The following is a 72,089-nucleotide window of genomic DNA, read 5'->3' on the forward strand; positions in this document are numbered from 1 at the left end:
AAGTAACACCAACAGTAAACGATGCAACATATACAAACATTGAACGCTGTCAACAAATGGCAATCTCTGGGAGCCAAAACAATAGCCTGGTCCAATCAAAATCCAGTTGGATGTACTTTTATAAAGCAAGACACTAAATAATTTTACCCATTCACCACAATGGCCTTTGAATGCAATGCTTGTGCCTCTAGTGATCAATTGCCTGTCCATCATAAATCAGTCAAGCTTAAAACAGATGGGTGTAGGGAAATTCATTGCTAAATTTTTAACTAAAGTCATCCTAAAACTGCTCTTGATACACTCTGAGCCAGATACTAAAGCCATGTCCCTATACATATGGGAGAACCTTGAAAAAAGCGTCCTTACAGAATCCAGGTGCTTCGTCAAAAATAATAGTTGACCATTTTTGTACTGTTTGTTAGCAATTCTGTAGGAGTGTTAAGAATTATGCTCTCTCCTGTTTGAGCTGTCAGCTCTGCATTACTGCTGCAACTATGTGTGTAGGATCAATCCTGCAGTTCAGCTGCTTGTTAGGTAAATAGCAAGCTTCTCTTCAGCTCCCAGTCTAGCAGGGGGAGTTGGTGGGGAGGATACAGTAGAGCAGTGCTCCGCAACCGGTGTACAGCAAGATCTTGGTAAGTGTGCTGTGCCGCCATCCTCCGCTTCTGAGGTGAGGGTATAGCAAAGGAGATTGTGGTCAGAGAGGGGGAAGACAGATTTAGAGAAGTTGGAGTTGTCACAGAGATGGGAGAACACTAGGTCCAGGGAATGACCATCACGTTGGGTGGCGGAAATTGTCCTTTGGGAGAGGCCATAGGAGGAAATGAGAGTTAAGAGTTTAGGGGCATCAGTAGTAATAGAAGTCAGTAGGGATTTTAAAATCTCCGCTAATACTAGTAGGAAGATCAGAAGAGAGGAAATGGAAAAGCCAGTCGGCAAAGTTGTCAAGAAATTGGCAAGAAGGGCTGGGGGGCGATAGATAAAAACAACACGAAGGTGAGGAAATGAGAAGAGGCGGATGGAGTGAATTTGAAAGGAGGAGAAGGAGAGGGAGGGTTCAGGGGATTCTCTACGCCTGAGATTGTGTATAGTGACAAAGTGAGTCTGAGTTTATATGTGGAGCATTTTGATCCCTTTATATGTGTTGCCCCAAGGCTACTGTCCAAATCACAGTAGTAAGCAGAGAGTTCAGCACACTAGGTCACCAGCACAGATGGTAGGGTTTACTAAAGGCTGAGGGAACATTTAAGATGTAGGCATTGCTATCACACTAAATTAGCTCACACCTTTGTGCTAATTACATAAAGTTAGGCTATTGTAGCTGTATGGAAGCAACTAGACGCTGGAAAACTTAGTAAAATACAGTAGAAACGCCGGTTGCCGTTGCTAGGCAAACAAGGTAGCTATTGTGGATTGTTGATTGGTTGCAGGACATCAGTTGCTATTACTAGGCAACCAGCTGAGCATGCAGCTACTTCTTCAGCCAAATATAACAGTTACTATATTATAACATTGACAAAATAGCATGTTTTATTTTTTAAAATCTGGGAGAAGTTGATTTGTGGCACAAATTAAATTTGTAGGGCAGTAGTTCTTAAACTGTTGAGGCTTGCCTTCATTTTAGAAAAAAATCAACTTGCCTCAATTTCATAGACATACACAGGCTAAAGGGGTAAGAAAAAGTGTTAGGTAAGATATAAATGGGGAAAGATCGAAGTTAAGGGAAGATTTTTACAACACACTTTGGAGCACATTCAAGCTCGACAGATCCTAGGTTCTCATATTAATATACAAAATTACACAGAAACAGCATAGGGCTCCCTGATGTGCAGTTATGAGAATACCCCAAAATATACCAATATCAGACAGTCACACAGGTAAGTGAGCTTTCAGGAACACTTTCCTTCATCGGGCTTACGAAAGTCGTAAAAGCATTTCTTTATAGATAGATAAATAAAAATGTGCCAAAAATGGAAAGAACTGCGGTTGTTTGGCAGTCATGTCAACTGAATTGTAGAGAGATCCAGGGTAATTTTTGTCTATTATTAGCTATGTAGCTCCACAAATGATTCACTGTAATTAGTCATATTGTAGTTTAGAAGGCATTTCAATATATACTGTATATTCTACTTACCTTTTTCAAGTAGATCTGAGACAAATTTTGTAGATCTGAGAGAAAGCTTTGCTACATATAGTCTCTGCAGTAGTTTGAACAGTTAGTGATGCAGCAGCTACATATAGACTGAACAGATCCTTGTGAAGTAAGCAGTGGCATTGTGACATAGTAGCTCATATGACATCACCAGTAGTCAGTTAGCTACTTTGACAGTAATCAAATTTCAACCTAAAATTAATTAAAGTTACATTAGTTTGAAGAAAAAAAAAATCTGCATTATATTACACTATCACCAAATTGAGGTGAACCTGTTTTTCTATGGCCATTACATTGATTTGTTTTTCTTATTTATTATAGTTTATTTAAATAGCAACATTATATTATGCAACATTGTACAGAGAACATTTATCATTCATATCAGTGTCAGCCCCATTGGAGCTTACAATAAAAATTCACAAATACACACTAGGGCAGGGGTGGATAACCAGCCAGAGACTAAGAGCCAATAGATTCCGCAAAGTGCCAACTTTACCTTTTACATGTGTGTGCATATAGATATACACATATAAATACATACATACCGTACACACATACACTGAAAATATAACATAATTTTCAATGTCTTGCTTAAACCAAAAAATCTAAATGTTGTTTTCAACAATGTTTTTTATATTTGGCTTGTATTCGGTTGAAACCACCCAAAGCGGTTCTCTCAAGTGTGTCATTCAGAACAAATCGATGAATTGATTTCACATGTTTCAGTGTTGAAAAATGACTGACAAAGATAAGTTGACCCAAACATTGATAGTAATCTGAGCGCAGCACTTTTGACATTGGGGTATTTCTGCAGTGGTACAGATCTCCAGAACTCAATGGTTTATTCTTTGAGTAAAGACTTAAGTCTGTCGTCCTCGGAAAGGTCAATCATCTCAATCTGAGAAATTTCTTCATCTGTGACTAAAGGGGCTTTCAAACAGTCCGCATCAGCACTGAAAGAGTCGACCAGGAATGTAATCTGAGGTCTTTTTTCATTTGAGGATCATGGAATCTTTCCAGGAAATCATCTTGAAGCAATTTAATTAGTGTTGAATAACATGTTCTACTACTTTTCAAGGCTTTGGCTGCTTGTTCACTTGCATTTAACATTGGGGGAAAATGTGTTGGTTCCCCCTTTTGAAGTTGTGTCTTGAACAGCTTGAGTTTGCTAACAAATGGAAATACACTTTGTACCAGGACAGATAGCATCTTTAACTACCCTTGGAGATCCAGGTTGAGTCTGTCCAGGTGCCGCATGTCCACCATAAATACCAGATCTAAAACCCAATGTGGGTCTGAGAGCTCGGGGGATTCCTTTTGCATTGCTTCCATGAAAAGCTTCACCATTCCAAAAAAAGAAATAGCACTTTACCTTTTGAAAGCCATCTTATAGTACAGTGAAGTGACAGGTCAACAGGAAGACCTTGGTCAAGTTCAGCAATGAGATTCTTGAATTGTCTGTGGTTGAGAGTGTGTGTGCGAATTTAATTTACTATTTCCAGGACGGGTTTCATTACGTGATCCAAATGCAGCTTTTTAGACACCAGTTGCTCTTAATGGATAATGCAGTGAAATGTCCAGAAGTCCGGGAACCTTTTATCAGCTCTGCATAGCCCCACAAGTCTATTCACAGTACCGACCATAGATGTCTCCCCGTCTGTTGCTGTCGCTGAAAGCTTCAGTAAAGGCAGATATGTTTTTGTAAAAATCTCCATCAGTGTTTCTTTTACATAGATGCCCCAGGTTCTGTCTTTCAGTATCTAGGAGTTCTTCGTTAATTACACAATCAATTGACACAGTCCTTACAAATATTGATAACTGAGGTTTGTCCTGTACATCACAAGATTCGTCCAGTGCAATACGGAGGTACTCACATTTCTATAGATCACAATATAACTGTGATTCAATTGAATTATTAATTTCAGATATTCTGTGCTCAAATGTGTGGCGTGATAGTTGAAAATCTGAAACCATATATTTTCAGAGTATCATTTTCTGGACACAAGATGGAAGCTACACCTGTGAGACACATTTGAATAAACTTGCCTTCATTGTAAGGTTTTTTTAGCGTGGGCAATGTTCTAAGCGACTTGATACGAGGCATATGTGACTGTCTGGAAGTGCTTGGCGTATTTACAGAACACTTGATTTGACTTTTCAAAGTTTATAGTTAAGAAAAAAGTCATAAATGGCCCACATGAACCTCAGACCTCCCCACATGTCCTTTATATGTCATCAAACCTTGCCTGATGCCCCTTAGATACCACAAGATTACCACACATGCCCCTTATGTACCATCAGACCTCACCAGATGGCCATCAGATCCCCCATATACCCATCAGCCTTCCACAAATTTTATTAAATCTAATTCTCGTTCTCAACCTCCCCTATTTTTAGGTCCACATCTCATAGCTAGCACACTATCCTCCTATGTTTTTACACCTCTACCACATTATATTGCATCTTAGGATATATATTTTTTAATAGCAATATGCCCCTTGGAGCTTGTGCAAAAAGGAAGGAGGGAAAGCAGGCTCCACTGTCTCCTCCTCTTTCCCTGATTGGAGTGCTTACACACTGTGACCTCCCTGCGTTGTGCAGAGAAGGTCACATGACCGGGGAGTTGATCTGGCTGGGGACCAAACTGCCCCTACGGATGCCTGAAGCATCGGAGTATGGCTGGGCACTGATCTGCCCCTGCCAGCATTGGAGCCGCATATGTAATGTAAAAAAAGCCACGGGTTGGCTACCCCTGCACTAGGGGTTACAAGTATTTTTTTTATTAAATCAAGCAACCTTAAATTCTTTAGCTCTGATGGTTTTTTTTTTAGCAAAATAAAAATAACCTTTTCACAAACAATGTCATGCCTGGGCCTGGGTAATTAGTACCTGCCCCCTCTTGGCAGCCCTGTCTAGATCTGCCAACCAAACATTTGGCTATATATTTTGTTCAGACCCTCTGATTTTCCTCCGTTATGAGTGGGTATGAAATCAAGAAAATATCTAGTGTATCTCCGTTTATTATAAAATCACTTCCAAACACAGTAAAAAATGCAACCAGACAAGGTAAATATTTTCACATAATATTGTATCAAATAGTATAAATGAAAAATTCTTAAGCAGGACCTGTACCAGACAGGGATTGGCAAGCAGACACAAAACAGATGGACCACCCGGGTAAGTCACTCACGCTTCAGATGTAAAAGCAGCAGTCTGTCAGATTGTGGGTTAGTTAGCAGATAAAGATAGTGGTCCCCCTTCCTTTCAATTGTATGATCTTTTTCAAGATGATGAAGGAGCATTGTACACCTTCCGGTATTTAAGATGGGTGGTGGTAATTATAAACTAAAAACCAGTAGCATGCATTGTATTGTATGTATTACATAAAGAACCCTCAAGCTAAAATAAATGTATCTAATCTAATGAAAAATAATATATATAGGTGTATATTTGGAACTAATAAAAATTAGCATGACCGAATCATGTATATTTGTATCATGTATATATATATATCATGTATATAATCATGTCTATTTGAGACTTTAAAGAGCTGATTAATGGGCAATAGATTAAAATAGTTTGTTGAGAAAATCTGATGGAAACCTCATTGTTAGCTAACATGTAAGTACCTTATCTAACAAAAGATTGTACATATAAGTATATATTTAAGAATTGCATAAATGAACATAAACAACCCATATGTTGATAAATCTAAATATAGGTTTATAAAAGGTTAAACAGTGGGCGCCAAATAATTAAAGTCTCTTGAGAATGACGGATTCAAATATAAAAACTGTATATAATAGTCCCACATAAATTGACCCCTCTAAATAACAGGGACATTTGCAAACATGATATATTTAACAACTCATTAACATATCTTTAAAATGCTTAATGTAAAATGACAATATAAATAATTATAAATAAACAATTAAAGGTCAAAAAAATGGAAGTGAACCGATTACACAATATAACCTCACTCACCAGACCTAATAAAAATAATATTAATATTCACTTAGGGACCACTTAAGTTCAAAATCTTGATTAAGACCTGCAGGGGACAATATGTTTAAACAATGAATCCACTTCATTTTACACTTTGCCAGAACTACTGGCCCGTCTCTTCTCCAGTTAATAACTACTCATTCTATTGTTTAAACATCTTTTATCCCTTTAACAGAACAACTCAGTGGCCTAGTGGTTAGCACGTCTGCCTCACAGCACTGGGGTCATGAGTTCAATTCCCAACCATGGCCTTATCTGTGTGGAGTTTGTATGTTCTCCCTGTGTTTGCGTGGGTTTCCTCCGGGTACTCCGGTTTCCTCCCACACTCCAAAAACATACTGGTAGGTTAATTGGCTGCAATCAAAAATTGACCCTAGTCTCTCCCTCTCTGTCTGTCTTTCTGTCTGTCTGTGTGTGAGTGTGTGTCTATAGTAGGGAATTTAGACTGTAAGCTCCAATGGGGCAGGGACTGATGTGAATGAGTTCTCTGTACAGCGCTGCGGAATTAGTGGCGCTATATAAATAAATGATGATGATGATGATGATGATGAACTATGGCATGATTTATAGTGGACAGATATTGAATGATAAATATAACCTCTCTTAATATTATGAATATGAAAGTGTTCCACTAATCGAGACTTTAATGGACAAGATGTTTGCGCAACATAATAAAGACCGCAGGTACACTAACAGATTTTCCACATTAGTGTGGTTACAACAAGTGGAACCTTTGATTTCAAGTATTTGATTCTTTATGACAAATTGAGTTTGTTCATTACTCTGGTCTGTAAAATTTGTTATGCAGGCGGCACATATACCACATTTATAGGATTCCTTTGAAGTGGTATCTTTCATCTCATGGGAGTATATTCACTAAACTGCGAGTTTGAAAAAGTGGAGATGTTGCCTATAGCAACCAATCAGATTCTAGCTGTCATTTTGTAGAATGTACTAATTACATAATAACTAGAATCTGATTGGTTGCTATAGGCAACATCTCGACTTTTTCAAAACCGTAGTTTAATAAATATACCTCATTGTCTCTTAGGGTACTCTTGTCTCTAAGATTGGGAGCACGTTTATAAATAAATTGTGGTCTCTCTGGTAAAACATCGGATAATATTGGGTCTCTCTTAAGTAGACCCCAATGTTTGAAAAAGATGTTCTTCACTTTTTTGTACTTGGATTGGTATTCAGTTAGAAAAGTATATTCCACCTTATTGGTCTTTTTCGGTTCTATGTGGAAATCCAATAAGAATTTTGTACTTATTTTGGACACCTTATCCATTGCCTTTTCTACAGTGGAATACTTGTAACCTTTATTTAAAAATAGGTTCCTCATGTTATAGGTTTGTTTTTTTTTTATTTTATCTTCTGTACAGTTACTTGTCAATCATGTAAACTGACCCATTGTAAAATTTTCCACCCACCTATGATGATGGTTGCCTTATGTCATTATATACAAATTAGGTCTATAGGCTTCTTAAAAGTTTAGTGCATAAAGAATCATTTAATACATGCAAAGTTAGATCTAGGAAATTCACAGAACTTAACAGTATTTTGGTTCAACGAATTGCAGAAAAGATCTAAACTTGTTCTATCTCCACTCCACATAATCAGCACACCATATATGTAACTGGTGCAGGACAATAGGATTGCCACACAGTCATGTCCACTCCACACATACTTATGTTCCCAGTGGGCCAAAAATAAATTGATGCAACTTGGGGCAAACCTAGTGCCCATTGGCATTCCAATGCACTATAGAAAATATTGACCATTAAAATAGAAGTTGTTAGTCACAGGTCTATCTCTTTCAAAATAAAGTCTTTTACATCTTGCATCATTTGGCTCCTATATAAAAAATATTGAGTGGCCTTACTGCCATCTTCATGATTTATACACATATACAGGGATTTTACTGCCTGCTGCCATTCCTGAGTAAGCTCTGCACTGGTGTTGCCTAAATCCCACAGCTGAATCAACTTTAGAAGATGGTCCTGACACTTGCTGGATGTTCTTGGGTGCACAGAAGACATATTCATAACCATTGAACCTCTCTCCTTGAAGTTCTTGATGATCCGATAAATGGTTGATTTAGGTGCAATATCCTTGCCTGTGAAGCCCTTTTTGTGCAAAGCAATGCTGACTGCATGTTTCGTTGCAGGTAACCATGGTTAACAGACGAAGAACAATGATTTCAAGCACCACCCTTCTTTTAAAGCATCCATTTTGTTATTCTAACTCAATTAGCATGACATCGTGATCTCCAGCCTTGTCCTCGTTGACACTTTCACCTGTGTTAATGATAGAATCACTGACCTGATGTTAGTTGGTCCTTTTGTGACAGGACTAAAATGCAGTGGAAATGTTTTTTTGGGATAAAGTTCATTGTCATGGCAAAGACGGACTTATGTGCAATTCTTCTGATCTCTCTTCATGACATTCTGGAGTATATGCAAATAGCCATCATAAAAACTGAGACAGCAGACTTTGTGAAAAATAATATTTGTGTAATTCTCAAAACTTTTGGCCATGACTGTATAACTTCCAAATATACACACACACACACATAGATTATATTAAATTTTATATATGTATATATATATATTTTTTTTTTTATTATTTTTTTTCATCAGATTAGATACATTTATGTTTAGTAACAATGAGGCTTCTTTATGTAATTAATTCATCGCACACTAGTGGTTTTTAACTTGTAATTAACACTGTCCTGTTTAAATACCGGATGGTGTACAATGCTTCCCAATCACCTTGAAAAAGATCATACGATTGAAATGCATTGGTGTAAGGAAGGGGAACACTATCTTTACCTGTTACCGAACTGCGATCTGACAAACTGCTGCTTTTACATTTTACATCACAGCATGTGTGACTTATCTGGGTGTCCATCTGCTTTGAGCCCGTTTGCCGATCCCTGTCTGGTACAGGTCCTGCTTAACAAATTTTCATGCATGCTATTTGATACAATGTTATGTGAAAACATAAACTTGTCTGGATGTATTTTTTACTGTGTTTGGAGGTGATTTTATATTTAACGGAGTTACACTAGATATTTTCTCTTATTTTCATGATTTCATACCCACTCAGGGGCGCACGGAGGATTTTTAAGGGGGGGTTTCCCCTCCACCGAAAAAAAAATAAGTGAGAGAGCAGCCGCCCATGCGCCGCAGCTCCGTTTAGGCAGCACTCTACTATACAGCAGCCGCGGCGCTGTCAAAGACGCTTCTCTGACAGCGCCGCGGCTGCTATATAGTACAGTGCCAATATGTAGGGCACTTCTTTAACGGAAGGGAGGGATTTCTGGAGAACCAGAAATCCCCCCTGCATGCGCCCCTGCCACTCATAATGGAGGAAAATCAGAGAGTCTCTACAAAAGAAAATAGTCAAGTGTTTGGCAGATCTAGACACACTTCATCCTGTACTATCAGGGATCTTGTATGAGGAATTTCTTTTAAAATTATCCCCTGTAAGTATTCCCACAACAGGGGGAGGGGTGCACACAGGATTTTTAAGGGGGGGTTGCCCCCCCAAAAAAACATATAGAGGGAGTTGTGCATGTGCAGCAGCTCAGTTTCGGCGACACTGCACTGAACAGCAGCCGCGGCGCTGTCAATTGTACTCCTATACAGCCCCACCGCAGACGCTTCTTTGACAGCCGCGGCTGCCCGCTATGTAGGGACACTGTTCTTCGCGGAGGGGAGGGGTTTCTGGAGAACCAGAAGACCCCCCTGCGTGCTCCCCTGAGGGGATGTCTGCAAGGTGGTTTTTTGCTATTCTTATACTACAAGAATATTGTACATTGGTTATATCTATATGAGTAGTTGCTAAAAGGTTTAAATTCATTGTACTTGTGAATTTGAATTTGAAAATGAATTTACATTATCTCCCTCAATTTTTTCCTGTGTAAAATACTGGTGGGATTAAACAAGCTATTTCACCGTAAAGAATTCTTGGAACAAAGTGCATGAAGAAAATACACAATGTACTAATTCTATGGAATTTGTTTTTGTTGATTATTTTTGTAATCCAAATGTTTCTGGCTTACACAATTATCAGATAATATAATGTAATCATAGAAGGGAACCCAAGCTTGCATTCCGTTTCAATGGGTTTTGAAGTTTAGGTGGGCTGACAGAGGTACGAGATAAAATATCCACTAGTATGTGCACGTTTAGGTTAAGGTAAGTGTCTGTGTTTTTATTAGGGATGTGCACCGGCGACTTTTGAGGTCTCGTGTTTTGTGTTTTGGATCCAGATTTTCGTTATTTTTGAGGTTCGGATTTGTCTCGCAAAACACTTGACGAAAGGTCTCGGTTCGGATTTAAGGTATTGGATTCGGATTTTTTTTGAAAAAAACATAAAAAGTTTAAAAATCAAGTTTTTGGGCTTATTTTCACTCCTAGGCTATTATTAACCTCAATAACATTCAATAACAAGCATTTCCACTAATTTACAGTGTATTCTGAACACCTCACAATATAGTTATTAGTCCAAAACGTTGCAACAAGGTATCTTTCTGGACTGCGTAGAGGAGTGGGTCACCACAATATATATTAAAAACCCTGAACTTTTATGATTCGCACCAATAAATGTACCTGGACTGCGTAGAGGAGTGGGTCACCACAATATATATTAAAAACCCTGAACTTTTATGATTCGCACCAATAAATGTACCTGGACTGCGTAGAGGAGTGGGTCACCACAATATATATTAAAAACCCTGAACTTTTATGATTCGCACCAATAAATGTACCTGGACTGCGTAGAGGAGTGGGTCACCACAATATATATTAAAAACCCTGAACTTTTATGATTCGCACCAATAAATGTACCTGGACTGCGTAGAGGAGTGGGTCACCACAATATCTTAAAAACCTCGAACTTTTATGAATCGCACCAATAAATGTACCTGGACTGCGTAGAGGAGTGGGTCACCACAATATATTAAAAACCCTGAACTTTTATGATTCGCACCAATAATTGTACCTGGACTGCGTAGAGGAGTGGGTCACCACAATATAAATTAAAAACCCTGAACTTTTATGAATCGCACCAATAATTGTACCTGGACTGCGTAGAGGAGTGGGTCACCACAATATATTAAAAACCCTGAACTTTTATGATTCGCACCAATAATTGTACCTGGACTGCGTAGAGGAGTGGGTCACCACAATATCTTAAAATCCCTGAACTTTTATGATTCGCACCAATAATTGTACCTGGACTGCGTAGAGGAGTGGGTCACCACAATATCTTAAAATCCCTGAACTTTTATGATTCGCACCAATAATTGTACCTGGACTGCGTAGAGGAGTGGGTCACCACAATATCTTAAAAACCCTGAACTTTTATGATTCGCACCAATAATTGTACCTGGACTGCGTAGAGGAGTGGGTCACCACAATATCTTAAAAACCCTGAACTTTTATGATTCGCACCAATAATTGTACCTGGACTGCGTAGAGGAGTGGGTCACCACAATATAAATTAAAAACCCTGAACTTTTATGAATCGCACCAATAATTGTACCTGGACTGCGTAGAGGAGTGGGTCACCACAATATATTAAAAACCCTGAACTTTTATGATTCGCACCAATAATTGTACCTGGACTGCGTAGAGGAGTGGGTCACCACAATATCTTAAAATCCCTGAACTTTTATGATTCGCACCAATAATTGTACCTGGACTGCGTAGAGGAGTGGGTCACCACAATATCTTAAAAACCCTGAACTTTTATGATTCGCACCAATAATTGTACCTGGACTGCGTAGAGGAGTGGGTCACCACAATATCTTAAAAACCCTGAACTTTTATGATTCGCACCAATAATTGTACCTGGACTGCGTAGAGGAGTGGGTCACCACAATATAAATTAAAAACCCTGAACTTTTATGATTCGCACCAATAATTGTACCTGGACTGCGTAGAGGAGTGGGTCACCACAATATAAATTAAAAACCCTGAACTTTTATGATTCGCACCAATAATTGTACCTGGACTGCGTAGAGGAGTGGGCACTGGGCACCACAATAAAATATATAAAAAACCTTCAACAGATCTGCATTACACTACACATACGGCTGCTCCTCCATCCTCTCCATCATATACATGTTGGAGTTTTAGCGTGTGACAACCTCTTGTTTTTGATAATGTCAGTGCATTTTGAATATTTTTCAATTTGCCCCACACCACTGAATGTACTTTATCTATGATACGCAATACGCATCTATCTATCTTGACTGCGTAGTGTGGTGGCCCCGGTACACAATTTGGTACCGAGGCCACAATATAATTAAAAAACCCTCCACGTGTCTGAATTCCACCAAACAAGTATCTGGACTGCATAGTGGGGTGGCCCCGGTACCCAATTTGATACCGGGGCCACAATACCTCCTCCAAACATGGTACAGACAATTCGTCATTGAGATCCCAGACAGACAGGGTCAAAGTGTTATTGTTTGACTTTGTAAACCCAAAAAACTGTCCCTGTTGCACATAGTCGTGCAATGAAGACTGACTTTTTCATTTAAAGGCACGATCTTTCAAGTGTAGTGTTTGTAAGTCTAAGTCATATTATACTTTTGGTAAAATTGGTTTATTTTGTTCCTCTTTATGGTAATTAATTAGTAATAGAATTAAAGTATGAAATAGAATTAAAGTATGAAATAGAATTAAAGTATGAAATAGAATTAAAGTATGAAATCGAATTAAAGTATGAAATAGAGTGGTATAGAGTTGTAGTGTGGTATAGATAGAGTGGTCCACACAATATAATAATAATAAAACCCTCCACGTGTCTGAATTCCACCAAACAAGTATCTGGACTGCATAGTGGGGTGGCCCCGGTACCCAATTTGATACCGGGGCCACAATACCTCCTCCAAACATGGTACAGACAATTCGTCATTGAGATCCCAGACAGACAGGGTCAAAGTGTTATTGTTTGACTTTGTAAACCCAAAAAACTGTCCCTGTTGCACATAGTCGTGCAATGAAGACTGACTTTTTCATTTAAAGGCACGATCTTTCAAGTGTAGTGTTTGTAAGTCTAAGTCATATTATACTTTTGGTAAAATTGGTTTATTTTGTTCCTCTTTATGGTAATTAGTAATAGAATTAAAGTATGAAATAGAATTAAAGTATGAAATAGAATTAAAGTATGAAATAGAATTAAAGTATGAAATAGAGTGGTATAGAGTTGTAGTGTGGTATAGATAGAGTGGTCCACACAATATAATAATAAAACCCTCAACTGGTCTGAATTCCACCAAACAAGTATCTGGACTGCGTAGTGTGGTGGCCCCGGTACACAATTTGGTACCGAGGCCACAATGTAATTAAAAAATTGGGCATCAACTGTCACCGTTGTTTAATATCTGATACACCTAAATATGGACTGCACAGTGGAGTGGCCCCGGTAGTAAATTTGGTGCCGGGGCCACAATACCTCCTCCAACTTCCAAGTGTAGTGTTTATAAAGACAGACAGCGTCGAAGTGTTATTAGTTGACTTTCTTAACCCTAAAATTGTCCCTGTTGCAAATATTCGTGCAATGGACAGTTACTTTTTTATTGAAAGACTCAAGCTTTCAAGTGTAGTGTTTATAAAATATAAACAACAATACAGTAGTTTTAGAGCACGTCACTACCTCTTGTTTTAAATTATGACACGGCATTTTACTTTTGGTTTAATTTCTTGTATTTTTTTAAATTTGGTTTTACTTTTTGAACATGGCAAACGACTGTTGATTGGTCATATAATGCCAAAAAAAAAGGTCCAAGATGGAATTGTCCTTGGGCCCTCACACCCACCCTTATGTTGTTGAAATAGGACATGCACACTTTAACAAACCAATCATTTCAGCGACAGGGCCTACCAAACAACTTTGGCTGAAATGATTGGTTTGTTTGGGCCCCCACACCAAAAAAGCTATTCATCTCTCCCTGTACAGACTAAACAGGCTCTACTGAGGCAAGATGTCGTCCTCATCCTCAACCTCTGATTCCTCTCCCCCTACAGTGTGTACTTCCTCCTCATCACACATTATCAATTCGTCCCCGCTGGACTCCACAACCACAGGTCCCTCTGTAGTATCTGGAGGGCAGTGCTGTACTTCATTGAGGAATTGATTATTCATTTTTATAAACATCATTTTTTCAACGTTGTGAGGAAGCAACCTCCTTCGCCGCTCACTGACCAGGTTCCCCGCTGCACTAAAAACTCTTTCCGAGTACACACTGGAGGGGGGACAACTCAGGTAAAATAGAGCCAGTTTGTACAGGGGCTTCCAAACTGCTTTTTTTTCCTGCCAGTAACAATATGGACTGTCTGACATGTCTACTTGGATGGTGTCAGCAAAGTAATCATCCACAATTTTTTCTATTGTGACAGCATCCAATGCAGCGAGAGTAGACATGTCTGCAATGGTTGGCAGGTCCTTCAGTCCGGACCAGATGTTATCAGCATCCCCGCCAGTGCCTCTTTTGGGAAAACTGAGCTTTTTCCTCGCAGCCATAGATGTGGAAGAAAATGAGGGTGGAGCTGTTGGCATGTCACGGTCCTCTTCAGAGGACAATCTCCTGACCAGCAGGTCTTTGCACCGCTGTAGACTTGTGTCCGCCGGAAACAGAGACACAACATACGCTTTAAACCGAGGATCGAGCACGGTGGCCAGAATGTATTCCTCTGACTTTAAAAGAGTGACCACCATCTGATCCTGGCAAAGCGTACGAAGGGCTACATCCACAAGAGCTACATGCTTGGTGTAATCGTAATGGCTTACCAGCTCCTCCCTCACTTTCTCCAGCTGCTTCTGCAACAGCCTGATCAGGGGAATGACCTGACTCAAGCTGGCAGTGTCGGAACTGACTTCTCGTGTGGCAAGTTCAAATGGCTGCAGAACCTTGCACAACACGGAAATCAGTCTCCACTGCGCTTGACTGAGGCGCATCCCCACTCCTTTGCCTATGTCGTAGGTGGCTGTGTAGGCCTGAATGGCCTTTTGCTGCTCCTCCATCCTCTGCAGCATATAGAGGGTGGAGTTCCAGCGCGTCACAACCTCTTGTTTGAGGTGATGGCAGGGCAGGTTCATGCTTTTTTGATGTGCCTCTAGTCTGCGGTAGGCACTGGCTGAATGCCGAAAGTGTCCAGCAATTTTGCGCGCCACCGCAAGCATCTCCTGCACACCCCTGTCACTCTTGAGGTAATGCTGCACCACCAAATTAATGGTGTGGGCAAAACATGGGACGTGCTGGAAATTGCCCATATTTAATGCCCGCACAATGTTACTTGCATTGTCTGACACCACAAATCCCCATGAGAGTCTAAGTGGGGTAAGCCACTGGGAGATAATTTCCCTCATTTTCTCTAATATGTTGTCAGCGTTGTGCCTCTTATTAAAGCCTGTAATGCACAATGTTGCCTGCCTTTGCATGAGCAGCCATTTTGTAGATGCTGCTACTGATGCAGCTGTTGCTGTTGCTGCGGAAGGGGATGCATCTACCCAGTGGGCTGTCACAGTCATATAGTCCTTCGTTTGCCCAGAACCACTTGTCCACATGTCCGTGGTTAAGTGGACAGTGGGTACAACCGCATTTTTAAGAGCACTGAGGACACTTGATCGTACTTCTCTGTACATTTTTGGTATCGCCTGCCTAGTGAAGTGGAATCTCGAGGGGATTTGGTACCGGGGACACAATACCTCCATCAACCCTCTAAATCCCACTCCACTGATGGCGGACACCGGGCGCACGTCTAACACCAACATTGCAGTTACAGCCGCAGTTATACGCTTTGCAATAGGGTGACTACTATCGTATTTTGTGGTCATGGCAAACGACTGTTGGACGGTCAATTGTTTTGTGAAAGACTTAGCGGTCTTACGACTTCCCCTCTGGGAAGATGACCGACTAACAGCAGCAACAGCAGCAGTGGCAGTAGTAGGCGTACCGCTGCAGGATTCCTCGGATGAATCCCGTATTGAGGAGGACTCAGTCTGGCTGCTGACTTGGGCTGCAGGACTGAATCTGATGGAGATTGTGGAGGAAGTTGACGAGGAGGGTGTTGCTGGTGTGTATCCAACTGGACCACGGGATTTAGGTGTCCCTGTACCGATGAGGGTCCTAGCCCCAGTTCCTGAACTAACCACTGAACTATGAAGGTTATTCAGGTGACGTATAAGGGAGGATGTTCCTAGGTGGGCAAGATCCTTACCCCTGCTTATTTGAGCTTTACATAAGCTACATATGGCCATACATTGGTTGTCTGGATTTGGATAAAAATAACTCCAGACCGAAGAGGTGCATTTTTTGGTCTTCTGACCAGGCATGACGATGGGCTTTTTCATCCCATGGACATCAGCTGTTTCCCCCCCTGGTGCCTCATTTACAATAACCACATCACCATCCTCATCATCAAGTTCCTCCACAGCGCCAGCTACATCATCAATAGCCTCCTCCCGAGCCACCTCTTCCCGTACAGTGATGGGAAGGTCAGGCTTGACAACCACCAACACCCTTGGACTCGCCTTGGGGATTTGTGATAATTTCTCTTTAGAAGGCAGAGTTGTTTGCTGTTTTGTTGCTGACAGCATAACTCTCTTCAATTTTTTGTAGGGGGGGGAGGAGGAGGAGGGCTAAGATCCGTGGGTGAAGCTGAACCACTAGTCATGAACACGGGCCAGGGCCTAAGCCGTTCCTTGCCACTCCGTGTCGTAAATGGCATATTGGCAACTTTACGTTTCTCCTCAGATGATTTAAAGTTTCTCTTTTTGCTACATTTTCTTAACTTGGGCTTTTTGGATTTTACATGCCCGGTACTACGAGATTGGGCATCGGGCTTGGAAGACGACGTTGATGGCATTTCATCGTCTATGTCATGACTAGTGGCAGCAGCTTCAGCATTAGGAGGAAGTGGGTCTTGATCTTTCCCTACTTTATCCTCCAAATTTTTGGTCTCCATTATATGTAGCACAAGATACTGCAGAATGTGTGAACTTGGTAATTTTGCAGTACCAATGGACTTATACTGCTGTATTGTTTTTGCAAATTTGGTTATAATTATTATATATATATTTTTTTTTTTAAATTTTTTATTTTTTTTTACTTTTTTTTAATTTTTAAAAAACTTGGGAATAGTGGGGAAAAAACTATGCCCTTAGAAGCACAGAGCACAGGACACAGCACCACTGGACTGAACAGGACACGGCACAGGACCCAGCAGCACTACGGAACTCAGCAGGACAGAGCACAGGACACAGCACCACTGGACTGATACTGCAGAATGTGTGAACTTGGTAATATTGCAGTACCAATGGACTTATACTGCTGGATTGGTTTTGCAAATTTGGTTATAATTATTATATTTTTTATTTTTTTTTAAATTTTTTATTTTTTTTTACTTTTTTTTTATTTTTTAAAAACTTGGGAATAATGGGGAAATAACTATGCCCTTAGAAGCACAGAGCACAGGACACAGCACCACTGGACTGAACAGGACACGGCACAGGACCCAGCAGCACTACGGAACTCAGCAGGACAGAGCACAGGACACAGCACCACTGGACTGATACTGCAGAATGTGTGAACTTGGTAATATTGCAGTACCAATGGACTTATACTGCTGGATTGGTTTTGCACATTTGGTTATAATTATATATTTTTTTTTTAATTTCTAATTTTTTATTTTTTTTTACTTTTTTTTTATTTTTTAAAAACTTGGGAATAATGGGGAAATAACTATGCCCTTAGAAGCACAGAGCACAGGACACAGCACCACTGGACTGAACAGGACACAGCACAGGACCCAGCAGCACCACTGACCTCAGAAGGACAGAGCACAGCACACAGCACCACTGGACTGATACTGCAGAACACAGCACAGCACAGCACAGCACAGCACAGCACAGCACAGCACAGCACAGAACTAAACAGCACAGAACTAAACAGCACAGAACTAAACAGCACAGAACTAAACAGCACAGAACTAAACAGCACAGAGGACCACCTAACACACCCTCCCTCTACCCTGATCAATGCCCGAGTGAAGATGGCGGCGACTAGCGGGGAATTTATAGGATCCGAGTATCGCGAGATCCGACAACGGGATTATGAGTCAGAGCCTCAGTTTCACTTTTGAATTTGGCGCCAATACCCGGATCTGTCTCGGATCCGACTCGGATCCGCAACGTTCGGGTGGGCTCGGATTTCATAAATCCGAGTGCGCTCATCCCTAGTTTTTATATTAAAAAAAAATAATGTTTATTAAGTTTTTTTCTACATATAGTATGTACAATGCTAAACATATGTAAGTAAAATAATGCTGTCTGATTTTCAGTGAATACTGCAAAGGAAGAAGGTAGCCTGGTCTGATAACTCACGCTTTCTTATACTTCATGGGGAGAATGCATGCGTGAGCGTTGTTTATCTGAAGAAAAGATACACTATGGGAAGAAGGAAACCGGCAGAGGCAGTGTGATGCTCTGGGCAATGTTATGCTGAGAAACCTTGGGTTCTGACATGTGGATATTACTTTGACACATACCAGCTACCTAAACATTGTTGCAGACCAAGTGCACCCCTTCGTGGCAACGGTTTTTTCCTGATCGCAGTGCCCTCTTTCAGCAGGATAAAATTGTTCAGGAATGGTTTGAGGAACATAACAAAGAGTTCAAGGTGTTTACTTTGCCTCCAAATTCCCGAGATATCAATCTGAGAGCATCTGTGGGATGTGCTGGAAAAACAAGTCTGAGCCATGAAGGCCCCACCTCACAACTTACAGGACTTAAAGGATCTGCTGCTAATGTTTTGTCTACCTTCAGAGACCTTGTGGAGTCCATGCATTGATGTGTCAGAGCTGTTTTGGCAGCACAAGGAGGACCTACACAATATTAGGCAGGTGGCTATAATGTTGTGACTGGGCATTGTATATATTTGTCATGAAAATATTATTTCCTCTCTATGATGTAATAAAACAATAACTATGTGTTTGCTGATATAAGTAAACGAGTAGTATGCTTTTTGTTGCTTAAATTTTTAACACTATGGAATAGTTCCAATTGCAAAGCACTACAAAGTATGTTGATGCTATATAAATAAATGTTAGTAAATAAGTAATAATAACAGTCCTCTAGTACAGGACATATTTTGTTGCTATTTAGACTTTGGTTCTATTCAACTATCTGCCCCAGCAAACTGGTAAGGAGCCCAATCTCAAAGATCATAAGAGGGAAAAGCTGTCTATTAAAAATTCAGCAATTTTTCCTGATGGGGATCATGTAGAAGTGGACGTATGTCTGGTTCTTGTTTTTGTTTGCATAAGATACACATTTCCGTACTCCGCATGTATGAGATAATACACAATGATGATGACTATCTGCAGCTCTATGTAGCTGTTTCTGATTGGCTTATTGTGTACTGACCCATCCAGCCAATAGTCACTAATTCATAACTGTGGCAACTATGAAGTCTTGCCCATCTATTCACATTGTTTATTTGACTACTCCAGGAAAGGAGATTCCCATTTAAATTCTAAAGAGGAAAACACATTTTTGTATTTCATTTAATTTGTGTTATGTGTTCGTGATTGTATGTAAATAATTTTAATGGACTTTAGCATTTATTAACAACACTGTGAATACATTATTAACTCTTGTGTATATCACACTTCATTATATTATATTCTTTTAGGTACACTTGCACACAGTTTTTGAAGGAACTCGGCAGGGAAGTTATTCCAAACATCTTGGAGAACTAACCACAGATCATCTTTGGATATAAGCCTTTTGTCTCTTCATGTAATCCAGGCAGACTCAATGCTGTTGAGATCAGGGCTCTTGGGTGCTATATCATCACTTCCAGGACTTCCTTGTTCTTCCTTTAGTTCTTAATGACATTGGCTGTATGTTTGGAGCCACTGTCCTGCTGCAGAATAAACTTTTAGCCAGACACCTCCCTGATTGTATTGCATGATGGATAAGTACCTGCCTGTATTTCTCGGCATTGAGGACAGCATTAATCCTGACCAAATCTCCAATTCCATTTTCTGAAATGCAAACTTCTCCAAACAGTAGATGAGTCTACCTGGGTCTCACTGTTTTTCTCCACTTCTAAGCTGATGGCACTGCTGGACATCTTCTGATTTTGAAGGGAAGTAAACATGATGTGCCTTTCATCAGATGCACTAAGTTTCCTTGGCCGACCACTGCGTCTACGGTCCAAAACATTGCCTGTTTCTTTGTGCTTCTTCAAAAGAGCGTGAACAGCACAACTTTAATCCCCAGTCTGCTTTGAAATCTTTGCTAGTGAGAGATCTTGCTGATGCAATATAACTACTGTCTTGCTGTTGTGTTCAGTCTAGAGATGCTCACTGACCCCCGTGAAGTGGTTTTGGTTTTGGTTTTGGATCTGGGTTAGCTTTGTGTTTTGGTTTTGGTTTTGTATCTTTTTAGAAAAAATGCTAAAATATGCTAAAATCACATAATTTTGCTCTTTTTTTGATCCTACATTATTATTAACCTCAATAACACTAATTTCAAGTCATTTGCAGTCAATTTTGACCACCTCACAGGTCACAATATTATTTTCATACACTTTGGGACAAATACTGCAGCGACCTGGCTGGATGCTAAGCGACAGAGTAATGACTAAAACACATGACAGTTCCTAGCACATCTAGGACACATTGGCACACAGCAGTGGCAGAAAAGAAAAGTTGTGCAAGATGGAATTGTCCCTGGGCCCTCCCACCCACCCTTATGTTGGATCTTAAAAAGGGCATGCACACTTTAACAAACCAAGCACTTCAGCCACAAAAGTGCCACTCCTTGTGGCTGAAGTGCTTGGTTTGTGTGGGCCCCCGACAAAACACGGTAACATGGCCTTAAGGCATCTAAGGTAACAGTGCTCTTAATGAACTCTACTGTGGCAAGATGTTGTTGTCATCATCCTCAGCCTCATCCTCACCCTCATCAATGTGTACATCACCCTCACACATTATTAATTGATCACCGCTGGAATCCACCATTACAGAAGTCCAATTCCAAAGTGGCATCCTCAATTGGTGTATCACCGGCTACACTTGGGCTGTTCAGGCACACATCTGCAGAAAGGCTGAAAAGGGCCTTCTTTATGGGTACACTATCAGAATGGTCACGATTACACATAGCACTCGTGGATAGACTCTCCTCAGGGATTTGTGTCATTTCTGAATCTGAACATACATTTTCCTCTAATACCTTACTGTTTTCTTCCAGCTTGGCTTATACACGTAAAAGTATTTGGGCACCACTTTTGGAGTCCGAATGACAAGGTCTTGCTTGGTCACGACTGATCTTACAAGAAGATGCCTCAGTGACAGTTGCAGAACTCGCACTCATAGAGAAAGGCGAATGCCTCATTCTTTGCCTTGTCACTGGGTGTGTAGAATGATATGTTGACAATTTGATTTTTTTCTGTAGATAACTTTACCTGGATTACAGGTCTTTTTTTCTTGACCAAGGTAAAAGGTGTTTTTTTATATTTTTGCTTCCCTGACTTAAAAACACTATGCACTTTTATATAGGCTTTACCAGATGACGTACAGGGATTACTATCATCATGACTGGTGGAAGCAGCTGTTTGGTGCTCCTGCTCTTCTGTGTACTGCAGTGAATCCATTTTGATAAAACCGTACACTTTGACTGCAAAGTCAGAAGACAAGCCTGCCAGGCCTAGTATTTGTATTTATCAGCAATGAGAATTAGCAATTGAGCAATGGAGCTCTCCTCTTTGTGTGTTACCTATATAACACAGTAGAATGTGACTGCAGAATTATACCAAGCCTGCCAGCACTAGTATTTGTATTTTTCAGCAATGAGAATTAGCAATGGAGATCTCCTGAATATCACTGTAGACTTTGTTGAACAGAGCTACCCCCTCCACTTTCAATTCTATCTATGTTGCTGCCCAACTGTTCTACAGACTGTGCTACCCCTTCTGTGTCCCTCTTTCAAATGGCGCTGGATCGCCGTGGAGGGCAGTATTTATAGATTTCAAAACTCCCGAGATCCGACAACGTAACAATGACGTTTTGCCTCGTTTTCGATTCCGAAAAAGCGCGAAACTGAGCCTGAGCATCTCTAGTTCAGTCTTGTCATTGTGTATGACCTGTGGCATGAAACTGTCTTCCACAACTTCACCTTTGTAGCAGAGTTTTGCCTAAGAACACAGGCATTAATAAAGAATGGTAGCAATACACCCTCCAAGAGTAACTTTTCCCTACCATCCAAGAACAGTTTGAGGATGAACAGTGCCTTTTCCAGCATAATGGAGCACTTTACCATAAGGCAAAAGTGATAACCAAGTGGCTCGGGGGTCAAAACATCAAAATTTTGGGTCCATGGCCAAGAAACTCCCCAGACCTTAATCCCATTGAGAACATGGGGTCAATCCTTAAGAGGCGGGTGCACAAACAAAAACCCACAAATTCTGAAAAACTCCAAGCATTGATTAGGCAAGAATGGGCGGCCATCAGTCAGTATGTGGCCCAGAAGTTGATTGACAGCATACCAGGGCGAATTGCAGTGGTCTTCAAAAAGAAGGGTCAACACTGCAACTACTGACTCTGCATAAACCTTATGTAATTGTCAATAAAAGCCTTTGACACTTAAGAAATGCTTGTAATTGTACTTCAGTATACCATAACAACATCTGACAAAAAGCTCTAAAAACACTGAAGGAGCAAACTTTGTGAAAACCAATACTTGTGTCATTCTCAAAATATTTGGCCATGACTGTATATCCATTAAAAGTGTCCAAAGTGGAGCTGGCATGTGGTACACTCGGTAATCCTTCAGGTTAGCTGTTCTTTTTTAAAAAATTCTAACAAGTAAGAAAATGTCTATTTAAACAAGCTTGTTAAATCTAGTTACTACACCATGACCGCTCTCTTTTGTTTATAAACAATATACACTATATGGACAAAAGTATTTGGATGCTTGACCATTACACCAACAGGGACTGTAATGACATTGTAATCAATACATATACTTTAATATGGAGTTGTTCCCCCTTTTACAGCGATAACAGCTTCCACTCTTCTTGGAAGGCTTTCCACAAGATGTTGGAGGGCTTCTTTGGGAATTTGTGACCATTCTTTCTGTAGAGCATTTATGAAGTCTGTTGCTACAAAGTTGAAAGCAAAACGTTGTCCAAAATTACTTTATATGCTGAAATATTAAGATTGCCCTTCACTGGAGATAAGGGGCCTCACTCAAACCTTGAAAAACAGGCCCATACCATTATCCCTCCTCCACCAAACTTCACAGTTGGCATAATGCAGTGTGACAGGTAACGTTCTCCCGTCATCCGCCAAACCCAGACTTGCCCATCTGACTGCCAGAGAAACTTGATTTGTCACTCCACAGAACATGTTTCCACTGCTCCACAGTCCAGTATTAGTGTGCTTTACACCACCCCATCTGATGCTTGGCATTGGTCTCAGTGACGTGAGGGTTGCATGCAGCTGCTCGGCCATGGAAACCCATCCCATTAAGCGCCACCGCACAGTTTTTTGTGCTCACATTAAGTGTAAGTTAGACTTTTACATACCATGTGCCTTTGCAGTTGTTGACTCCACTCTGTGATTTTACACGGTCTTCCACTTTGTGCCCGAGTTGCTGTTGTTCCTAAAGACTTCCACTTTCTATTAATATCACTTACAGTTAACTGTGGGATATCCAGCAGGGAACAGTCTTATTGCAAAGGTGGCATCCTATCACGGTACCACGCTTGCAGTCACTGAGCTCTTCAGAACGACCCATTTTCTATCACAAATGTTTGCAAGTGGAGACTGCATGGCTGGGTGCTTGATTTTATAAACCTCTGGCAATAGGTCTGATTGAAACATCTCAACTCAATTAAGATGTGTGGTCAAATACTTTTGTCCATGTAGTGTATGTAGGTTTCTTTAGGAGTCATAATTTGTGTGTCATCCAGGCTGCTGGTTGAGAGCCCCTATAGTTCATGCATGTGTACATATAGTAAGGAGTTGAGAAGCATTTACATGTTAACATTTTCGACTTTATATTGTATTGCAAATTTAAGACAATGGTTGCAATCAAAAGTTTTATTTGTACAATTTTACAGCTGTCTCTATGTTTTGCCTGACTGGTATAGAATCTTCTGGAAAACTGCAACCAGGGTCCACAATGTGAGTCTGAAAACTTATGAAATTGTTGAAATTATTAAAAAGATATAATATTCTGACCCCCAAACATGTTACGCTAAAGCAAACCTGTACATCAGAAAGGACAAGGAGTGGGGTAGTGGTGTATAACATAATCCACTCAAGCTTGCAAACAGTCATAGAAATGCATGGAGGCAGTTAGAAGGCAGGTTAACACCTAGCCAGATAGACAAGGAATAGTATTACGGCGCTCCCCAGGAACAGCATACAAGAGACTAAGGGCTAGATTTACTAAGCTGCGTGTTTGAAAAAGTGGGGATGTTGCCTATAGCAACCAATCAGATTCTAGATGTCATTTTGTAGAATGTACTAAATAAATGACGTGAGTCTGTCATTGAACGATACTAACTAGAGCCTTTCATCAATGAGGGTAATCTCAACCGCATGTCTACACACAGCTGAGGTTATTGTGCACAGATAGCCATTTCTGTAGGCCCAAGGTGAGACTAGAAGGCCGGTTTATGTTCATTGGACAAGTGCCTTCAACTCAGCAAAGCTTTCCCCAACAATTCATATGTAACAGTCCCAGCTGGAGAGATGGCAAAAAGGCAGATTCATGGACCACTAGATTACATCACTACCTTCAATACTGAAACTGTTGGCTTGTGGTTTGTACAGCCTGCAGTCCCAGCACACCAGAATGATACTGATCCATTGGTGATAATAACAAAATGCAGGCAGGTCAGATACCAAAGTTGGCTGCAGTATCTGCTCGTGATGCTAATAAGTTTACCTTAATATGAAGTGTGAATACACAATAATGACATTAAAAATGTTCCAGTGTTTTGTTTTTTAATTTTTAACAGAGGAACAGGTAAACTATCACCTCCCCAGATTATCCTTGGGCTGCTGGGGAAAACTTTGTTACTAGAAGAACAACTCTATATGGAGAAAATAGTTTGCGCCCCACACATTGTTTACAGGTGTATGATATCAAGCATATAGCTATGCAATCTCCATAGTCAAACAGTGACAGTAGAATGGGTTGTAGGGAGAAGATCAGTGACTTCCACTGTGACACAGTCATAGGATGGAACCTTTCCAACAAGTCTGCTCATCACGTTTCTGCCCAGCCAGAGCCAGTTAACTAAGTGCTGTCATTGTGAAATTGAAAAATTTAGGACCCACCACAGTTCAACCATGAAGAGGTAGACCACAAAAACTCACAGGACAGCCAAGTGCTGAAGAGCTTAGCACGTAAACATGTAGAACAGAATCACAAACTGCCTCTGAAAGCAATGTCGGCCCAACTGTTCATCAGGAGCTTCATGCACAACGCCATCTGACTCCGAAGCAGTGACGAATCATGCTTCACTGTCTGACACATTAACCTGGATTTGACAGATGCCGGTAGGAGGAGTAATAACGGCCTCGGCCCCTTAGTACTATTGTAGGGAACTGTTTATGCTACAAACATTGACATTCTATTGAATTGTTTGCTTCCAACTTTGTGGAAACAGGCTGGAGAAAGGCTAACTCCTGAGGTCCATCAATGATGGTCCCATTTTTTGCCATGTATCATACGTCATAGGACCATTACGAACAGGCAGCTGTGAACATGTTATTAAAGTGGGTATAATCTATGCCAATGGTGAATGACTCAGCTGCCAGTGTAAGACATGCTGGGGAATTCCCAGGATCACTGAATCAGGGGACCCATTTCACTGGCAAGATCAAGAGACACTTTTTAAATTACTGGACATAAAGCAGCAATTCTTTATTGTTAACAGTATTGGACACAAACTAGACAACCAAGACCCAGTCTGGGCAACAATGTTAAATGCTCAACAGTCTGCCTACAAAGATTTGAGTGAAAGCATAAGGTGATCTGGGTCCACATACAGTAGATGACGCAAAACCCTCCCAAGTCTCCTGAACCCAATAGAGGAAAACTGCTTCTTTGAGATAGGGTAACACTATAGATGAGAAGTAACACCAGTAACTCAGGAAGGGCCAATGGGTATGTATTGTTCCTGTACACTCATCTACCAACTGATAAACACGCCATATTCCTATACCAATTTGAAAACTGGATTCCCCCTAGGGAGTCTTAGTGAGTGTCGCTGTAAGAAACTGCTTCACATCCTATCGCCAAATTGATGATTTTCAGTCATTGGGTAGTCCGATCACTGCCATCTCTGGCGGAGGTGAAGCAGGAATTGCTTACTACATTGTTCTTTGATGTTAAAAAGGGAATTCGATTTTATAGGAAATGGAGATTTTTTTTTTTTTTTTCTTAAATCTCTCCACTCAGATGCAAAATTAAATTTTAAAAAGGTTTGCGAATACAACTTTGTTGCAACAGCGCTCATTGGAATAATTGGAAGGGATATTTGCCTCTACATTTGGCGACATGAGCTGGGATTTAGGGTAGAGTAAATATATGTAATATGATCTCCCACAGGAGCCCCTCCGCCGTATTGGCCCTCTGCCACCCCCTTCCTTCCCGCCACCCCCTTCCTTCCCCCCACCCCCTTCCTTCCCCCCCCCCCCCACCACCACCACCACACACATACTTGGATAGAGGAAACCTCTGGGCTATATGTAATTAGGACTTATTTATGCAACTTCTCTCAGGGGGTCTCAAAAATACTCAATGTCTGTTTGTTTATTCTATCTATCTGCTTACTTGTCCGTTAATTAACATTGTACATTAACTCATATGTATCCACAGACATATCCATACATATCTCTTCCGCATTGCCTACCAGCCTTCCACCTAACCCTCTCTCCATGCTCACTCCTCACTTCACTCCTCCTCCTCCTCAGTAGAGGGGAGCGCTTGCTCCCCTCCTCCGACATCCTCTGTGCCTGCCGTCTGTCTACCCTCCCTATAGGATGCAAGCTCGTATGAGCAGGGACCTCCTCCCTCCTGTCTCCCTCCCTTCTCTTCTGCTCCAACCTCCATACATTTGCCTTGCCTGGAGCCTTTGAAGTCTTGGTACTACTCGTTTATTGTATTGTACTGTTATTCCCTGTACTGTTCATTGTTTGTATTGTGTACGGCGCTGCGGAAACCTTGTGGCGCCTTATAAATAAACAATAAAACAAATAAAAAAAGATTTCATAAAAAAAAAAAAAAAATTGCCATCAGATATAAAGTTTAAACAAAGTGTACTTTGAAATAAAGACCATAAAATTATTTATTTTATTCACCAATCACCATTTACTTGATTAAAATAAAAAATTCCATCTCTGGTGATAAGAAAATCCATTCATATACCACAACCTACAATTTATAAATCCCACAAGTTTATTACAGTCAGAAGTTTAGTTTAGTCAGATGTGAACAAATTGTTAAATGCTTTCATGATCAGAATACATCCCTACAAGATGAGCGTAAAGGATAGACACAAGCCATGTACATCTACAAAAATGTACTGCCACTCATCTCCTGGGCAGCAGCTCATTATTATGTCATACGCAGCGTGGCAGTGTAAAACAAGTCATAGATTGCTCAGCCTATACATTTGTTTTATTTTATTAAACTCCTACTTAAAACTTTTCGGCATGAGACAGTGGACAAACTCTCTGTAAAAATAACATTCCTTCTGTTCAGAACCAGTTACTGGACAGCTTAAAATGTAAAGTTGTCAAGGATGTAGTGTGAAGAAAACCTATAATACAGTGAAGAATCTTCTCCAGTACATTGCGAGTAATTATAACATCCTCAGCACTGAAATAGCAAAAGCTAGGATTTCAAGCAATCTGTGGGAGCTGTGTCATGTGGAAGCAGCATCAGAACATTTCTTCCCAGGCCTGCTGCCATCACAAGAGAAAGCCCATATAGAAGGAAACGCGCTTAAAATATGTGAGTCGCCATCCATAAACCACATTCACCACATGTACAGCAAGTACAGAGCCAGCCGAGTCTGCCTGGTAAGAGTACCACCACTCCAAATCACTGTTCGCTCCAGCAAGTTTCACAGCTGCTTTATCGCCATCTGTGCTCCAGTAAAAATCCATTTCACCAGAAGTCAACATTATGGCTGTTGGAGAATGGGGAAAAAAAAAATTCACCACACTTGTTAGAACAAATGTCCAATGCAGCAAGTGCCTTAAGTATCTGGTTTCATCCTAGACCCAGTGTACTAACACTCCAATTAAAGAGATTAGGTTAAGAAAAGGGAGTATAAGAAGTGTAAAATATTGTATATGTAAAAAGGGATGTTTACCCTGTTAATGGTGTAACATAATAGGCAACTCGAATTTTTGCCAAGAGATAGGGGCACCAAAATTAAAAAAACTACCTTAGATTTATTTAAAATATTCAGACGGAAGCCAGAAAGATAAAAATATTTAGTAAAAGTCGGACAAAAGTAAATTAAAGCCAATTAAAGTTGCAAAAACTTTACACAATTTCCTTCACACGCATCACATTTAAGGAAGTGAAAGCAATTTTTGATTGAGCGTTACATTTTTACCAAGTGAAAAGCGATTAGCAGAGTTGTGTGCTCCTAACGATGGCATTTTGTCTTTGTGCTGATATTAAATCAGTAAGCATAACTGATAGAAGGAAGCATGGGAAAACAGGCTAAGACTTGACACTTCAATACACTGCTGCATGTAGTCAATGTAGATAATGCATTATCTAGGTATGTCCATGTTATTGTCTCTTTAAAAGCATCATAAGCATTCTCACTCAAAACAATTCCTAACAGACTTCTGTTTTCTTAAATTTTAAAGATATTCCATATAGGCAATTGAAAATGTGTCTGCATTGTTAAACGGATTATTCAGGAAGGCAGAAAGTCTTTACAATATGTGAGTGATTAAGATGCTGCAAACAGTTCATTAGTTTTCAGACACACAGGGGTATATTTGCTAAACTGTGGGTTTGAAAAACTGGAGATGTTGCCTATAGCAACCAGATTCTAGCTGTCATTTTGTAGAAAGTACTAAATAAATGACAGCTAGAATCTGATTGGTTGCTATAGGCAACATCTCCCCCTTTTCAAACCCACAGTTTAGTAAATATACCCCTTAGTAGTAAAATGTAGTTTTATATTGCAAACACTAAAATCTGTGTCTTGCTAGATTACATTTTAAATCAATATATAGTGTGCAGAGGTTTTGTTGGACCCTACCAAAGGTCTAGGACCAGAGTCAAGAACAGCACACATACCATTTTTTCCTTACTTGCTATAAACCCCATTGAATCAACATGGTGGGATCTCTACAAATGTGGTGATATTTATGGTAATGCTAGGCACAAAAATAATCTGTGGTGTAACTAGGATCTAAATTATTTGCCTTCATCTGAAACAATTCTCACCTGCTCTATGGATGCTCTAAACGCCCGGTTATCCATCTCAAAATGGTGACTTTGTTGATCAGGCTGCTGCGGTATAGTGGCTTTGTTCCTGTGGCCAAGCATTCTAGTTTTATAGCACTGCAAGAAGACATAAAACAATTAATCGGGCATCACTTCACCAGGCCAGTCACCCTATTTGATATTCATCTGCAAGCACAAAATAGCAAGATATAATTTTCCTTTTCCAATGGGGATTCCTAGCAAGAGTCTTATTTCCTTAAAATTAAGTAAATTATTACATAGTGCACTCATCAGTAAAGGTCAATGCTAAAACTATGTTCTGTAGAAAAAAATAAAAAGGATATTCTTTTGGATGTAAATAGAGATTGAGGGGATTTTGTGCAACCATCACTTTCTTAAATTAAAAGCTAAGATTTGTCTTAAAACTTTTGCCTCATCTGATAAGTTATGTGATTGTGATCTCTACAAGTAAACCTACAAGTATTATCATGGAAACTTGAGAAAAAATACAGACAAAGCCCCCTTTTGCCCCCCTAGAGGTTCCATGTCACTTTTATAGGAGGTGTGATAATTCTCCCACAATGCAATAGCTTGGAGGTGGGGCTAGTGACTAAGGCAACAAGGATTCTGGACAAACAGTAAGTTTTAAATAAAAACATTATTTATAGGAAAAATTTACATGCTTTTAATCCAAGCTTCCAAATGCATTAATCTTAGGGGCATTGCCTAGAACACAGTTTTCATCGAGTCATTAACAGTTTTTATGTAGTAAAAGTAAAAAACAAAATACCATATAAATCAGGGTGGGGAAGATCAGGATGGTGAGCCCACACATCACTATAATAGCCACACCAAAGCCAGGGAAACCAACATAGTCATCATATGGTCCAGGACTGGAATCTAAAAATCAGGCCACAAAGAATATACGACTGTAGGAACTTAATATAAACAGTGTGATCTCAATTTTAGTGTAAAAATAATGGATTTAAGAGAATCACCACAAATAAATGCTTTGTAAGTATTTAGTTTTACATTTCAGGTAATAGGTAGTTTTCTGTATTCTACAACATTCAGGTATCATGATTACATTTACCACAGCTAATCAGACCAAGGGCTAATATACTATTCAATGTAGTAATGTTCAAGAACCACTTTCAAACCAGTGTCTCCAGTAATAATTCTATGTCATCATAAAAACATGATTTCACTATCTAGAAGGGATGTATCACTTCTACCTGAAAAGTAGGGTGCCAGAATAAGATAATCTGTATAGAGCATACTTTCCTACTCTCCCTGGGATCTCCCTCAGGGAGTGTTTTAAAAGTGGGTGTAGAGTTTTAAGCGTTTGTAAAAATAAATGTTTATGGAACATTTGCTGATGAAGAGTGGGACAGATGCCAGTTTGCATAACCTATCTTGCATGAAGTCAATTTTTACATGCCCAGAAATTGAGCGTACACATACGCATCGTGCAGATTTGTGATTCCATCAATGACACCAGCCTGTGCCCGGTGAGATGGGACAGAGGCGCTTTAATGTTGGCAGAGGCGTGTAAATGCAATTGCGAATGGATGCAGATCGGCAAAGATTTATATATGCCTTGAAAAGCCATATTTTTTTCAGGTTGTCAGTGGCAGATGTACATAGCAGTTGATTACCACAATTTCTTGCACTAGTGAACCTCTTAATTATATCACTGAAATTGATTGGTAATTTCTTCATCACTGGGGCATATATCCTGCTTGTGTGCAAGTGTAAACATTTTCTCTCTTTAACACAGCAGAAACAACTCTCCTTGTCTAAGTTTTTTTTTTTAAGTTTTATTGATGCCTAGTAGCAAATTTGTTTGATGCACATAAAACAAATTGATAGGACCTGCGACATGTATGGTGTACAGTGGAAGCATAGCTGCATGGATCTTAAGATGTGTATGGTTCAGCATAGACTAAACTAAACTATGCAAGAGGTGCTGTGGACTATAGTACTCCTTGAGTAAACTGACTTGAATTTCCATCAAGATTTTTGGCGTAAAAGAAAAAACATTTTAAAAAAAATAAAAATTAAAAAATGGGGCATGAGTTGTTTTGTGTTCGCTATGTAGAAAGTGGTAATAGGGTAACCTAGGGAGATTAAGAGGGTGGTAGAGAAATATTATAAGCTTGTCTGAAGAGGTGGATTTTCAGAAAACGCTTGAAAGGTTTGAAAACTAGAGGAAAGTTATAGCCAATGCAGAAGGTCACACTTACTCTGATTCAAGTGGTATGGTATTTGTGTGGAGCTCAGGTTAATTACCTTTCTAAATCAAGTAAGTACTTGCAAAATAACTTGCCTATACTCCAGGTTATCCTGAGAGGTGCCAATCAATCACACAGATGACAACTGACTTACTGAACTGCCATTCTAAGCCAGACCGCATGGCTTCCAAAGCCCCTTCCATCTGGAGTAGCAGCAGAGCAACATTCTACAGAAAATACTCCTCACCCTCCAGCAGACACTCCCCATCAGCAAAAGACTAGCAGGGGCCCAGGAGTAGTAGTTAAACCAAAATACGAGAGTTGACAGGCCTCCTCCACTGGAATGCAACTGACCGACAAGCACTAGATCGCTTCAACTGGTGATCCTGCATTATAGACAAGTGCTTTCTCTGGGCAAGCCTCTTCAGGGACAGAAACTGGAAAACCCTTGAATACTTAAAAACCACTGATTTCACCATTCCTGCTTTAGGCAGTTTACAGAGCAGGGATAGGCTGACAAGCAATCTGCAAGTAAATGTGTAGAACCACAAATCCCAGGATCACCTTGTAGCTGGACATGTCCTCGCTCTGTTTATACAAGTTAGAGTGACTTCTAATAACCTTGCATGATAAAGGTTTATATCAGGCCTGTCCAACCTGCGGCCCTCCAGATGTTGTGAAACTACAAGTCCCAGCATGCCCTTCCAGCTATCAACAGGTTGTCTACTGGCAAAGCATGCTGGGGCTTGTAGTTTCACAACACCTGGAGGGCCGCAGGTTGGACAGGCCTGGTTTATATTTTTAAATGGTAAAGGCAATTCCAAAAGTATGAAATCAGTGGTAAAGGATTAGTTGCTTCTTTACAAAATAGTCACATGAGCTTCATCTGTGGCGCTAGATTTCAATAACATTGAACTAGGAAGCCTGAATTTTCCACCAAGTTGGATATCTTTGGGTTGCCATTGGAAGGCATGCAGTATCACAACCATCTGATATGACTCAGGATAAAGTCATTAAAAAAAACAAAAAAACCTCAATGCTGTATATCACAGACTCCTTTGATCCTTATGTCAGCAGGCCTGATTATCCAACACGTTAATGTGGTCTTGCATAATTTTATTCATATTAATGATTTACCAACTCCTGCAAGTTGGTAACTATAGCAGTCCTTTCCTCTTCTGTTCTCTCCACTCTGCTGAAGCTTTCCTTCAGTAACTGGACATACATTTGAGATTGTAGATTTGTTAGTCCTCAAGTGTTTCAGCTTTTGTTCCAATTAGAGTCTCCAAAAATGTTCTTGTATGATGTTATGCACTAATTTTACCACTTCTACTTTCCATTACTTTTGCCTTCTTTATCCTTCCTTTATTAAAGCAGTGTGGCACGAAGAGCACAGCATTGTTTTAATATACAGTCATCTGTAACTATCACACAAATTTATAAACAAAAAATTAACTTATATATGAGAAAAATGTTTTTATTGGATTTACAATGTGTGCAATTGCAATAAATGCATGTACTATTAAATATAAAATGAAGCTTGGTTATGAAGCTAACTTGTTATATTTGAGTTATCACACTGCAGTATCACAGCAGATATCAGGCTATGCACAATAAATTTGGCATCTTGTAAGTTTAGCCAGATGAAGATTCAAGTCTGTGTCTCATCTGTCAACCGCATTAACAAATCAGTGATGCTGGAAGTGATCTGGCTGCTCGGACAAGTTGGTGGCCAAATTGGAAAATATTTGGCTATTCTATCCCTTCAAGCAGCCAAATTGGACCAGATCAGACAGTGTTCCAAGATTATGAGGAGATCTGGAAGCATTTAGTTTTCTATATATTGTGCTGAATTTGGTTTTAAATTGAGTAGAGATTAGTGTTGCATGTTGTGGTTCTATAAACTAATTGACATTGGGTTATTAGTTCTGGTTTAAGCAGCTCAATATACCAATTGTATTAACAGCACAAACATGTTTTTGGCACAAATAGTGGTTTAGAAAGTAAATGTCCCCTACTTTAAGTTACAGGAATTTTTGAACGGCATTTTGAGTGTACGAGACCATTTAAAATCTGACAAAAATTCCCCAAACATACCAAATTGTTTTTGTTGAGGGAAAGTGAAAATTAATTTTAGAGAACTAAAGCAAAACCTAAATTACCTCCAATAGTTATAGATTTAGAATCCACTTTATAAGGCGAGGATCCCAAACGGCCATCAGATCCAAGAGTGTTGAGTAACAATCGCAAGATTTCCCCACTGCCAGGAGCTGGTATCTTATACAACAGGTTCCCTATGCACACTAGTGAGCCACTCCTAAACAAAAAAATAGTGGTTTAAATAGACTGTATATTATAATGTAAATACATTTAAGCTGTTCATATTGCATGAAGGTATTTTCCAGTATAGCCAAGTGCCTGTTGCAATGTTACTTTAATATAGCAAGAAATCAGTTTATAATTACAAAGTTGCTTCCATTTACAGTGCTCCTAAAATAACTCCATCTTCCACATTACTTTACACCAAGCAACCCCTTCCCTTCCACCCTAGAACACATCTCTTTCAAGGCCTCTTGCGCAAGTCTTCCATTGAGCTACCATACTCCATATGTTCTCTAGGATGCATCTTTTGGAGAAGTCTGAATATTTTCACAAACCCCGTTTAAAAATTATCCAAGCGTTATCCTTTAGCAAGCACCATGTTAATTACATTATAGGGTGCCATTAGACACTCAGGTGAAGCCACATTTACTGTTCCTGAAATTTTAAAAAAAAAAACGCAAGCATTGGCACATAGGTGCCCTTTTTTTGGTTTTAAGAAAGTCTTACATGGAGATTTTGTTGGCCGATTGATTTCAGGCCAACTTTGTATCAAAGCATGTGCAAGGCTTCACAGACCACATAGAAGGCCGAGAAGGATTGAGAGACATAACAGATTTGACTAGTAATTATTGTATGCTGTGGGGAGTGACGGGGACCCCATCAGCCAACTGCAATAACTGAGTCCCATGGGCAGCATTGTTTCTTCACAGCACTGGCACCATGGTTTTTATTTCAACCAGGCCCCCATCTGTGTGTGTATGTTCTGCCTATGTTTGTAGCCACTGGATCCCCACTAATAATGGTAGGGTAATCAGCCATTGCCAAAAAGGGACCCTATTATGCATGTGTGGGAGAGAATTTAGACTGTAAGCTCCAATTGTACAAGGGCAGATTGGAATTCTTAAATATTCCCTGCACAGCGCTACATAATAGGATGGCGCTATATAAATAACTGGTAATAGGTTTGGGTTCTTAAGACAGACCAATAAACTGTCAGATCAGACTGTTTGGCCACCCATGTGTTTGACAAATTCAATACTAGATCAAAGACCATGTGGTCAACTTTAGTGTTAAATTGCCACCTCTTGCTTCCTTTTTTTGCACCAAACATAGTAAAATTATCGTAAATCAGTACCACTGGTACTCAATTTGGTTGCATCAAAATATGAATTCCAGAAGAAAATATTTTATTTTTTACATTTTTGGAATAATTTATTTCAGCAGAAATACAAAGCATGTCCTGGGATATTATAGTATTGCTGGAAAGACAATTTTATTTAAACATTTCATAAATTAATCTATGATAAAAAGTTGAAAACTCACTTGAATTCCCGGATTATCACCTGGAGGGGATTACTATCATGCAGCACGGCCTGAACCTAAAAGAGACTACAATGTAGACTTGCATTTTTTTTACATCATGGGCTTGTTCCTGAAACTTGCACCTGCTACAAAAATGTGGGGAGCAGGGGGCATCTGCCCCTCAGGCTGGTCCCAGAATGGGCTGCCCTTGGGCTGGGTCATCTGCATTTTTTCTCCCCTTTAAATAGGCTGTCGAGTTAAGTCTTGCCCCCAGGCTAAAATGTGTCAGCCCTCCCCCTGATGGGGAGACTATGCAGTTACGACTACAGTTAAACATGCACATAAATGAAAGTTTTCTGGCAACACTTCTTCCTAGCCAAGCTTTTTATCCCGAGCCATCCTAAAGGCAAAGTGACATTAACTACCATTTGTACATTAGACACTCCAGCTAGCAGGTCCAAACTGCGTGTATTCATTTTGTGTAAAAACAGGTGTTCATGGGAGAGTGAGGGCGATTGGAAATTTTACACTTTGCTCAGAGGTGTGAACAATAAGCAGTATGAGTGCAAACTGAGTAGTTCAGACCCACAGACCTATAACAAGTCCCAGGTCTCTCCTCCAATAATCATTTCCTGTGGTACCACCCGCTCTTCCCAAGGATTCCGATTAGGTATAGAAAGCATCTCCTGCTGAAACAGTTGCGACCCCATCAATGTACTCATTGGATAATTAAAACTTTTTTTTATTTATTTTTTTTGGGACCCAACCCCTGGCATCACAAGTACAATTGAAGTTCTGACTGCTGTGATATACAGTATGAAACCAGAGGTTATCAAAGGAAACGTCATAGGATAACTTTCACTGTGGTAACACAAACTGATCAGGAATTTAAATTACCCAATGAGTGCATCAGTGGAGGGGCAGCTGTATTAACAGGAGATTATTCACATGCCTCCTCATGGCAAACTCAGTGAAGGTAGGTGATGCTACAGGTAACAAGAGGAGGAGACACCTGGGACTTGTCACAAATCTGCAAGTTCAACTTGTACTGCTGCTGCCTAGAAGAGTTTAATTTTGAGAGTTTAACTAGTAAAGATGGATCATTTCAAACAGAGCTACAGTACAAGCAGTGTTTATAGGCAAGCAAACATTTAGTCTTTTCATTTCTCGCCTATGTTTTCTAGGATGCATCTTTTGGAGAATAATGGGCTCATGTTATGTGACATTTATAGCTCCACATAGAATATAATCCTTTTGAGTGAGTATTTGATACATTGAGAGGCAATGCTTACTTGACCTGTTATTTGCCCAAGCACTGTATGTGCCCCACTGCAAAGTTATCTGCCTGCTAGTCTCTTATGGGAAATTATGGATCTCAAAGAAGTTTCACCATTTATACAGGTCACAGAAAGATAGGCAAGGTAACTACCAATATCATTTATATTTTTCAGTGGGGTATATTACCTAGAACAAGAGGACTTCACTAAAAAGGTTCAAGGGGGTTTGAAGGAAAAATGAGTTAACCGAAAGAGTAGTAGTTGAGTGATGCCAATACTGGAGGAGAATTTGACCATGCTTGGGATAGCCCTAAATTATTCTAAATTTGAAAGGGAATAAACACCAAACAGGGTCTAAGGTTTTAAGGCATAAAAATAAGCAAACTGAAGTCATGTGGTTCTTCCCTACATTAACATTCTATGTTTTCAAAAATTCTATATCTCATTTAGGAGTAAAATACATTGTTCTCATTACCAGGTGTGTTTGGCCTTCACTTAATTTTACTGAAGCTTGTACATGTATTCTGTAAAAGATGGAGCAGTGTATAACCAATGCTAGATGTAAAAATGACCACACTGCCTGACTATTACCCAAATCAAAACTGATCAGTTCAATTTTATCAGACATGTTGGGAAATTAAGTCAGAAGACTCAACAGCAGGATCATATGCATGTTACAGGCATAAGTTGGATGTGCTTAATAGTGTAATAACCTTCCATAGCACCTATAGTAACAGAAAGCACTCCAGTCTAATAAAGACATTAAGGAGGGTATTCAATTGACGGCGGGATCGCCAAAAGTCCTGCGCTCTAAAGATATTTCCGTTAATACGGTAATATCTCGCTGGATTTCAGCTCGCGGCTCCCTGAGCTGCGAGCTGAAATCCAGCGAGTAAATTACCGTATTAACGGTATTTACGCGCATGATTACCGTATTAATGGTAATATTTTTCGAGCGCGGGATTTTCGGCGATCCCACCGTCAATTGAATACCCCCCTAAAGATCTATAGCCCTTTGTTTATAATGACCAAAGGAAATAAGCAAGAGAGGTTTAACAGTACATCGCACACAAAGGAAGTACACAAACTCACCACAGTTGATAGATCTTTGCTAAGTTTCTGGAATTCAGATGAGGACTTATCCAGTAAGTTTAACATAAATTGTTCGTTTATTACATGAAACTGAATGGTGTGAATTTGCAACTCACTGTGAACACCTAAAAAAGAGAGAACTCAAACATAATCTATATAGGCAATAAGGTAGTTTAGGGAACAATGATTATCACATTGAAAATCAAATAAAGGAGATGTTTTACAGTCACAATACTGACCATCCACAGTGATTGAGCTGAAGTCCACAGATCTGTTGACAAGGGGCAGCAGGGTTGACAGCAGAGACTGCACATTTGTGTAGACAGGGGAGTTCAGATACAGATTACCGCGGACTTCTAGGTCACCATAAACATCTCTGGGAACAACACTGTAAGGTCAAGCTGTGTAATTAAACTAAGGGGCATATTTACTGAACTGGAGTTTTTTAAGAGTTGAGATGTTACCTATAGCAACCAGATTTTATTATTTGGTACATTCTGCAAAACCACAGCTAGAATCCAATTGGCTGCTATAGGCAACATATCCACTATTTCAAATCCGCAGTTTAGTAAATATACCCCTAAGACATCAAAGGTTTAAATTAAAAGTTAAAATCAAGGTTAGATCATCTGTGGATCACAATCTGTTAAGCTGGGTAGACACTACTGAAAATTACTGGAGATGCAATTTCTGTAACGATTTTGCAAACTACTGAAAATTCCGATGAGTATGCAGATGTGTACACACCTACACAATTTACTCAGATCTATGCGCTTCATCTGCCAAAAAGATCGCAACTCCGCACACTATATAAAGATCCACCTACACTGCTGGTTGCGAGTGCATACACGCTTCCACATTTGCCAGACATGGTTCCATCATTGATAATGATTTTTAGCCAGTTTTTAAAATCAAACAATTCAATGTGCTTTGGTACGATAAAACATGCTCATGGGAGCGATGTCGGACCTAACAGTTGTTTATCATGTGATTGGCACGATAATTGGTTGATAAACCTGTAGTGTGTACCCAGCTTTACACTACAAATACCAGCTAGATCTGCCAATAAAAGTTAAGCCACAGCTCATCAATTCTGCATATCCAATAAGAATTCACATGAGGTTCTCAAAAAAAAAAATGGTGTAAATTGGATGTGTAATTACTGATATGTGGCTCATAGACAGGGACTTTCTAAACGTGCCCTGAGACCAACACTCCCTGCATATCAAGTTTACTTCTCATTAGTTGAAAAAAGTAGTAAAAACAGCTGTCTATTCCTACTAATCCTATTAATTTGGTTGCATCATAATTGTGTTCTAAGAAAATTAAAGTTGCAGATTTTCATGATAAAATACAGAATCATCCTGTAAAAGCCAAGATATTTCCTAGGTGTCCAATAGCAAAATAGTGCCAAAGATCAATACTTCCTTGAACCCATGATGCTACAAATTTACATTATGTTGGACAGTCAGTCTTACAACCACAGGTGGATTAAACGGTTTGCCTTTGATAAAAATGCAGGCATATCTGCAAAGTTAGCAAAAAGATGGCTGTTTTGAAACCTGACTTAAAGAGAAAGGAAATACATTTTTATTTACAAATAATGTCTGGTTTCAACAATACCACTGCTTCGTAAGATTTGTCTTAAGCAGTTCTACAATACAACTAAACCTTCATTACACAAATATGTGCACAGTGTCTTAAACAAAACTGGTCATGTGCAGGCCATTAGCAGTTTCTTACCGAATTTGTGAAAAAGAAACTTTTGTTATTGGAAAGGATAAATTAACCGCTTGAAACACCTATGAAGGACACAAAATAAAGAAAATTATCAATCATATTTTATTTTGACTTTATAACAACTAAACATTTCTATAAACAATGTTGTGTCAAATCTGCAGTGGGTAAGCACTCATCACCATCTGTCCAACAATTCTGTTGATCGTTCCTCCAACAGCGACGTCTCTGAGCGTATATAATTAAATATGTCTTCTCTTATGTCTCCCACGTGCTATGTTGCCTAAATGTAAAGCTCATCGAAATGGTGTTCTTTTCTTAGTGAAATAAACATTTTTCCATGCTCTATATGTCATCTATGTGTTCCTGTATGCAAGTGTATACAACATGAATTGTTAATGTGAAAATACATATTCAAGTCATTTACTCATGTGACTTGTCCATTTCTTCCATTCTGTATTATCTAACTGTATTTAATTTTCTTGTGCTACAGAAAAGTCTGATTCTCTCTTCTCCCTCCAGTTCAGTGTTTGTAGTATGCTTGCCAAGGCAACAAAGCACAAGCTTTTCATTTATTTGAAAGGGTAACATTTTCAAATAAGGCACAAACAAGTTTACAGTTTTGAACGGAGTTGCGGAACATACAGTATAAACAAAGCTGAACAATGGAATGAATGGCGATAATGGCATTTCCTGTTTCTGGATGTATGTTTGCGGGTATATGTGGCTGAGGTTCAGCCCTTTATGTAAATTAATTTAGCATATTGTTGCTGGGACAGCATATATCTGTACAGTGTGTACAGCATACTTGCCAACTCTCCAGGAATGTCCGGGAGACTCCCGCATTTTGCGTGAGTCTCCCGGACTCCCGGGAAAGTGTATCAATCCCCCACGTCTGGCATAATTCTGTCCACTTCCTAGCGAAGTGGGCAGAATTAGTTAAAAAATGCCGCCCCTACTGTCAAATGACGCGATTTGCGTCATTACATCATGGGGGCGGGGCCAAAATGGTGCGAATTTTGGAGCCCCGACCCCATCACGCCTACCTCCCATGGCAGGCTCCCGGAGCATCTCTTCAAGAAGTTGGTAAGTATGGTGTACAGAGTCACAATCTTTTGAACAGATTGCTATGGCAGACGAAAATCACAGTTCAGACTGTAAAATGTGTAAATAGGCATGCTGATGAATAGGCATGCTGATCGGGACTTTGTCGTTGGTAAAATAGTTCATGATATCTCATTGAGAGAAAGTTACTGTAGTGTGTACCTAGCTTAAGACACAGGTATTAAGCACAAATGCCAGATTAAAACAAAATATGCTTACTTAACCTTTAAATCAATGATTCATTTCCTCGAGTGGGTTTTCTACCTCTAAATGGTTTGTAATTAAGTACTAGGTATGATTATATTGTATTTCTGTTAAATTACAACAAAAAGCACATTTGTGCATGCTTTATAAATGCCCAAGACATGCACCAAACCAGGTATCTGCACAGATAATCAAAGAAAAATTGTCCGTACGGACGCCATGGCTAGTGTGGTTAGCGGCCTGATATCAAGACAAGTCTACCCAATTAGTTTCAGATTACATGATTCTTTTTAAGTTTATTACATTTTAATAAAATAAAGATCTTTCTCATCAATCTCTGGAGTTAAAATGGGGCTACTTGTTTCAAATGTTTTCTGTACACACCAATCCAGTAATTTCCATGCATACCACCAGTATATAAACTAGCCAATAAAACGGACAATGTAAGTTACAACAAGCATATCATACCTGCTTTTGTAGATTCTCCAGGAAACTTAGCTTTTCTTGGTCACTTTGGACAACTGCAATAAATCCAACACGCAGAACCAGAAGAGAGATAGGTAAAGTCTCTAACTCTAAGTTCTTCTGTGTATAGCCTGTGGAAAAATGCAAAAAGATACTATACAATGTTACCAGCCTACTATGATTATTGCTACAGAATGTTATCATAAGACAATTTAGTTTACATAGTAATGTATTTAAAGAAAGGGAGTTGCTGTCGCACTAAATCATTGGAAGCTTTTACCAGATATTTTTCCCGTAAATGGATGCATCCATAATCTATTAATACGGGGTGCTACCTCAAACTATTGGTAAATGTAATTAGAAAGAGGAAGAACGTTTTTTCTTGGTGCACATAAGCTTCTTATTAATAAAATAAAACTTATTGATAGATTGATTAAAATAAGCGAAATATAAAACCATTTAAAATGAATTGCTGTCTGCACATCAGATCCTCTTTAATTATATGGACTTCTGCTAGTTGGCAGATATTGGTTATAACCAAGATTATCCGGTTATAAAGTAAGTAGTGTGCATTTAAGTATATTTTTCATGCAATCATGAATTCTATATATGTACGATTGAGCTCCGTATCAGGGTGGCTTAAAATTATCCTTAGAATGCTTTCTAAGGATAATTTAATCAATAGATACCTACTCTATCCTGCAAGATTAAGGCTCATTTATGGCAATGACTAGAGATTACCTATCAACAGATATTACCCAAAATTACTTGGGAGAATAGAGAATGTAGATACAAAATAAATCCCAACTCGAACATTACACAAGAACCAAAGATGGATAGAACAGGAAAATTGAGACTTAATATATAGACTATAAGACAGTGGTGTGCTATATTCCCCCCCTACCCATTTTCCCACTTCCCCCTCTCGCCTCCATCTTCCCAGCAGATGCAGAGTCCACACACAACTATCCTGCATGCTGGCAGTTGACTAGCTGGTGAAAAAGTAAGTTGACGGGTTCAACAATAGTAAGGATGGGGACACTTGTTTGCTTGAATGATTATTAGCAAATACACTAGCTTACAGTGCCACCAAAGGTCTTTAAGAACTACAGCCACAACCAGAATGATTTTGTTTTAAATGCAACTTGAGGAGCAATCTAATTTTGCTTAGTTGCAAAGAGAAAAATAAACCTTCTATAAAAGTGTTCATATATTTGTAATTAATTTTAAACAAACTCAAACAAAAGTTCTTTATATGCAGAAATTCACACAATCACAATTGGGGCATTAGAAGAATCTGAATTCAGCTGAAATCACCTGCTGGAGGGAAAGAAGGTGGCCTATTAATTCTTCAGGAGTTTTTGGGTGACAATATGACATATAACCAAAAAACAGACTATTGTTGAGCTAAATATCGGCTAGGTATTGTGTTACCCCTATAATGCAAGAAAGAGTCCACACTCAGATTAAGAGACTCTTTCTCTAGACAGAAGACTAGAACATATAAATTGTATAAGGTAAAACATTTCTAATAAGCATTTTCATGCACAGTCACACAATAGTTTTCAACTAGAAAATTAAGTTTAATATTTGTCGCGCTGTGGTCTAATAGATTACTTTTTCAATACTAAACAGATTTGGCAGCTTTACCTTGAGAGCTGTGGAAAAGATTTGCAAACAAATGTACGTATATTTTTTTCTAGATTATAATATTGTGATGGAAGAGATTTTAATATAGTAGCAATTGCAGGTATGGACAGCGAAAAAGCCATAAAATAGGTATCAAATATATAGCAAAACAAGTACATCCAATCAGGGGAGGGCTGGCAAATTTCAGCCTGGGGGGGGGGGGGGGGGGAAGACTCGGCAGCCTATTTTAATGGAAAAAAATGCAGGTGGCCCAGTGACCCCGGCCCAAGGTAGCCCATTCTGGGACCGGCCCGGGCGGCAGATATCCCCCTGCCCCCCAGCCCAGCATCCAATAGATATTTGGAGAACCAGAAATCCATCACCTAAGTATACCTGCATGTCGGCAGCACATGATACTTTGTAAAGAAAACACTGCTTTCTAATATCACCATCAATACTAAATAAAATGGGCGACAAACAAAAACCATAAATCTCAGGCCATGCATGAAAATGGCTAGAAATTAGAAAGCAAAGCAGGTGGCGTGCACATAGACAGTGGAAGATTCAAACAGGTTTAATAACCTATAAACATGCTGATAGCGCCATGCCAGGACTACATGCACAAATCAGCAACCCCTCCTTATATTGTCAAACCAAGGACAAACAATTTCCCATTGAAAATAATGCAATAGGGCACTCAAAACTATATCTAGAAACAGTTAACAAGCGCTTACAAGTTAGAAAACGAATCCCACCATATAAAAATGTCATACTAGCAAAACAAAAGATTGTTTTGTTATCTCACAAATGGAAGCACCGGTACTGAACATCTTTAGATATAAGTTTTTGCAGATTTGGAAAAAACCTCAAACCTACATGTTGAGAACCCAGACAATAGCAGCTTTACATAATGAGAAGGGAACCCTAGTGATGACTGAAAATAAATTCTGAATATACAGAAGGGTTTTTACACTAATTTATACAGGCAGGATGATTAAAATTACACCAACAGCACTTTTGGATTGGAATATGGACACCACAAATATCACAACAAGCAGAGTCCCTTATAGAACCCATCATGGCAAAATAAAGTTACCACAATATTTGTCACCCTTTGTTTGCTTCAGAGGATGGAGGAACAGCGGAAAGCCATCCATGCTTACTCAAAAATCATGAAATTGGGAAAAGAGGGGTGTCATGAACACGCTCCCAGCTCCGTGACTTTAGGTGTTTGCTGTATGAGGTTACACACGATTCCAGCCCGCAGTCTCTATCTACCCATCACATAGGTTATAGACCTACTGAATCGTCCCACAACATAAAACTCACACTTCAGGTTTGCCACCACCTATTGAATACAGGCAATAGGACCCAGATATACTGTCCCACACTGGCAGACAAGGCTTCTGGCCCACAGGTTAGCAAAGCCCACCCCAGCAATCAAAGGGTTAACTCGTCACACCTCCAGACTGTTACAAAAATGTAAATGCAAGCACACACTAGGCTTGTTAGTCAAATGTATTAACAAATCACACCAGCATTCAAAGGGTTAACTTGGTCGAACTATAGTCTTAACAGGCTAATGGATTTGTTAGAGTATCAAGGACGCCACTTATTAATTTTATAGATTTACTATACAAAAGGTACAGGGCATAGAGATATATAAAAAAAAAACAAAAAAAAAAAAACAACTAACATACACAAGCAAAAACAGTTTAAAATAAAAAGGGATACATTCAGAATATAACTTACATGAGATGTATTATCTGTGCCATGGGAAATTGGCTAGGAAGATGGACAGCTTATCAATGTGGATTGATTTTCCCAAAAGACTGACAATTTGCCCCTTCCCAATACGGGTTTAAGCAAAATAAAATGGGGCTGTCTTCACAGGGGCAGTGTTAATGCCAATAGGGGGCAGGGATGTTCCCTGGGTGTCACTATAGTTTGCACACAAATATTCCTAAAGTTTTCACCTTTGTGTAATTCTTCACAAATATATCCCAGAGACATAGCTCCCCCTTCAATAAACCATTCAATCTCACACACATTTAAATATCAAACATGATGGAATTATGAAAATGTGACATACCTTTGCCAAAGATATGGGATTATAGCTGTTCCCAGATACCGCCAGTACCTGTCATTCCCAACCCTTGTGTGATATCTGCTCCTCAGTATGGAGTGCCACCCAGATTTCCCAAAATATGAACTATGAAGCCATTTTCCTTTGAAGCTCATATTTCTATATACCTGTATAGGGCTTCAAATGCTGCCTTTGGTTGCAAGGATGTCAAGCTGTGACTGGCCCCATAAAGTCTATTCAGATGTCCAAAAACTAGCCTGTCAGGCTGTAGCTCACAGCAAGGGCCCTTTGAAGCTGCTACAGGTGACACTGCCATCTTCTAACACTGGGATGTGCAGAGCCACCCAATACACAGTTAGACTCTCTGGCTTCACATTTTACACTTTAGTAGCTCAACTTATCAATGGATTCATTTGATATACCATATTTACACTGCAGTTATGATTTAGGCATTATTCCCAACAAGTATGTGATGGGTTAACCCTTATAAATAACCAAGCTCTCTCTGTTCACGACAATATTAAAATCACAAAAATTATTTGGGCCAGATAGGCCAAAGGGAGCGTTTTATAAGTTTTTTTCAGTAATCAAAGAATGCCTGCAATAATTTTTTAATCACACATGAAAAAACGATTGCTCCCTTTACAGAACGGAAATGGATATAAGCTCCCTAAAGTTTGAGTACGATTGCTTGTTGCAAGGCTATTTACTGTCCGGGATCACATTCTTGAACTGGGTAAACCCCTACTTGCACGCATTAGAGGAGGACATAACCTATGAAGTATGTCATCAGGTCTCAGTTTAGCAACAGAGTACCCACACAAATGCAGGAAGAAACTGCCAGAGCTGTATCTTAATATTTTAGCGCCCAGGGCAAGAAACAAAAATGCAGCCACCCGCAGTCCTCAATTTTACCAAATGAACCTAAAATATTCATAAACTGTTGCGCAATCTGCGCTGCACCCTGGATGGTCGCCTCTATCGCATAGTCCTATTTAGGGATCTGGAAATTGCCTCTAAACACATAAATCACAGAAAGGAAATCCCATTACCATCAAGTAAACAGAATGATTGGAGGACAAATGCATACAAGTTTCATGTAGCTTCAAACAGTTAACATTTGAAAAAAAACAAAAAAAAAAAACCGGACAGGATTTTAACATGCTCCCTTAACGCTGTGCCTTGCATGATGTCCTCTTCCTACTACAGAATACCATCTAAGTTGTTGTGTCTCCTGGAAACAATTTATATGTAACACTATGTATACTGTGAATGATTTGCAAATGAGCATTTAAAATACAATAAACCGTTCATATGAGATAGGTCTAACTGTGTTTATATCTAACATAGAGGACCTGGAATGCGCTGAAAATCATAGGTGTTTATGGCCCAGCTACATGGCTATTTATTATGCACTGTGAGTATTGCTCTACTGGCTGTTCTAATAAAGTGCTAGGTAGTCAACCAGGATAAAAAAAATACCACAGAAATTGTGCTAGACTAGATTGTGTTTTGGTATATTACCAGCATGTATCAGTGTTTGCCACATTGCTACTTACAAAGTGAAATGCAATTCACTCAATATCTCTTTTAGGCAATTAAATTAGCACAGACAACACAGAAATGCAACGTAAATGCAGTTTGCGATTTTGCATTTTTTAATGTAAGCATTCCTAACAGGGTGCAGGCTAAGTGCATGAATGAGCTTATACACTTGAATGCAAAACTGAGTGTTCTACAGCAACATCCAAAGAGTGGATAACAAAAGGTCTGACTTTCTACTCACATTACCTTTAAATAACCACAGACAAATACAAAGGACATACTGTATTGTAAATACAGAAAATGCTTACCTTCGGATTCCACCGTGGAGCCATTAATATTCCACCCAAAGTAGTAATTCTTTGTTCCATAAATATCAGACAAGACAGTCCTTACAATGTCAGAGCCACTTGGTTTGGGTAAATTGCTATCAAATACAACCTTACTCCTAACAATGACAGACCCATTCCTAGAAGACAAAATTGAAATTAAACATTATAGTACCACAGGAGGCAAAGACTTGAAAAGCACACAAAACATATCTGTTACTGTGTGACAGAGAGACACTAGGGAATACGTAAAATGTGGGGGCCCGGTTTGCTATAGTTTACAATATAAAGATAATGTGGAGGAATAAAGACCAAGTGATTGTTTTGTAAACATTATAAATTCCTTGCTACAAGTATGGAGCCAACATTTGTAATATATTTTGTGGCAGTTAAACCCACAAACCGCTACTTACAAAAACTCCAGTACTTCTGTTTGAACATACTTTTGCCCATATTTGGTGGAGAATATTTTGTTCATCTGTAAAACAAAGAATATGAACCGTTCAGACATACATCCCAACACAGAACTTAACTGCTTGAAAGTTTGACCAAACCCATTATTTCCTTTGGATAATAAATATTAATAAATGAAAAAAGAAAGTTGTTGGGAAGCCTTACTTTTACTTCATTTCAAAGAAGCTGAACAAGAATCAGAATTTGTTTGGGAAGGGCTTTGCCAATCTCATTACTACTTCAACTCCCATTTTGTCAAACATGGGAGAAAATGTGAATTGTGCACATACTAACTTTGCATTTACCAAACCTACAAAACAAATTTCTTATGACTGCAGATCATTTACTATAAGCAAAGTTATGGTTGCACAATTATTTTGCGCCAAAGCCACTCAAGGTGCTCATACTTAGGAGCCACAATAAAATGTTGACTACCTTAAAAATGTGAATTACACATAAGTTACTACAGGGAAAGAGGAAGCCTTGTGCAGTTACACCATACTTCTCAATAGTGTCAAATTGTGTACCAGTAGGAGCAGGGTCTGGCTCCATAGAGGATAGTGTGTCCCCCCCTCTGACACCTGTCTTCCTCTTATCTGTAGCATAGCTACCCTCCCCTGCAGCACAGTTAATTGAACTCAGTTGCAGGTCACTGCACTATCACAACCCTACTTACCAGTCCTGTGAAGATGAGACTGACTATATCTCCCGAGACTAAACTCTGATTTACTACCAAACTTACTGTACTGCAGAGGGTAGTCTGATACGCCATTAGGCTGACCTCCCTGTCAAAATACTCACTCCCGCAGTAAAACCCTGTGTAATGTGGGACAAGACAGATAGGGTGACCCAGGGCATGAATATGGCTGTAGCCCATCTGAATATATTCCAAGGTCACAAAAAAATGCCTTGCAGCCTTCATGTGGCCCTTGGGCTGTCGTTTGTGCATTTTATGCTGTTTAGCACTGTGCAATTACCAGAACTGCACCCTTGTGAAAACAAATTTGTATTATACCTACTGTATCAATTATATCAGACTTTACCCTTACAACTAGAAATTAACAAATGATGGAGTACAAAATAGTATCTCCAGAATCTTGGGCCAGCATACATGTCAGTTTACTTTGACAGTCTGATATATTCATCTGGTAGGAAACAGAAATGTTGTCTCATCACCACAGGTGATCACTTAAATCACACAGAGGTGTGTTAAAGTTTTCCTTTTTCTTAAACATACAGGGCCCGAGTCATTAAGGAAAGCAAAATATTAAAAAAAAAAAAGTAATTTTGCACCTGGGTAAAGCCATGTTGCATTGGAGGCAGGGGTAAATTTATATTTCAGTGTAAAAATAAAGCCTGTTTATAGCTGTATCAAAGCTACGCCATTGTTTACAACTAAATTTACCAAAATATTTTTCTTTGTCCTTCAGCAAGATACATATAATGCTAATCAGGAATATGCACTACATACATGGCTCAAGCCTGACCAGATCACTTACTCCCTTATTTCCAGCTTTTTTTCTTTCCCAGTAGACCAACAAGTCCAATGGATCTAAGACATTGAAAAATGTGTGCATTATATAGTTCTGATTCAGATTAATAAGCCCAATAAGAGTTTTACACTTCAGTTGAGCCTCGATTTACTCCAAATTGCCTGCTTAAACCTGAAAGTCATCTTCCCATGATTTGATGTTGCAGAATATGGTTGCCACCAGCACAGGCTTTCAACTATCTGTGGGTAGCAGTCCTGTTCAAGTCCTTGCATAATGTTACATCAGAAAAACTACAACTCCTATAAGCCTATGCTCCGATGATATTATTGGAACAATCAGTAAGCAGTAAATGCTGGGACTGTTCTGAAAGACAACTTGTCAGTGGTGGTCATATGTGGAGGATACACTGCCCAGCAGCAAAGAACCTCCTGCTGCAGTAGGTACAATTTTGCCCAGTGAATCGAGTCATCATGGTCCCACCCCTGCGTGATGCATTATGTTTGTCTAAGTAATTACCCTTATATGCTATGCTATTTGATCTTAGATTACCGTGCATATATAATACAAACTATTGGACTTTTTGATAGTATAATGCAAGAAATTGTGTTGGCACAGACAGGAAGTCACTCAAATAGAAACTTATATACATTTACACCAAAGTACAGTATATAAGTTATAGACTGAATGCAGGAACAGCAGCCTGCTCAAGGTTATGTTTGTGTGTGCTTAGCATTTTACCAATTCATCATTTTTTATGAAATCATAAAAAAAATTAAAAAAATAAAAGGTTAGGCTACTTTTGACAAAAGCAGCAAACACAGGAGGATAGTTTTTAAGAGCAAACAAATTGTGGGGAAACTCACTTCTAGCATATCAATACATTTTAGAAAATTCACTTCGTAAAAATATTTAAAAAGTTAACAAACCACATTTGTGGTGAATGTATACATTATACTGCCTTCTACTCAGAAACCTGTACCTGCAAATGGCCTTAATACAGTATATGTATCTTATTTCATAAAGAATTTTAGCCATAAGTCAGATACAACACAATGTGCTTATTTGATAGAATGATGCATTTTTTACTTGTGCTTTGTCCAATAGGGACCAAACCTTTGCTTTCAATTTCTAAACTGCACTTGAAAAGTGACAATCTTATTGATATAAGTTATAACACATTTGTATACATGGCACAATTAAATAACACTATTTAGGTAACTCACCACAAGCTTTATTTCTCTCTCCAGTCTCTTGTACTCATCAGTTGTGCGGTTACCAAGCTGCTTGCTGTATAAGACATCAGTAAGCTGAAAGTTCATTGGCACTTTGATCACAAGTGGACTAGTTGGACGGAGACTAGGTGTAGCGCTAACCTCATGTGTCAAGCTATAGTTTATGGATTTAACAGAAATGGTAGATTTTGGAGGGATAGCAGTTGACTGTGGTATCCATAATTTAGGAGCAGGTGTCGAATAGGTAATAGCAGGTTTAAGAATAGAGCTGGTAGGAGCCATAGTTCTATTTCTTGACTGCAGTGGTATAGAGACTGAGGGCTGGCTGGAAGTTCTTATAGTGGAAACAAGGAGATTGAAAACAGATTTTGTAGTTGTACCTGCCTGAGTCTTTGGAGTCAAATAAGATGAGGAAGCAGTGATGGCACTTGATTTGAGAGACTTATGGCTTTGACTGGTTGCAGTGTGCTGAGGCATCTTCTGTTTCTCTGTAGAGAATACTGTAGTGCTAACCTGATGAGTGGTCATAGAAGGGTGGTAAGAGGAATGTTTTATGGGAGATGAAGCTTCAACGGCTGCCATAGTGAAAGGGGTTCTGTGTGTCAGAGTAGGCACGGGAGTAGACTTCAGAGATTCTTGTCCTGTTCTGGCAGACAGTGACACATTCACACTTCCAGGATGGAAGAAAGGGGTAGTATGATCCTTTGTAACATTGAAATGCTGAGGCACAATTGTTGTATTAAAGGACCATGGAGATGGCTCCTGTTTATGGGAGGCAGAAACTGTAGACTTGCTGACCAAAGCAGGAGAGATTGATGACGTCTGTGTACTGGTCCAATTAAAAGTACTTTGATTTAATTTACCATTCTCATCCACCCAATCATGAAAAAAGTCATGGTCAAAAGAGGAGAGATTCATAGTGCTAGGGAATTCTGATTCAGTAGAGTATACATCTGAATACATAGCTGTTGTAAACACGTTTCCATCAGACATTGTTTCATTATCTAAAGTTACATTTTTGCTGGCAGATAATCCAGGTTTATCACTTTCATAAGTAGTTGATTCCATAATGGGAAAACTTGGGGTTTCTGATAATTTAAAGGGTGTCTGGGTAATTGTTGCATGAGGGGCTTGTAGAACACTTGTCCCATCATCCTTTGCCATATAGGGCTGTTCAGTAATATTTGAAGGCTTTGAATAGTCTGTTAGAAGGTGCACTAGATCAGTTGACACATGGCTCTCCTCTGAAGAACTAAATATTTTTGAAGCTGACAAAGTAGAGATGGCCCAGGGCACTGCAGTGTCCGTTTGCTCACCGAAATTTAGGGCATGTTCAGATATTGGAGCAATATCTGATGTATGTAAATTAGTTACTGGTGTTGTGGGTTTCACTTTATATGAAGTAAATAAGGTACTGACAGGTTGGCTATCCATCACTGATGAACGTCTCTCCATTATTCCTTCTGTTCTGATGATTTGGTACACATTTGGAGTATTATGGTCTGTGTTAGAGGATGTGATTTCTAAAGTTTCTCTGGTTGAGGGCAAATCAGAAATACTGAAGGTCTCTGAAATAAAAGGTGTCAATTCCCAATTATCCTGTTTTTGTAAATAAAGGGAAGTAAATATACTAGATGAATCAATATGTGGAGTAGTCAAGATACTAGATGAATCAATGAGTGGAGTAGTCAATGAGGATTTCTTATCCGAAGTATGTACATTTGCAAATACAGTTACAGTGGGCTTTACCAAACTTGAACTAGTCTGGTATTTTACACTAACAGAAGTGTCAAATTGTAGACTAGCAGTAGTGAACTCAAAACTAGGAGCTCTCACAGTGTTTAGGGTGGATGTTTGAAGTGGAGGATAAATAGACATCCCCAATGTCAAATCTAAGTTTTCATTAGTTGCTTTAACAATATCGCTGCGCTGTTCCATAGTAGACATGATTTTAGTAAAAGAATTTGAAGACTCATGAGGTACAGTGTTTGTGTAGTCATTGCTCAAATTGGGCAAAAGTGGAGAAGTTAAGTTGACCATCTGACGTGTACCATTTGTAGTTGGGATTTCAGTGACATCCATGACAGAGAAATGGACACCTCTCCAATCTGTATAGTTAATTGATTTTTCTGCATGTAGTCCATCATTCGATTGAACATTTTGTGTCCTCAAGAAAGGTAAAGTAGTGGCTGTCCATTCTGAAGAAAACGCAGATTCTGATTTAGTTGTTTCTGGTTCATTTAGTGAGTGCACAGAAGACATATCCTCCAGCTTGCTAGTTCTGGAATATTTAAGTGTTGACAGCGCTTGCATTTCTTGTGCAGGTATTGAAATGTTTGGTTTTATCTCAACCACATGATCTAAAATTTCATCTTTACTGAGGAGGTTAGTATTTCTTAAAGGCTCCACTTGAAGGTTTGGTGATAAAATTCTAATGTTGTCACCGGCAACGGATTTATGATCCTCCTTTCCAGACCAAACAGAAAGTAAATTTTCACCAAATATTTGTCTAAATATTTTACTTATTGCTGAACTCCATTTAGATGTACGTACACTGTTATTCTTGGAAATAGTCTCCAATTCTCTCTTAAGTCTGCTCTGCTTATACTGTTTGTTGAAGTTTAGTGAAAAAATATGACTATTATATCCCGAATTGTCAGTCAAAGCCTTTGGCAAGCTCTTCAATACTTTGGGTTTCCAGAAAGGCATTTGAGTGACAGAATTCTGCTCATCAGCAAGAGGCAATCTTTTCAATAGAGTGTGTGGACTTTGTCCTGCATGAAGTTTTTGCAAGAGTGATGAAGCGGGCATTGCCTGTTCCTGCGCCCATACAGACAGATCACTAAAACAAATGAAAAGGAGAAACAAATGCTGCCACCTCAGATACCTTATGGCAGCGCTACTCCAGGAAATACAGCTCCCACCACTGAACTCTAGCCATCTGCCATCTTTCTGTTTTGCAGATCTGTTAAAGAAATGCCACATCGCAGTGAATTCGCCAACACACTGAAATATTAAAGAATAGAAGAACATTAATTTACATGTCAAGCATTAAAAATCCCTCATTCATTGTTACCAACAATTAAACTCAGAAAATTCCACAATCAAAACATATATATTTGAGGCATATGGAGAGTGAGGGGAATATTCCATGTTTTGTAGAGATGAGCAAAATCTTGATACACTCTGGGGTAAACTACAACCCTCAAACCTATATGAGTAAGCAAACATGGTATAATGAAATGTTTGAATACTAGGGGGGAAAAAAAAACAGAAGTTACTCTATTCAATTGGTCTTTAATGAAAAATAATGACATCACCCCACACAAAACCTGCAAAAAATAAATTTAAGGAAAAAATATCTTGTGATTTAGATTATTGGGATCCACCTGGCCCATCATGCTAGAATAATGACTAAAAAGCTTAAGAATTGCTGAATGGAGTGTGCAAATGAAAACTGCACATTGAACATCAGAGCACTTGAGAGCTATGATAGCCTACAGTAATGTAGATGGACAGTCTTTAGTTTTGTTTTTAAATAATCTTAAAATGAGAAGCCTACATTCAGTTTATACAATCAAATTTCCAAGAGATAATTTTTTTGTAAATAGCATCAGTTTCTCCACATTCAGAGATGTTACATTCAACCACTTCTAGACAATGTCTTCCACAAGCATTAGGAATGTTCCAGATAAAAGAGGGCAATGGACACGAGTCATGATTGGTCCCTCTATATGCGGGGCAGGAGGCAGAAGTGCAATTTCACATGCAACTTGTAGATACCACCTACTGTACAGAACTACTCCACATACATAAACAGTTATCGTTTTTAAGTTTGGGGAGTGATCATCTTTTTGAAGCCCCATGGCCCTGGGCCCTTGCCTTTCTGGTGCACCCTTCCCCCCAAAAAAAAACACAGCCCTGGGCAGGCAGAAAAGGATATACATTCCTTAAAACATTCACAGAAACTGCACATAACCACACTTGAAATTAAAGGGCAAAATGTTCTATATTTATAAAAAATACACTGACCATTTTTATAAGTGTCCCCTAAACACCTTGGCCTATGCCAGGTTTAACCTGGATTAATACAAGTGCCTTATTAGTGCTAGCTTTGTTACTAACAGTACTTACCAGCTATAAATGTAACACCACAGGTCCTACTGATGAGCTTCCCCTTTAGTACGAAGTCACAGGAAATGAAAATTCACTGAACATCCTGCATTATAGGCATGACATTCTATGGAGTAATTATTGCAAAATATTTCATTCAGAAAACACTTTCAAAAAATAGTTTTTTCTATTAAGGATAGAGGAGGGTTGAAAAGACAAAGATGGGACATAGGAGGTGGTTGGTGTCCACAAACTCAAATATTTCAATATATCAGTGATACATAGAACTGACAGATTCAAATCATCTTTAAATACTTTTCAACAAGATATCAAATTACTTTACTTGTTTTGACACCTGCCTTGTAACTTGGGTACGCAGGGGGGAAAATCAGGAGGGGGGAGATGGAAGTGGGGTATGTTAGTTCTAGAAAAGCAGGAGAGAGGTGTGACATCAAATACTTTTATACGGTCATATTAAAGGGGGACACCACAGACACATTCCCTGGTCCCCCCTGTCAAGGGGCCACAGGACCAGGTACTCTTAAAGGGTGCCAGTACTTGGTGGCTGGTTCTTTCGCCCAGGACCAGCCACCTTCCTTCTAGTGGCCACGGATCTAATGATCCATCCCTCCCTCTATTGTGTGTCTGATTCCTCCCTTCTTCAGTCCCTATCACTGACAGGTGTCACATGGGACACACAACGTGACTGCTGCCGTCCTATGTGTGCTGAGCTGCAAAAGAGGCGTCTACACATCGCAGATGTAACAAGATAAGTGTGAGGGGAGTGGGGGGTTATGTTTCTACAACACATGAGGGAAGGGGGTGTTTGTTACTACAATGCGTGAGGGAAGGGGGGGCTATTTTAATATAATGTGTGAAGGGAAGGGAGGGGATATTTTAATATAATGTGTGAGGGGAAGGGGTGTATGTTAATATGTGTGTGGAAAGTAGGCCATTAATTAAGGGGTAGAGTGTAGGTGGAGGTTAGTTATTGGGTGCCATTTTATTTGTGGGACGATTTAATAGTGGGGCCTATTAATTTAAGATGGGGTGATGGGACATTTAAACGTAAATGTTAGTAATTTATTACTGGGGCTGTTTGGAGGGAGGGTTTACTTATCAAATGGGAGTACTATTACTTTAATGTTAGGGTTGGTTAAGTTAAAGATTTGTTTATCAAATGTGAACACTTATTTTAATGTTGGGGTGGAGGGAGGTCTCATTAAACATGGCAATCTAATTGAAGTCACAATCTACCATCCTTCTGTTTATTCATACATACTGAGTTTTAAAGCCGCAATCCCACGTAAAGTTTATTTACTTTAAATAGCAACTTGAGTACATTTTAAACATGCATCTAATAGTAATTCTTCTTAACTGTCCTACAAATCTTTATCTCCTCTTGAAATTTTCTTGGGAGGGTAGACAAATATGGCTGCCAGTCACACTCACATATACACTTCTCATGGTTGTATTCTGTGTAGGAAGCCTTTTATGCCCATATGATGGCAGAGGGGGAGAATGAGGGGGGAGGATTTTACATTGCTGACTAAGCTCAGAGGGGTGGACTATCTTCTCACTACATCTGTCTGTATTAACCAAACAGGGGTCAGACTGAGTGGCCAGGGGGACCGATGCCCCTCTGCCCACAGTCATAACTTTTAGCACCTGTGGCAAGAAGGAATACTGCCACTCCCCTAGCCCTCAATTTTAACCAAATAAAATATTCAAAAACTGCACCCCCCCTTCAGCATTGCACCCTGTGCAGTTGCCTCTCCTGCACAGCCCTAGTTACAGCCCTGCAATGCTCACCTGAATTACTATATTAAAAGTCATTATTCGTAAGTGGAGTTCTATCAGAGTTGGATCCTAGTCTTTTGCAATTTGCAATTCAACCAATCTACTAAAGGCAAAATGCCTTGTAAATTTTCAATTTTTAAAACCTCCAAAAAGTAGTAAATAAGAAATAATAGCTATCAGGAAAATGCTTGGAAATAATTTAGCTTTGTTTTAGCAAAAATGATTAAATATGGTTGTGGAACTGCAAGTCCCAGCAGGCCTCAGCAGCCACTGACTGTTTGGACATGCTTGCATTTGTGGAGTACAAGTACCAGCGAGCTCTGGAAGCCCAAGTATGTTACATCTATAATATTTCCTTGCTTTGCCACCAGCCCTATGGTTTTCTCGCATTGAAATACATAGTCTATTCAAATAAATAAGAAAGAGCAATTTTGCTCAGCAGAATAAAAATTGATTTTAAAATTAATCAATGTTTAATACTGGGTGAATACAAGTTTAAAAAATGGATGACATTCTCATTTAAACAACAAAACAAAATCATTATCTCTTAACAGATAAAAAATTTGGTTTATGAAATGGAGAACATTAATATTTACTGGTGGATCATCATATAGATGGTGGACTAGCTTAGTGTTACTTACCATAAACCACTTACATTCAGATGAACTAAAATTTCAGGCACCACAATCAGAAAACCTTTCACCTACAAACAGTGGCTGTTAAATGAAGTAACCCACTGTTCTGCTGTCACATTTATCTCCTCTGTGTTGTTAGCAGCCTTAATGAGAATCAGGTGAAGACTGCACACACTAGTTACTTTATGATCCAGATCACAGAGACAGAACAGCTATACCATAGAATACAGAGCCTCCAAAATGACCACTTCCATTGAGTACAAAATGTTCTGCTTCCAAATCACACTTTATTTATTGTTGTAGTTACTAGCTGAATTAATTATTAAATGAGAAGGGTGTTTTTGTTCTGACAATTAATTAATTTAGCTTTGTGAGCCTGTTTATGAAAAGGAGAAAAGTCCTTTCTTGCTTTCACCAGATATAGCGTTTCTCCCTATATATATATATATATATATATATATATATATCAAAGGTTCCTGGTTGGTGGTAGTTGTTAGTAGGTATCACAGGTGAAGGCTTCCCCATGCATGGGGTAATGTATTTCACAAGGACAGTGATGGTACATACAGCGTCGCCATCTTCGAATGGTGATCATAGAAGATCATTGCAGAAAAAAATGTTTTATTATTTAATTGTATCCCCGTCACTATGTGTGGTCCTAGGGGTGCATAGGTGGGTAATGCACCTCCTCACCTGTGATCTTCTCTGCCATTGTTAGTTCTTGAGTGTGGGCATAAATGGCAAGACAGTTCCCGGACACATTTTACAGCAATGTATGTTAAGTGTGGACACGTGTTGTTGCGTGATGGTGCGGTGCATTAGCTGTCATAGCTGGGCACCAGACCATTTCCATATAGTAAAATATAAACTCTTTATCTACACTCCGTCTTCACTCAAGCACATTTTTAAATGGTTGCAATAATAGATTAAATATATACAGCACCCTTTCTCCTCCTACACAGATCTTAACAGTCATATTGATATGTTAATAGCACGAACATAGTTAAAGTGGTGCCTCAGCACATATCCATTCTTTATCAGCAATGTTTCATTCACCCCTTCACTACGGGAGTGACTATTTACATCTTTGGGCTCTGACACTTTACTTGCTAGTGTTTTCCATACTTGCCAACTTTTGAAAGTTGGCCTTCGGGAGTTCCCTGGGGGGAGGTGGGCGTGTGGGGGCAGGGCTCAGCGGTTCACATCATTTCCACCCCCCCTAAACGGATATCACCATTTAGCTCATTACAATGGGATGAGGCCACAATGACGTGTTCCTAATCCCTGTCCCCACTCACTTCACTACCAAGGTGGGCAGAAATTTGGTAGTCTCCCAGACTTTCCTGGAGAGTAGGCAACTATGGTGTTCTCTCAGCCCTGCTCTTCGCTCCTCTGCGGGGGTGACACTTCACGTGTTTGCTGCCTCTCTGCTTCCAGCAGGATGTCAGATGTTATGTCTATCAATCATACAGTTATATTCTGAGGTAATGCCATATATTCCCCTTGACTGATCTCTCCTCTCTATCATACAGCCACATTTTGAGGCAGGGCTGGACTGGGACTAAAAATCAGCCCTGGCATTTAAAGTTCACATGCCCACCTCAGTTTCAGCAGGAAAGGGCGTTACCACATTGTGTTGTGGGTGTGGCCAACATGGGACATTGATACATACATTATAATAAAACATTACATTTATCACGCCCTCCCAGCCACATGACGTCATCCCACCAGGCACATTATGACACCCCCTGCCCACTGTACTTGTCTATGCTTCTGGTGCTGCTGACATTCATAAGGGTGGGAACTTCCTGTAGAGTGAGCAGGGAAGCTCTGTGTCTCACGAGATTACTAAATCTTGTGATACTTAGAGCTCCTCGGCTTGCTCTGCAGTCTGTGTCCTGTCCAGGAACTGGGAGCAGCTATCAGTTCCCTTCCCCCTAACCAGAGGTGGATTAATGCTCAGGGTGCCCAGGGTATTTAACACAGCAAGGCCCCTATTATGTAACATGGTTATCATTTTAAACAAATACACAGGCAATACTGTGTGCACTACTGTTAGAAGCACACAGCTCTGCCTTCACTAGCAGTACGTTGTGAAGCAGGACATACCTCCCAACTGTCTTTGCAGTCAGACCAAATCCTGACTAAGTGAGAAAGTCACCCAAATTCATGACTACCCCACCAGATTCTGGACAGTTGGCAGATTGTCCTGCTCTCTCCTACCTGACTTGGTCACTTTCACCACTTGTAGCAGCTGGTTTCTTTAGCTCAGTTTCTTTTTGTCTTGTTCCTGGTATATTGGATTCCCTATTTTAAAAAACAATTGAAACATGAGATTTAGAGACCTCCAACCAGCCCTGGGGGTAAATGTATCAAGCTGAGAGTTTTCCGGCGGGTTCAAAAAAAACCAATCAGATTCTAGCTATCATTTATGTAGTACATTCTACAAAATGATAGCCAGAATCTGATTGGTTGCTGTAGGCAACATCTCCACTTTTCAAACCAGCCGGAAAACTCTCAGCTTGATACATTTACCCCCTGCTGTTAAAACAATAGCACTCACGTTTTATAATTAGGCCTCCCTCCAGGCCCACAATAATAATATTCACATTTAATAAGTAGACCTATTTCCCTCCAACCAGCCAACATTAAATTAACAATATACCCATTTACTCAAAGGATATTTCCCTCCCTCCAAACAATCCCAGCAATAAATTAAATAGCATTAAAGTTTAAAAAATGTAGCCATTTTCCACAACCATCCCCGGCAAAAAATAATTCATATTCACATTTAATAAATAGACCTCCTCCCCAAAATCAGCCCCATATTCAATTGATATCCCTAAACCACTCCACCATTAAATAGCCTACCTCCCACACTATATTAAAATCCTCCCTTCCCTTACATAATATATTAAAATACTGTGCGCACACGAGCACACTATATTAAAATACTGCACACACACACGCACACTATATTAAAATACTGCGCACACACACGCACACTATATTAAAATACTGCGTGCACACACGCATATTATATTAAAATACTGCGCACACGCATGCACACTATAGGAACATGGCCACACACGCACACTATAGGAACATGACCCCACATGCACACTATAGTAACTTGACCCCACATGCACACTATAGAAACATGGCCCCACACGCACACTATAGGAACATGACCCCACATGCACACTATAGAAACTTGACCCCACATGCACACTATAGAAACATGGCCCCACATGCACACTATAGAAACATGGCCCCACATGCATACTATAGAAACATGGCCCCTAATGCACACTATAGAAAAATGGCCCCACACGCACACTATAGAAACATGGCCCCACACGTACACTAAAAAAACATGGCCTCACATGCACACTATAGAAAAATGGCCCCACACGCACACTATAGAAACATGGCCCCACACGTACACTATAAAAACATGGCCTCACACGCACACTATAGAAACATGGCCCCACACGCACACTATAGAAACATGGCCCCCACACGCACACTATAGAAACATGGCCCCCACACGCACGCTATAGAAACATGGCGCCACACAGACAGACTGACTCACACACAGGCTGACACACACAGATTGACACACATATAGACTGACTGACTGACACACAGACTGACTGACACACAGACAGAGACACCCCCCTGCGCGCAGAGTTTCAGTGATGTGCGGCCGATGCCAATAATAGCAAGGGACGTGCACCACGTGACAGGTGCTGCCCCCTGTGATTAAAATCACATGGCCCCACATCACTGAAACTCCGTCCGCCGAGCAGCAGCAGCAGTTGCTGCTGCTCTGGCGGGCATGGTGCCCTGCTGGATTGGCCCAACTAGCCATCGGCCCTTATGGCATTTGCCAGAAGTGCCAGATGGCCAGTCTGGCCCTGTACTGAGATAATTTCTCCCTCAAATCTGTCCCATTCAGGGGCGGGCTGGGCCGGGGGGCAGGGGGGCATCACCCCCCCGGGCCGCTCACAATCACGGCTGTTAGGGCATCATTGATGACGCGACCGCATCATGTGTCATGTGATGCGACCGCTTGTGCGGCGTGTGCCCCCCGGGCTGACGTCCGTCAGCCCGCGCCTGGTCCCATTGCAAGTCATATTCTCTTTGTCAGCCTTGTGTTGCTAAGCAACCATTTTGAGTGTGTCCTCTGGGTCATTGTGCCATGGCCTCATTATTCAGTCACTGGGAAATGTGAATAACGCCAGAGGGGGTATTACATAAAAAAAGCATTTTTTTGCAAATTGGAATATATTAAAATATTAATGAATACATTATAAATATATATTTTTATATGGATTTTTTTATTTGAAAATGGAATTGGAGGCCCAAGTTTTGGCTTGCAGTCTCACTGTGGATGTCTGAACCGGCAAGCCTAAGCATATGCCTGCAAACTGGCCTTAATGCTGCCAGCCATTATCACCACGATTATCATCATCATCATCATTGTTTATTTTTAAGGTGCAATAAAACTCTGTAGCACCAGATAGTCAGAACTACAAATTACACAAAATACAATCACACATAAAAGAGAACAAGCAGAGGTGAGTCTGACAATGGAGGTGGAGATGTGAGACAAAGGACCCTGCTCGTGAGAGCTTACGGTCTAGTGGGAGGGGAAATGCTGAGACATTAGGCATAGGGTTGGAGCTGGTAGAATATGCAGAGGTGGTAGTATCAGGTGGATTTAAAGTAAACCATAGTGAAGAGGTGGGTTTTGGGAGAGTGGTTGAAAGTTTAAAGGTGGGGAGGAAGTCTGGTCAGGTAGTAGGGAGTTCTATAAGTGATGGAAGAAGTCTTGATGCCGGAAGTTATAGTTGGTTACCAGTTAAGAGGAGAGGTGTAGGTCTGAGGCGGATCACAGAGATCAAGAGGTAGTTGATATGGCAATATTGGATGAGATAATAAATCTCTATAACCTCCTTCACAGGATCAGTTACCTTCACGAGGCAGTCCCCTTTCCAAGGAATGCAATATGTTATAACAGTTGCCCCCAGATGTTATCTTGTGGTAGTAGAGGCTTATTAAACATGATATTGCTAAATGGGATGGACAGAACACAGAAGGAAGTAGCAGATGGTAGCAAGAACAGTGGGATACAGTCCAAGATACAGGCCAAAAATCAGGACAAGCTGAGATCTGTAGTGGGGTCAATAAACAAGCTAAGGTCAGGACTTGCAGCGTTTAATAGAAATAACAGTAATACAGGGTGAGGTTAGGGCTCACAGAGTTCAGGGCAAAATCCAGTAAACGGGCCAAGGTCAGGGCAGTAAGAGGTAGCAAATTCAGAAAACAGAGGTCAAGAGCAAGGAAAAACAGCAGAATTGAAGGTACTGTCTGGGTCACAACAGCAAGACAAAACATGTCAGTATTCACAGCACACTAACTAGTATAAACACAGGGGATAGAAAGAAAGGGTTTTAATTCACGGGTGAAAGGAGCCCAGTCTGATTAGCTGCACTGGTGCAGAGTTGTAATGATTAACATTAGCTAGATAGCTGCCAATGCTTAGCAACCAGCTATGAGACAGCAGTACAAGAGAAAAGACTCTGGTTTACTTAGCAACCACCTAAGAAAGAGGCAGCGACCTGCCTAATTGGTTCTAGGTGGCCAGTTGCCGTTACTAAGCTACTGGCTCAGCAGAAGTTGCAGCCCAACACTGGTATTAGCAAGAGTTTATCTTATGAGGAGGTCAGAGATGTATGAAGGGGAGGAGATGGTAAGGGTTTTGAAGCTTGAGTTGAATTCTACACAAAATGTGGACCCAGTGCAGGGATTTGCAGAGTGATGCAGCAGATGTGGTGTGGTAAGATAAGAAGATCATACCTGTTGCAGCATTTAGGATGGATTGTAGAGGGAAAGACAGGTGAGGGGAAAGCCAGATATTAGGAGATTGCAGAATTCAAGGTGGGAGATAATGAGAGAACAATGGTTTTCATAATTCCTGTGTGAGAAGGGACAGCATGCTGGTAGTATTTCAAAGGAGGAGGCAATAAGGCAGCATAATGGACTGTATATGTGGTAGTGAAGCTGAGGATGACTCCTAGGCAGCAGGATTGAGGAACAGAGGATATAGTGATATTGTGAATTGTGAGTTAGACTGTTTGAGTGGTTCTTATACTAGGAAGGGTAACATGATGAGATCCATTTTGGACATACTGAGCTTTAAGGTAATGTTGGGACAACCAGGTGGAGATGGCAGAGAAACAAATGAATACATAGAATAAGAGAGAAGGAGAGAGGTCAGGTGAACAGAAGTAGATTTGTGTGTTGTCAGCATTGAGGTGGTAGTGAGGCCCAAGGAGTGTATAGGTTCACCAAGAGAATAGGTGTAAAGAGAGGTCAAGAATAAAGTCTGGTTGAAATCCCAACAGATAGAGGAAGTGGAAGAGAGGATTAGCAGATACACCGACACATACAGTATGTTTTTAACAGTTTACCAATATTGTTAAACTGCAGCAGATAATAAATTCTGTTTAGAGAGTATTTAATTGGTGTTGTATTTCTGTATATACACACATATATATATATATATATATATATATATATATATATATATATATATATATATATATATATATATAAAGTGACAAGGAGGCATATTTGTCACAGTTCCCCTATAAGAAAATAGGACAGGGTTAAATTTTCCCTGGGATCCTCTTTCAGCTCATACACACACAGATGTTCCACGTGGGTGTAATTGGTTTGTTTTGCTGGGATGTGTGTGTAGCGCATGGGTGGAGGATATAGACTCTGTTTATATTTGTGGGCGGGACCGCCGATGCCAGGTAGTGGCCAGCTAGTAGTCAGGTAACTATTGTTGTTGTGAAGAGACAAACCTGTGTACTGGGAACTGATTAGCAGCTGTTTTGGTTGCAAAAGAAAGCAAAAGTTTAAACACTGATGGTCATTGTAGGGCCACACTTGTTAAAGGTTCAAACTGTGAGTTGGGTGTGATTTTGGGTGTGGTTTTTTTTTTGTTTGTATGCTGTTTACCAGTGAAGGTTTCTAAAGCACATCTCAGCTTTTTAAAGAACAAAACAAAAACGAAATTTGTTTATTTTCTGGGTAATTGTAGTGCCATACCTTGTGGGTCACTTAGTTGTGAATTGGGTGTGGTCCAGAAAGTTTTGTTGTTTACCTGAATGCTGAGAGAAGCTTGGTTTCATTTTCCAGCCCAAACTCCTGTGGGAATGGGAGACATTTTAAGAACCCTAGTGAATAGTGGATAGTGGATAGACAGTAACAGTGGTAGTGGGCGTTCCCCAAAATTGCCATAACCTTTAACCCTGGGCAGAGACTTTCTGCTGTTCAAGCAGATCCTCCAGGAGCGAATCCATCCGGACACATCGGCAATTGAAGCACCGGCCGAAAGTCCACCCTTGATGGAGGAGCTTGAGAGAACAGAAAATGGAAAGTGCCATGATCTACCACGAAACCTGAACCAGACAGTTCAGGAAAATTAACCTCCTAAGAGGTTGGAGCATAGACAAAGGAGTGCTGCACAAGTGCCAACGCAGAACCGATTCCTGGCATTATTCGTTGGCGAGACCTTGGGTGAAGCGACTATGCCTCCCAATGAGGACTCAGACTGGGCAGGATTGTCTAATTTGATTCCTCTAAGAGACTTTGGCCAAGACTAACTTGGAGATGTTGTATTAGCTAATGTCTATAAGAATGTAGTTGAGATTAATGGGGTAGAGAAGGCTAACAAGCCTGCAGAAGGCATTGCCTATTATATGGTAAAGAATGATCTGTTGTATAGAGTTGCTAATGTACAGGGTAGAAATGTAAAGCAATTGTTAGTGCCACAAATCCATAGACCACTTGTTCTCAAAGCTGCACATACACATCTGTCTGTGGGACACTTGGAGGAAGACAAAACAAGGGAGTGGATATAGCTCAGGTTCTATTGGCCGGGTACAAGGCAATTAAAAAGGTTTTGCCGGACTTGTCCGGTATGTCAGAGAACATGTCCGAAGCCAGACTACCGAGCAGCGCTAGTTCCCATCCCTGTGGTGCAGACCCCGTTTGAGCGAATTGGTATGTATTTGGTAGACCCATTAGAGAAGTCGGCCCGCGGTCATCAGTATGTATTGGTCATAGTGGACTATGCAACCAGGTATCGCTAGGCTATACCTTTGCGCAATATAAAGTCCAGTACAATAGTAATAGAATTCCTTCTGTATTGTACCAGTTTGGGTATCCCAAAAGAAATCTTGCCTGATCAGGGTACTCCCTTTATGTCCCGTCTAATGAAAGAGCTATGCCGGTTGTTAAGAGTAGAAACGTTACACACATCAGTATATCACCCGCAGACTGACGGGCTAGTGGAACATTTTAATAGGACACTCAAACACATAGTGAGAAAGGCAGTGGTGCAGGAAAAACTGGACTGGGATGTGTTATTATGCTATTTAATGTTCACACTGAGGGAGGTGCCTCAAGCATCTGCAGGGTTCAGCCCCTTCGAATTGTTGTATGGCAGGCAGCCAAGGGGCATTCTGGATGTTCTCAAGGAGGGCTGAGAGCAACATAGTCCTAAAGAACCCAATGTGATCCAATTTGTGCCCCAGTTGTATGACAGGTTGGGGAAGATCCCTCCGTTGGTACAACAACATATGCATGAGGCACAGGTGCATCAAAAATAAGAAACTTCGATAAGTCAGCTGTAAGTAGGGCTTTCCAACCAGGTGACAAAGTTCTGGTCCCGGTACCCACATAAGAGATTAAGCTCTTCACCCATTGGGAGGGGCCATATGAGGCAACTGAGGCTGTGGGACCTGTTAATTATAAAGTCAGGCAGGAAGGCAGGAAAAAAACCTATTCAGACATATCATGACAACTTGGTGAAACCTTGGCATGATAGGGAAGAGATACAAGCAGTGTTGGTAAACGCAGTTGTGCAGGAACACAAAGTTCCCATAAAGGACGATTTGTCGCCAGGGCGGAGACGACAGACTGAGGAAATGGTTCAGAGGAACATTGACGTGTTTTCTGAGGTGCCAGGCCATACCACGGTCATAGAACACGACATAGTTACACCTCCAAGGGTGCTGCTGAGAGTAAGACCATACCGCATTCTTGAAGCTAGACGTGTAACTGTGAAACAGGTAATTAAAAAAATGTTGGACCTTGATGTCATTGAGGAATCCAATAGCAACTGGAATAGCCTTATTGCATTAGTGGTGAAGTCAAATGGGAGTATTTGTTTTTGCTGCATTTTTAGGAAATTAAATGAAGTCTCCAATTCTGACACATATCTGATGCCCCGAATTGATAAATGAGTGGAAAACTTAGCCAATAGTCGATACCTCACAATGTTAGATCTAACCAAAGACTACTGGCAGATTCCCCTAATGCCATCTGCCAAGGCTAAGACAGCCTTTTCAACCCCAGATGGGTTATTCCAGTACAAAGTTCTACCTTTCGAGCTATATGGGGCTCCCGCCACCTTCCAAAGAGCCATGAATCGTCTCTTAAAACCACACCAGGAGTATGCAGCTGCATACTTAGTTAATATAGTCATCCACCCCAGGACTAGGAGACACATCTACCCAAAGTGGAGGCAGTATTATCCTCACTCAGCGAGGCGGGTCAAACCGCCAATCCGGAGAAATGCGCATTGGTCATGAGTGAGGCCAAATAGGGGGACCAACTCCATCTTAATATGTATTTGTATATGTATTTGAATACAAAGTTATTACAGTCCCCGTTGGTGTAGTGGTCAAGCGTCCGAATACTTTTGTCCATATAGTGGGACAAGGTCAGGTCAAACCCCAAGTTAAAATATAAAGGCTGTCAGAGATTGGCCCAAACCTGTGCGGAAGACCCAGCTGAGAACCTTTCTGGGTCTAGTTGGGTACAATCGCCGGTTTATGGCTAATTTTTCCACTAGGGCTTCTCCTCTTACCGAGCTCCTAAAAAAAGCTTGTCCAGACAAGTTGGTCTGGTCAGGCTGCCTGGCGGGATTTTCGAGTGGCTCTGTGTTCGTCACCAATACTCCTAGCACCGGATTTCAGCAGGAGATTATAACTCCAAACGGATGCCTCTGGAGTAGGGTTGGGTTTGATGGGACAGAGAAACCCATCCTCTATATGAGCCGCAAACTTCTGCCAAAGGAGAAGAAATACTCCACGGTGGAACAGGAGTGCCTAGCCATAAAATGGGCCACCGAGGCTCTTAGGTACTACCTCCTGGGTAGAGAATTCACCTTGCTCACTGACCTTGCACCACTGAAGTAGATGCATAGAAACAAGGAAGTGAATGCCCGGGTAACTAGGTGATTCCTAGCTCTGCAACCCTACCACTTCACAGTGGAGTATGGAGTCTGCACAAAAATCCAGATGCCCTTTCTCGCCGAGATGCGCTCTCTGCCGTGTCAGCGAGGTTAACGACGCTAAGGGTAGGGGTGTAACAGAACTCAGAGATGGCCGCTAACCAGTATTAGTGCAACTGAACAGGGAGGCGAGGAGTCTATCATAGCTCCGATATTCACCTGGTACCCCCGCAAGGGAGTTTGGACTTAGCTGCAGAGGGTACGCAGGTCGCGGTTCTCCAAGACAGTCACCGGTGAAGCGACAGTAGTAGAAAGGCGTAGTCAGGCAGTCCAGGTCAAAGCCAAACGAAAGGTGCAGTACACAGGGAGGTTCCAGAGAGAAGTCAGGTCAAGCCAAATAGTCAAACCAGCTGGGCAGCGAGGTACCAAAACGAAACACAGGAGAATAGTAACAGGAAGTCGAGTCAGAACCAAAGAACAGTGGATCAGAAGTTCAGGAAGCGCTGGAGCAGGAGTGAACCAATACTCTGGCACCCAACATGTGTCAGAGGGTGTTCTATCTACCATAAGGTCAGGGGCTGGCTGGCAGACTTCAGCCCGGGGGGGCAAGCACACAAAACTGGTCCAAAAGTAGCGGCCCAGCGACATCAGATTTGTAAAGCAAGGGGATTGTTTTTGCTTCACCATATATACTAATAAAGTTATTATTTGTTTTAGGATTAACCTAAAACAAAAAATATGAGGGGTGGTACTGGGAAGAGCACTAGGTGTCAATCTGACACCCTTGCCCAGAGCTAGGTTAAGGCTCTGGGGGGCCTGGACACTTTAGACAGGGGCCCTAATGATGCAACATGGTTATCATTTTATACAAATTGTATACAATACACAGGCAATACTGTGTGCACTACTGTTAGATACACACAGTTCTGCCTTCAAGAACAGTACAGTGGGAAGGGGGACATACCTCCCAACTGTCCAAATCCTGACTAAGCGAGACTGTCACCAAAATTCAGGACTGTCCCTCCAGATTCAGGACAGTTGGCAGAATGTCCTGCTCTCTCCTACCTGTTCTTGTCACTTTCACCACTTGTGGCTGCTGGTGTCTTTAGATCAGTTGCTGCTCGTCTGGATCCTGGAATGTTGGATGCCCTATTTGGAAAAAAAAAATGGATACATGAGATTTAGAAACCTTGAACTAGCCCCAGTGTTGAATCAGTAGCACACAAGTTTTAGAATTAGGCCTCCCTCCAACCCCAACATTAAAATACTAATATTCACATTTACTAAATAGATCTATTTCCCTCCAACCAGTCCCTACATTAAATTAATAATATTCCCATTTAATATATAATCTTTTTTCCCTCCCTCCAAACAGCCCCAGCAATAAATGAAATAGCATTTCTATTTAATATACCCATTTCCCACACCGGCATCAAATAATTCATATTTACAATTACAATTACAATTAATAAATAACCCTCCTCCCCAAAATCAGTCCAATTAATAGCCCCAAACAGCCTCACCATAAATTAATAGGACCCAATATTAAATTAAATAGCCCCACCATCACCTCACAAATAAAATAGCACTCATTAAATAAATAGCACCCACCTGCACTCCACCATTAAATAGCCTGCCTCCCACACTATATTAAGACCCCCCTCCCTCACATATATTAACATACTGCCCCCACACACACTATATTTATATACTGCCCCCCCCACACTCACATACTATAGTTTATATACTGCCCCCACACACTCACATACTATAGGTTATGTAATGCCCACACACACATACATACACACTCTATAGTTATATACTGGCCCCACATACACGCTATAGTTATACACTGCACACACACAAAATCAACAGCCCCACTTACCTTATTCCACCCGCGCATCTGCGGCCTAGTCCAAACCCTGAAAAACAGCCCCATACCATTATCCCTACTCCACCAAACTTCACAGTTGGCATAATGCAGTCAGGCAGGCAATGTTCTCCCGGCATCCGCCAAACCCAGACTCACCCATCTGACTGCCAAACAGAGAAGCATGATTTGTCACTCCACAGAACACGTTTCCACTGCTCCACAGTCCAGTGTCACTGTGCTTTGCACCACTCCACCCGACGCTTGGCATTGCTCTTGGTGATGTGAGGCATGCATGCAGCTGCTCGACCATGGAAACCCATTCCATTAAGCTCCCGCCACACAGTTTTTGTGCTTACCTTAATGGCAGTGGAAGTTCGGAACTCTTCAGCTATGGAATCAGCAGAGCGTTGGCGACTTTTACGCGTCTTAGCAGTCATTGACCCCGCTCTATGATTTTACGTGGCCTTCTGCTTCATGGTTGAGTTGCTGTTGTTCCTAAATGCTTCCACTTTCTAATAATATCACTTACATTTGCCCATGGAATATCCAGAATGGATGAAATTTCACAAACCGTCTTATCACAGTACCGAAGTCACTGAGTTCTGCAGAACGACCCATTTTTTTTGTTAAGGAACATCTTTTCGTCTTTCAGTACAATTATGAAGTTACTTAAAGTCCTTAGTGTCATTTAATGAGATACTTGTTGCTGCATCTGATCAATGAGACCACAAATTTGGGGTACAATCTTAGATAAAGCTAGCCGCATGTCATTCCTGCAATCTAACAAATTTCTTGCCTGTGTTTTCACAGACATCAACATTGAGAATCTTGATTCACAAAGGTACGCTGTTGGAGATGGAATCAAGATTGAAAGGGCAGTTTTTGCCAAAACTGGGTATGGCTCTATTTGTGAGCACAAAAATTCACCAATATATTGACTAAAGAAACTTTGTTTCAGCAAAACCTTGCTCTGAAAATCAATGAGGTCTTCTTTCCTTATGTCAGCATTATCCATTGAGTCCAAGTTAAAGGTGAATTGGTTTCAAATCCACTCTTCATTTTTCAATTCTTCTTACTAAAGTATTTATCAAATGTGTCTATGATATTTTCCAAATGCATTACCATATCACTTTGTATCCAACCTGGGATGCTCTCTCCTGAAAGAACATTTGTGCATAATTGTCCTTCTCCAAGCATCTCCAAGCTAGCTTTTTTGGAAAGCAATGATTTTCTCATTTGCATCCAGAACAGTTACTTCTGACCCTTGAAGTGAAATGCTAAGGTCATTCAAATGTGAAAATAGATCTGCAAGATAGGCCAATGACAAAATGAAGTCTTGGGCTTTAAACTCTTCACACAGCGTGTTTTCATTTTCTCTCAAAAATTCAGCTTTTTCCTTACTAAGTTCCATAACCCGAGTGAAGACTCTTCCATGTGATAGCCAGCATATATCTGTGTGATACAGCAACCTTGTGTGCAGCTCCAACTTCTTGACAGAGTATCTTGAAGAGTCTGTGGTTCAGAGCTCGAGACCATATGAAATTCACTAATTGAACAGTGATATACATGGTTGATTTACATTTTGGAGTGAGTGTTTTTGATGCTAAGGAATGATTACTTTTATGATTGGAGCCTCCTGATGCACCAAGGCACCAAAACCAGATTTCATCCCCAACATTGAATGGACACCATTAGTAATTATGAAACCCAATTTTACTTTCCAGTCCAACTCATTTTCTGAAAAGAACTCATCAATTAGCTGGCAATATAAAAAGCTTTTGTGGTACCCACCAGAGCTTCACAGAACAAAATGTCCTCCTTGATGTTGCTGGCATATCTCACAAAGGCCAGTAGTTGTCTGCATTGAGCCTAATCCGTACTTTTGTCAAATTGAAGTGCAAAAGGTAGAGTTACTATCTTGAGTTCTTCAACAAGTTGAGCCAAAACACTGGATGACATATTCAAAATTCTATGTTTGATGATGTCATTTGACAGAGGTATTTGAGCAATATGGTTCCTCTGTTGCTCTCCAAGAACAGCTTCAATTATTTGAAGTGCACAAAACTTTACTAGAGTCTCACTAATAGTGTGTGGCTTTTTGTTCTTAGCAATAAGATATGCCACTCTGTAGGAGGCTTCAAGCAGTGGTTTTTGTGTAGATGTAGAAACCAAACCTAACTTGGGTAACGTACCTGATGATTTGAATTGAGTCTCTTCTGTTTAAGTGACTCCAGTGACTCTCTAGAGCTTCCCTAGTGTAGTGAAATGTCCCTGGAGTTTGGCAGGCCTCACATTATCATTGCAAAGAATTTTTGTGCATATAAAACACTGGTTTTTCCATTCCATCACAGACCAAGGTAGCATGTGAACCCATATTTAACATATTCGTCACTGTACTTCCTTTTTTTGTTGACATTTTACCTTAGGGCACAGAATTGTAATATATACTCTTATAACAGCGGAGTTAATAATGGAGCAACTTCTAGAGGAAAGACAAACTTTTAAAATCCATTGTTGCAGTCATTCAGACTCTGAATTACAATCTAACAATAACGGTCGCTGAGTGCAGAGTTATCATGTGACTGCTCTACTGTTCTTGCGATTGATCTAAGCAAGTGTTGCGTGAGTCATTTCCGGCACGGAGGTTTGGTACAATTAAACTAAATGGACAGTTAGTCTTCAATTTAACAAACACAACTAAGCACAATAACAGCAGCCTACAGTGTACTGAACATTTTCAATTATAAGGATTTTTGATTATCCAGAAGCCTTCAACACTTTTTTTAATCTGGATAATCACAACGCAACTGTATCTAAACTACATTCTAAAAAAGCAATTGCAAAAATGTTATAGAGGACAGTCACACCTCCCCACTAACCCCTTTGCACCTCCCCATGCGAGGCACACCTCACAGGTTAAGAACCCCCTGATTTAGACAAAAGAACACTTTGATCAACTTCTCACTGATATGACTCAGTCTCTCTTCCTTAAGTAACTGCCCCTGTCTTCATCCTTGTCTTATTGACACAGTCCTGCAAAAGGGTGTGATTAAATTTTCTTCAGGTTTCCCCTGTCATAACACTTTCTAACTAATAGAATGTAAATCAGTCCAATTGCCAAAATACTAAAATAAATATGTGTACTTCAAAAATTAAGAGAATTATACGG

The 72,089-nt window shown here is 40.2% G+C and overlaps 1 protein-coding gene across 1 annotated transcript; it reads right to left on the minus strand.

Moving 5' to 3' along the window:
- Positions 1-27,639: 27,639 nt before the first annotated feature.
- On the minus strand, positions 27,640-56,805 carry LOC142152001 (uncharacterized). The gene is made up of 14 exons (XM_075208177.1): positions 56,736-56,805; positions 54,316-54,421; positions 50,173-53,187; positions 47,417-47,481; positions 46,986-47,143; positions 41,421-41,548; positions 39,651-39,709; positions 38,147-38,283; positions 37,908-38,032; positions 35,560-35,615; positions 34,077-34,231; positions 30,471-30,580; positions 29,681-29,797; positions 27,640-28,394 (listed from the first exon to the last, which is right to left on the minus strand). The coding sequence occupies exons 3-14, from the start codon at positions 53,164-53,166 to the stop codon at positions 28,389-28,391; spliced, it is 4,110 nt and encodes a 1,369-aa protein (XP_075064278.1). The 5' UTR covers positions 53,167-53,187; positions 54,316-54,421; positions 56,736-56,805; the 3' UTR covers positions 27,640-28,388.
- Positions 56,806-72,089: the final 15,284 nt, after the last annotated feature.

The sequence above is a fragment of the Mixophyes fleayi genome, chromosome 4 (genome assembly GCF_038048845.1).
Source record: "Mixophyes fleayi isolate aMixFle1 chromosome 4, aMixFle1.hap1, whole genome shotgun sequence".
Taxonomy (NCBI): domain Eukaryota; kingdom Metazoa; phylum Chordata; class Amphibia; order Anura; family Limnodynastidae; genus Mixophyes; species Mixophyes fleayi.

Bases quoted from the DNA above. Each gene is read 5' to 3' on its own strand.
- LOC142152001 (XM_075208177.1), bottom strand. From the start codon at position 53,166: ATGTGGCATTTCTTTAACAGATCTGCAAAACAGAAAGATGGCAGATGG. The intron at 38,033-38,146 runs GTCAGTATTGTG...TCTCTTTTTTAG, and splicing joins CAGCTCAATCACTGTGGATG to GTGTTCACAGTGAGTTGCAA. The intron at 34,232-35,559 runs GTGAGTTTTCAA...TTTTTTGTTTAG, and splicing joins GTGATAATCCGGGAATTCAA to GAGTGGCTCACTAGTGTGCA.